The sequence below is a fragment of the Diadema antillarum genome, unplaced genomic scaffold (genome assembly GCF_040938485.1).
Source record: "Diadema antillarum isolate AM-2024a unplaced genomic scaffold, OU_Dant_1.0 seq00000994_RagTag, whole genome shotgun sequence".
Taxonomy (NCBI): Eukaryota; Metazoa; Echinodermata; class Echinoidea; order Diadematoida; family Diadematidae; genus Diadema; species Diadema antillarum.
The window spans coordinates 790,924-857,221 of NW_027271832.1; the positions used below are offsets into that span (position 1 = coordinate 790,924).

The following is a 66,298-nucleotide window of genomic DNA, read 5'->3' on the forward strand; positions in this document are numbered from 1 at the left end:
ACAAAATTTAAACTCTGCTTCATGCATTATGATGCGAAAACCTGAACATTACGAGTTAAAATTCAAAATGTGATACTGACATACTGTCCTGGGTTATGACTTTTGACTGTCGTTTATCCTTCAATCATTTTCGTTGACAGTCTTGTTTCTCGTTTGTATTGTTAAAGCAAATGGTTAGGGAATAATGTGTGACGATACAGTTTACGAGAGAAAGTAAAAATATGTCGGCTTAAAGTTGGTTAATCATCAAAATAAAGAATCGACAATATCTGACTAATTTGAATAAAAATTCATGAAATTGTGTGAAAAAGGATTCTGCAATCCGTCAGCGGGAGGGACGAATTTGAATGACAATTGACGATTCTGAATGCTATGTCTTCGAAAATGTTTGACGAAAAACGAATTACAATGACAATTGACGAAATTGAAGTTAGGATTTGCGTTCCACCTGCTTCTCGGGACGAAATTGAATAATAAATCTTTGAAATTGAATGACAAAAGTGCGAAAATGGATGGGAAAACCTATAGTAGCCATGATTAAAAAAATCATGGGCGTACATACTCGAGCAGGATTCGAACCTACGACCTCCTGATCTCCGGACAGGCGTCATCTTCACCGTTACGATAGAAAAAGTGGAACGTCTGAACAGCAGTCCGATATACCGAGCGACATGGCCTGATAAAGTTCTCTAAAACGGAAGCATGTATACAAGAAGGTATGGTTCCATGTGTCTTTTATCCGACTAGCCTCCTACAAAGCTCCAATACAGTGTACAGGAATCAAAGCATGGTATTTGGTTTCTTTCTTTCTTATTCTAACTTGAGGGAATATGCGCTCATGTTCAGCAAATGGGGAGAGTATAAGTCGATTTGTCCTGGTCTTTCTGCCTATTCTCTATTCCAACTCGCATATTTCCCTACGTGAAAAGTTTAGATAAACAAGATCTCTGAGAGACGGAATGGTATCATTTACACTGATGCCATAGATACAGCAACAGCAAGTATTGTATACATGCATACATATTATATACATACACAAACGCATATATATATATATATATATATATATATAATTATATATATATATATATATATATATAAATATACATACGATTTTTTTTATAGTTAGAATATACATAGACAGAGAGAAAAAAAGGGGGAAAGAAATAGAAAGATGGTTTAAAAAATTCTTAAAGAATCCAGGGATTGTTACATAATATGTACCACACTGGCAAATAGGAGAAGGAAAACGATGCAGAAATCGATGGCTCGTGTGACTAAGCAACGCAATATGCAAATTACTTATATCAAATCCACAGCATAATAACATTGAACAGACTTTTTCTGTGGGGGGGGGGGGGTGAGTCCAATTCTACGAACATATTTAAAATGTGTAAGATAACTTCCGAGTTGTTGTAGGATTGGAGCACACACACACACACACACACACACAAATGTACAGTCACAACTTTTGTTCTTATTGATGTGCTAACACAATCATTTTGCAAACAATAGATATGAAAAGCGAAAAGTCAGGCATTGACCCATCACAGTATACACGTATTATGAATTCATGATAAAATACGCACTAGTATCTGTATAACGTTCTTTCCAAAAAAAAAAAAAATAATAATAACCCTTCAATCATGTTAATTACATGCGTCAAAAGCTTGTTGCTTTTTCTGTCAAGCTCATTTTGCTCATCACATGACGGTCAACTTAAAGTACTGATTTTGAAAAATAGGCAAATTCAAACACAGAGAACGACAGAAGTTTCAATGAATGTAAGATAAACAATAAAGTGAATCTCAATGTTTCGATTCTTTATATTCCACAACCACATGAATAGTACATAAAGGAATGATGGCATTATAATCCTCTCTAGCCCCTTAAATTTGCAGATACAAAAATACAAGTTATCGTATAAGTCGACCCAACAGCTACAACCTCTCTGCTCCCACCCCCCCCCCAAAAACGCTCTATCTACGATGTGTTTATATTACATATATCATACTGCGTTTTTCGGGGGGGGGGGGGGGAGGATATCCCAACTTTGCAAATACTTCATAGGCATATAATAATTTATGTTTCCTATTAATCCACTTTTCCGAAACTTAAAGTACGATTGTTCAGTTCAGTCCAGTTCGGTTCGGTGCAGTTTGAACTTTCTTCAGTAGTTGTTTTGCTGTCTAGTTTTGTTTCATGTTTGTTCGCGTCTGTTAGTCTTGTCCATCCCGTTTTGTCCCGTACAGCCTTTTCTCCAGCAGTTGTTTTGTTGTCTAGTCTTGTCCTATGTTGTTCACGTCTATGATAGTAAGTATATTTATCTGTGAATCTAGTTCTCAGTGGGCTTCCAGACTTCTTCCTCTTTTTTCCTCTCCTTTTGTATTTATGATGCTTCAATTAATCTTTCCATTGATGTTATTTTTCCAGAGGGGCCCACATTCTACAAGCTCTGTCTTTTTAGTGGGTCTCTCCATTTTTCGCACTTTAAGCAAAGTTATACATGTACTTTATTTCGATCACTTCTGTCTTTTTACTACAATGTATAATTACTATAAGGTCCTCCTCAACTGTTTCACGTTCTTTTCGATACATAATGTTTTGTTTACCTTATTCTCTGTTGTCAAAAGAAGTGTAACTTATATGTTTTGTCGAAAAATGAAATAAACTTTGAATTGAATTGAATTGAACTGAACTGAACTGAACTGAAGTGAACTGAGTACGTATGTCAGTGTAATACTTCGGCATCATGACCTCACTTCATGAATGAACATTTTGACCGAAATTTCTGCTTGGAAAAACATGAAAAAGTTTTAAATGAAATTCGATCACTTTTTTATATTCATGTATTACTGCATTGACAATTTGTGTTCACGCTACGGTGAGTTATTGGATACATGAATTTGGGTCTTGTCATATAGAAGCACGAATTTACCATTAAAATCGTACCAAGTGGCAGTTTTGAATCCCTAATTTTTAAGATGTGTTATGCTCACTGAAGCATAAAATAGCGGACTGTTTATCAAAATGAAATTAGACTATTAAATTCCCACGAATGATTTTGAAATCCACACAACGCTGGAACTGAATTTAGTCTATCTACAGGGTAAAACAGGGTTTCAAGCCCACGTGCTCATTGTTTGGGCAAAACATGTCCAAACTGCCATCTTGGCAATTTTGACCCCGTGGTCACTCAACCATGAAATTTTGCCCACAAGTCATATGGTACAATAGGAGGCTCATAAATTTTAAGTTGCACGCCTGCTTTTGCTAGAAAATTGAAATTTGTGCCGATATCATTGAATCAAATTTAAGAAAAAGGTCTTGCGAACTTCAAAAAGTGACCATTTTGCCTTAAGGGCGTGCTCACCGAAGCATCGCCGACTGATATCTACTGAATTTCACATAAAAGGTAGCAAAGAAATACAAGTATATGTCCCTGTATTCAGAAGATCTCAGAAGTTACTGATTCAGAAATTACATAAATTTGTTTCAGGGGGAAGCTTTTTTCTTTGTTTAGTGTTTATATTTGAAGAACTTGCATCCAAAAGACGCTAAATTCATTGAAAAATGATGGATTTTTCGCCTTTTGGAAGCAAGCTCTTCATTTTATGTCCACTGCTCTCTGTATGCGTATCCTCAAATTACAGCGAGCTGCCTTAGCAAAAAGCTATAGGCTGTATGAATCATGAACTGTAATGAGTCGTGCGTGTGTAGGTCCTCACGTGCACCCAGCCACACATGGAGAAGAAGAAATAACATTAATTTGACCTGCATAGCATTTTATTATCCATTTGAAGTTCGGATTCCACAGATGCGTAACATCGAAACATGTTCAACAGCCGGTAAAACATAGGCAGAATTTAATGATCCATGCATCCCGAGTCACACACCTGTATACACACAGGCACACACACGCAAAAACCAACCAACGAACAAATGACAAAACAAACAAGCAAACAAACAGAACAAACGAAAACAAAACTCTAAGTGAGTTACGACTTACAAACTACGTTGACAAAATAATTACAAGACAATGACTATCTACCAATATACAATAGTTATTCGAGTCGCAAGTAAATACATAAAGTCTTGCTCTTCCTAGGACTCGCAAAGGGTATACTTTTTTACTGCCGCGGCGGTAAGAATTTGATCGTTGGGCAAAAATTAGGATAGTTATGAAATTGCTAAGTTTCGCTAGGTTTTACCAAACAGTAATTTTTGCGAGAAATATTCTTAGTGCTACTGATTGACCAATTGCACTTCATAGACGAAAATAAACAGCTACTATTCGGTGTCAGAGTAATAGCCGTGATTTAAAAAAAAAATCACGGCTATTCCACCTGAATAGATGAAGTTCCCCATCAGTTGATATAAATATGCGAAGGAGTGAGGTGATGATGTCATTACCTCAAAATCGTCCACTCATCGTGTAGAAAAGAACTGACGAAATTCAATTTTGTTTTTTTCAAGTGTCTTGTTACATGATACACCTGTCCGGGGAGCAGCTCTCATGTCCCGGACCTTCCTGATTTGGATCATCAACCTTGGACTATGAAACTTCCATGACAACAGAACTACCTGACATCCCGGGTGATTCACCCTTGTTCTGAATACAATATTTACTTCTAGTTAAACAGGAAGGCAATATAAAGTAATAGGTAGGCCTAGAAGCAAACATGTAACAGACAGTTACGCAGCTAAACACAATTATCCATGTTATCATTTGAGATCAACATCAGCACCGATAGACTTAATCTGGATAAAAACTATTGCTTTGATTTATTGTTTTCGCGGACGAGTCTTTATAACTTATGGAAGTTAATGGTTTTCAAATTTCTGTAGTAAAGTAACAGTACTATAGGTTTAAGATTTGTCAAAGACGGGGTCGGAGTACTCCTCTACGTAACAGTCATCTTCCTTGGTATCCATCGCATTTTTCTCTGTATCGCACTCTTCAGAAGGGTGAACCTTTCCTCCGTACATCGAAGAAACACGGGTGTAAAGAAAGAGACTGATGCCACCACCAAGGACTGCAACGGACAGGACGACCGATATGGTTATGATGAGGGTTTGGTTGTGGCCAGATGGTTCCTCTGTTGGTGGGTCCTTTGACATAGGATAGCTTTCCTCGATGACTGTTGGTTCTTTATTGCTTTCTTCTGCAGTAGTTAATGGTACACCAGGGGTTAAAGAGATCTTGTCACTTGCAGACAGTTCGGTAGAATCACTAGAAAATGGGTTAGCGGTAACCGATGAAGGTATACTACCACCTGTTCCAGTGGCAGAAGAACTACTTGCTGCCGGAGAGGTATCTGATGAGGAAATACTACCAGTAGAACTTCTGGTGGCCGTAGGCGTAGAGGTAACCGATGAGGGCATACTACCACCTGTTCTAGAAGTAGAAGAACTCCTGGCAGCTGTAGAGGTGACTGATGAGAAAGTGCTATCATCAGTTCCAGTCATGACAGTAGCGAAACTACTGAAGGTTGTGGCGATAATTGAGACCAATGAGGACATATTATCATCTGTTCTGGTTGCAGGGGAACTATTGAACGTCATAGAGGTTACCGATGAGAACGAATCGCTATCAGTTCTAGTAGCTGAAGAACTACTGGAGGTCACAGAGGTAACGGACGAGATAGTCGTACCATTTCCCGTAGGGGAAACCGATAAAGGCGTTGTGTTACCTGGTCTGCTAGCAGAGGAACTGAGGAAGTAAGCAGAGGTAGCTAATAAGGGAGTTGTTTCATCCGCTGTGACGGCAGTCGACATATCTGTTAGTTGTTCCGAAATAGGGATAGGTGCTAAGGTAGTGTTTTCCTGTGTAATAATAACGGCTGTTGATACGATGTTGGACGTCGACCCCACATTGCCAGCCTCGTCAGATGCTCGCAGGGAAAAGTGATGCGAGACATTCAGGGAACCTTCAGGAAGCTGTACTGTGACGCTCTCCTCGACGCCCGCGATGGCAATATCGGATAAGTTACCCTCGATCAGCTGATCGTTGTCTACCAGAGTACACTCCGTAAAGTTGGTCCTCAGTGTGGTGAAGTCAGTACAATACCTCAATTCATACGATGAAGCTGGACAAATCGAAAAAAACAACAACATAACAAACGTATCATCAGCTTCTTCTAGCATGCTCATAAAATACGTGGGAATTATTGTCAAACCTTCACCATACTCAGACAAGCTTAAGTACTATTGTCAATCACTTGGGCAATTGACGTGAGATTATTCCTGATTGTCATATCGTATTAGTGATTTTAAATTTTCGTCAAATCTTCCATACCTGTTTTGTATTTGCAATGTGAGACACAATATTGTAATGAATGCTTTTGACTAGAATACACAGGGATGCTTTCAGCTAAATTTCACACAAAACCCAAATTTACTTCAATGGCATTTGATTAAAAAATGCAATCATGAATAATTAAGCGCAGCTCTTAATCGCCTTCAGAGCTGCGCTTAATCATTCTACAAAATCAGAAATTCCGAAGCATGTTTCATTGCATACTAATATGCGTTTAATCCCTTTTGTTTAGAATGACTGATTTGAATATACCAAAATCTTGTCCTTGTAATGTTTTCTTATATCTTAATATATGGAACATTCGTTGTAGATATATTCATCCCTTCTGTTCATATTTCTTATTTGAAATTGTATTCTGCAAGACGGTTACATTTCGTTCCAGACCCCTTAAAACAACTATAAGAAAAGAACAAAAACCGCGTCCTTTAAGGACAGATGGTTAAGGTTTTCCAACCAGGATAATTTCCGCTTTGGAATTATTTTCTTTTTACAAGAGTTTTAGCGGGCAATAGGATATCAATCAATGTGAATTTATGTTCATTGTGTTAAATATAGAAATAGAGGTAGGAATGTGAGAAATAATTAACCCACTGAAGACGGACTGATTTTTATATTACACGCATTTCCCATTTATCCAAGCCCAAGAATACTCAGGACTAGTCTTCAGTGAGTTAACATAATACCTCGGCCTTGATCCAGGTCGTCTCCAACGGCTGTCCAGACCAGCCTCACCGCACTGATGTTATATAACGCTGTATGTTTAAGGTCCGTGATGGTGGACGGCGCCAAAATGTCGGGTGCATTGGCCGAGTAGTTCTGAACAACGAACGCTCCGCCGGAGGCAGATCGCATGAATCCCGTCTGGGAAGGTGCTGCAGTTGTTCCAACAGATCGCCGACCTGTAATGCATTAAATATTTGATCAAAGAATCGCCCAAACCGAGATAAGTATAAAGAGCGAGGGTGGTTGAGTACAACAGGTAATTTCTCCATTTTATTTGACATTTCTAGTACCGGGAAACGAACAATGTATACAACAATTCAGTTAGGTAAAGCAGTCAAACCAAACATAATCATAGCCATTTAAAGGACAATAAAGTAAGCGGAAAGAAGGATTTGGATTCTACTCACGTCGTCCACCGTTCTTGATCCGTGGTTCAGTCGTTAAACCTTCAACTCTAACAACCACGCTATACCGACCATCTCCGTCGAATTCAAGGAAGACACCCGAGTACACCCCGTCGTCTTTGACCTTATCAGAACCTTCAGACATGGTGAGAAGCAATTTTAGTACTAGAGCACTGAGCACTCGGGATTCCACGTCAAACTATTCAGCTCAGAATGCAACAATAAAACTCTTAAAACATTCTTGAAGGGAGAGACAATACGTATTATCGATATTTTTATACTTACTCTTTGAAACCCTGTCAACATTTCCTTTAGGAAGGAGCATTATCAACAATGGGATGGGCCCTCTGATGTCAAGATTTGTTATGATAATACTGATAATAATAGTAGTGGCTACTTGCAAAGCGCACAGGTCCATCTTTCAGTGCTCATGGCGCTTGAAAAATAAAAATGTATAGATACATACAGTATATATACACGATTACGTTAGATTACATGAAACCACATTGAAATGTGTAACCAAAGTCAACTTTCCAAAATTTTCGACATACGTTGAATTGCCATGTCAAGGTCGGTTATGACATTATCATATCGGCGTTGTCACATTATTCTTTATATGTTGCACAAAATATTTCGTGTTGCACGCAGAGCTTAGGTAATATGCTGCAGAAGAGTGTGGCTAAGTTAAACTGGAAATATTTCTTAGGTGGTTATGTAATTACAATTATATTGTACACTTTAAACATGTGAATGACTGATGAAGATGATGAAGGATTACCTGTTCCCGAATCAGACAGCGGTAGTTGCCAAGTATTACCGGCATTCTGGATAATCGCTTCAGCGTTGGCCCCTAAAACGGGTTGGTAATTCTTTTTCACCACAGCGTACTCCGCAAGCACCGGAGTGGAACCATGATTGATCATCTATAATATGAACAATGAAGTTAGGCATTTGAAAATGATAAAGAACATTTACAAATTATGAACATGTCTCTTGATTTATCACATACCATCACAGTCTGTGCAATGATTTATTTTACTGTCTGTTTGTGTGTGTGTCTTTATCACTGTTTTTGTGCTAAAGAGAGGAAAATAATAATGTACATGTATCTGTATGATTTCCGACTTTCTTCAGCTGACTGCCAGCTCATCCAGGCGAGCTTTCCCTTGACATGTATATGGCGAGGGATAACGAACATAAAATGATGCAAATATTGATGTTAGAGAACATGGAGTGCTGACATGGAGTGCTGGACTCTTTCTTGGATACGTTCGTAACGAAGTCTTTATAGTAGTTAGCTTCTCAAACAAATAGTGTTGGGGGAATAAATGCTCTGATTCTCAATGATACAGTCTTAGTTTTAACCATGCAACCTGAGATTTTCAACTATCTCTGCTATAAGTGCTTTTAAGAAATAGAGGTTCCTCGATTGGCGATATGCCTCCGTACCGTAAGACAAAATAAACGAAATTCTATGTACATATATTTGCTGGTTCACTTGCTCTATTCTTGAAAAAGGCTTAAACCGGAGGAGTCATAACTTGTGTAATCTTTGCAACCCATTTTGTTTTAGTGACGATCTATAATCTTTCTTCGAATTACCGGCTGCAAACATGAAAAGATGAAATGGGCGTCAAACCTACCCGTGATCCGAGAATGATGTCAACGCTCACCACCCCGGTCCCGCTCCGTTGTTTGGTTGTGATCATCAACCCTACTGTTTGGTTGTAACTATGAGTATTATTGAGGGTTACTGTCCAATTACCTGCCTGTTGAACAGAATCAAAGCAGATTTGGTAAACATTTCAGTAGGACTGTTGACATGCGTTGTAACACTATAATAGCGGTGGGATTTTCATGTCAATAGGTCAAAGATAATTTCACATAAAACTCAAAAGACAATCGGTGCAATAATGGTCGTAAATGGAGGAGCTGTTGCAAGCCCACGGGCTTGTTTGATATGGCAAACAATTCATTGCACAAAGGTAATCACAGTAACGAAAGATTAGAAAGGAAAAATCATGTTCATAACCATTGGATCCACCATACACTAGAAAAAGTGAAAATCTCTTTTTACCAGTTATGGCAAATTAATTTCCATGTAAATTGTGCTGGATCCTTTCATTATTCTGGAATTACGGAAGTCTTGGTGTTCCTATTAGAATTGATGGTAAATCGAACGAAAGTACCATTAACATACTCACTTCAGCAATGGGGATAGTGATATATACAATCCTTCTCGCGGTGTCTGATTCATATTCTAGAGAGTTTTCATCGAAATATTCTCCGTTTGGTCCCTCGACAATGACTTCAACGACATCATCCACGAATCGAGTTACTGCTATCACCGTGTCGTTGCCCTCTCCTTCACCGATGAAGAAAGAGCGAACTTGCTGTCCACTTGCATTAATCTTCACATCGTCCATTCGTAACTGGAGAAGAGAGAGAAATTTGCTTTCTTCCAAGTTTCTGACTACAGAAATTTTACCAAACACGTTGTTCAATGTGGTGGGGACACAATTTTAGAATCGTCGAGCTCTGACAACCGAGCTGTGTACCATGATATTAAAATAAATTAAGAAATCCCTGGACATAAAGTAAAAAAAAAAACATGCTTTCATTGCCAATATGCAATTAGCTGATTAATCAATTATTTAGCAATTTGTTGGTTCCATCTATTCATGCTGTCAGCCATTCGTTACCGAAAAGTCAGTCTCTGATCTTTATACTGGATTTTTTTTTTTGTTTCACCCAAAGTAACATTTTCATCACAAAAAGGAATCTTAGAAAGCTAACTGTATATTCATTTTTTTATTAACAACAAGATGTTGTTCAGAGACAGTAACGAAATAGTTCCCTTAACGACTTGTCATTCTAAAAATGGCGCCGTAATAAGACCGACATAATCTTGGCATAAAACAAAGTATATCTCATAAAGTGTAGGGTGGTGATTTGACTCAGTCCCTCTGCCTCCAGATCTGAAGGACTCGGGTTCAATTCTCGAGTCTAGCTGAGCAATGTTGTGTGTAATCATACCGTCCTCTCTAGTATGAGGCAAAATAATCTGTCCCTCGGATAGGACATGAAATGGAGATCCCATGTGTGAGTTACTCAAGACTTACACACATAAAAGAATCACTATTCATTTATGGCAAACAACATCTAGGTGCTAACCTGCTGATGAGTTGGTCCAACTACCCAAATACCCACATGAGAAAACGGGCTAATGATGTAGTCCCCTCGTAATTCGCCAAGGTGACTAGAACAAATTCAGCTTACGGTATCAACCAGGCACATGTATCATTCGAGAAGAAGAAAATTACACTATAAACAAAACAAAACAAAGCGAAGAAAAACTGTAGAAGCATATCTTTCATACACTGACCTGAATTGGAACAGGAATGAGGTTGAGTTCTGGTCGTTCAGACACTGTAGCTAGGATGGCCTCGGTAAGACATGAATCTAAAGTTTTAGTTGCAGCAGTCCAACACTGGTATCCAAGGTCTATCCCCAACCCAGGTAAGAATCCAAGAATTTACTACACCTTGGGCAGAATGCATAAAACAAGCAATTGCTTGTAAGCAATTGCTTCAAGCAAAAGCACAAGCTCGTCTAGCAAAAGGTCTAGCTCAAGCAATTGCTTAAATCCATATGCATAATCTTTTGCTTATGCCAATACCTTTTGCTTGTCCCGCACAAGCAATTGCTTGCGTTTTCAACAAAAGGGATGTCACGCCTGTGCGAACACAAGAACAAAGGCGAGTGTGGCAGCATGTATTTGAAAGGGCATGTGTGTGTGTGTAAACATTTCCTGACATAGCAGAAGAGCTATGAAACGCACACACAGACACATACACACACGTCTATACACACACACACGCATTACTGGCTGATTCCCATCACTGCAGCTTACAGCAGCCCGGATCTGCCAGATCGCACGTGGAGAGAGGTCTCCTCGCTCTCCACCGAAGTCAGACATCCTACCTGTTTTTCATCACATTTTGCGTGCTAACCACTGGACATTCCCGTTCTTGAAATGAAAAAGTCTCTTACACTACTTATGAGTAATTTCTTGTAGATTTATACCACTCCTTCACAAGTGTGGTCTTTCTTTCATAAATATGAAAATGATACTTAAAAGGGAACATTCCGGTTAAGCAAAAGCTCAAGCTCATTTTACAGAGCTTGGAAAATCGTAAGCAATTGCTAGCAAGAACTAGCAATTGGTATGTTTTATGCATACGTTTTTAAGCAAATGCTCGTCAGTTTCTCTCTTCGTCACGGTTCAATGTCCCCTACTTAAATTGCAACAAGACTATGAATTCTGGAGAGGGGCTCACGTTCAGGGCGGTCTCGATACCGCAGCCGATGCAGGTAGACCAGAAAACGCCCGTGGGCAGCGCGTTGACAAGGACATCTCGAGAGCTGTCGTCGTCTTGGACCAAAGTAAGGTTTACGTCGACCTTGGCACGCGTTTGAAATGTCACAATGCCAAGGTGGCTGCCAGCGGGGATGTAGTGACGAATAAAGACGGCCGAAGACTGAATGAGCTTGTCGATTCTGTTTGATGTCTTGCGGTAGACGACATACCAAATCAGAGAAAAATAGGCCCTATATAAAATTGCATTTATGTTTGATTTCACTAATCGCAGTCTCCTTTTCACTCTGAGAGCGGGGTTAGGGCTGGGGACAAGACATTCAAAATACATTCGACACGGAAAAGGAAATATGCCTTTGGTGGTTTTTTTTTCCCGAAATCATTCATAAAACCTGTATTGCTGGAGTTTGCGTTGTTTGTTTGTCGTCTGTTTGCTAGTTTCTTGCCAATCTGAATATGAACATTGATCAAGTGTTACGAAATTACAGCATAAGGTTAGATCCAGTTATATGGAAGGAGTTACTTGTATCATTTAATGAAGTTAAGTCACAAGTGTATTATTTTGCGTATATAGATATGAACTACTTTTTATATCATATCTTTAGTTCTCTACAAGGGAATAACAATAAACTATTCCTCTGGTAATGTGCGCGAGTGGCTATTGAAGGAGATATTCGGACCAGATAAACGTTAGTCTGAAAAGAAAGAGTGACATCTTATTACTAGAAACGTAAACATTTACCTTTTAGTTTCCGCAAACAGAATTTCTTCTTTTTTTTCACTTTTTTCGATGCATTTATGCCACAGTATCAAGTCCTGGCAGGTCCTTTGTCTGACCTATCACTATTTTGAAGTTATGTAGCCAAGAACAATAATTTATATGTTTTGCTCTTTTAATCCTTGTTCCATTTGCAGAACAAGTGAGTGTTCGTTAGTTTTTATAAACGATCAATGAAAGACTGTGAGGTGATGGCGAGTTGATGACATCATCAGCTCACTCATTTGCATACTCATATCGCCTATTCAAGAGCTGTTTTGCAAAGTCATCAAAACTATAGCACACTTCTTAGCTTCTCTAGTTTTTTATCCCATTTTGGAAAAGAAAGTTCACTGTTGTGCCCGCCCTGCTGACTTCCATCCTTCCTCGTCAGACTAACTTCTAAACTGTCCAGATTTCCCCGTTAGGAAAATGCGTCCGACTTACCCCCATACTGCCACTGACATCTAGGACAAGAACCACTCGTCGGATAGGTTGTTGAAGGATGGTGAACGAAGGTTCAGTGTCCACCAGGCTGGGGTCGAGGAAGTTATCCTCACTGGTGAAGTCATCAGTAGACTCCATCACTTCCCAGGCACTCCTTCCTCGACAATGATAGTTCTGTAGATTATCTGCCTCATAATTGTGTTGTGATCGGTCGCAAAATTTGTAGATCTGTGGTACGACAGACGGAAGAGTTATCATCTTAACACACACACACACACACACACACACACAAACGCACACACACACACACACATATATATATATATATATACACATATCAAGTCATTGTTTTTGTTATTATTATTATCTTTATTATTATTATTATTATTATTATTATTATTATTACTACTACTACTACTATTACTAGATGCGTGTAATGGCAGCAATAGTAATAGAAATAATAAAGTTATGGTAGATGAATGTCATTTGGTCTTCATTAAAAACCCAGTTGGCATCAAACGCATTTACTTTCGGCTCGGCATTCTATAGCAGAGTCAAGTTTCAAGTTTCAAGTTCAAGTTTGTATAACATTTATTTTCCATCTTTTTTTTTTCATGTAGGAAATCACATGCATGAAATTATTGTACAGGAAGGCAGAACCTCAAAAAAGCAAAGCTTGTGGTGAGCTGCCTTACAAAAATACATTACATCACAAACACAAACACAAACACAAAAAACAGGAACACAAAAAACAAACAAACAAACAAGAGTCCCATTGCTAGAAACTCGATTACACACAATCTCACATCAAACCCAAGTAACGCCAGCATGAGCAAAAATTTTATTCTCGAGCATTATTATTAAAAATTGTAATCATTGTGGACGTGGCTAGTATGGTCTAAAATCCGCCGTGACAAATCCTTGCAAATAGCAAGCGCATCAACGACATTACCATGTGATTACACTTTGCTGTAGCAACGTGTACGTGCGCCTACATGCAATGCTATCTTCTTTAGATGACTTGGGGGTGGTCCTTCATATCTCAAACAGTGTAACTTATAATCAGCGGCCTATACATTTCTGTAATCGATGAAAAATGACCTATGGATTACTGCATTGATTTCCCAACTATTTTACTTCGCAGAATGCAATAAAGTTTTGCTGAACGAATGTCAGTAAATTGGGTAGTGACAATTCTGTTTTTACACCAATGTCGACAGTGTCGATGACAATTTCTTATCAAATCCAACTTTACATCAGAATCAATTGGCATACGAAGTCAAACGCAAATCTGTTCATCAACGCATTTGCGTTTGAACCCAAAGTTTCGTTTGATGTGGAAGACTTGCGCTTTATATATATATATATATATATATATATATATATATATATATATATATATATAATAACGTTTAAACACAAACGTTTTGAGCAAAAAGGGGCTTAGGTAGCCTGTAGCCTGGGACCCTCAGGTATGGATATCGGCAATCGACAGTTTGTGAGTGTATACGATATTGTTTGATATAATTTTCCCATTCATTACAGAATGAAGGAAACTAATACGCGACTTAGTGGCTGGTAAATAAACGCATTTCAGTTACAGCTAAACTTTTAGACCAAATTCAGTCTATTTTACAGGTGAATTCTGTCAATTACTATGTCTACAGTAATATAGCTAGATAAACCCTATGTTGCATGAAATATCATGTTTTCCCCTGTTCGAAACACTAGTTAGACTTGGATTTAATTTTCATTCGCTAGCATTATGAGGATACACTTAACTTAAGTTTCTTTGTTATGTTTTTTTTTAAGCAGGACGAACTTTTTTTATAAGTTGAAATGAGTTTTTAATATACGCAATGCATGACTAGTAATTATGACCTAAGTACATGGTAATGGTTGCGTTAACTCACAGAGTCTACACTATGCGAGCCAAAGAGAAGAGACGCAATGGCCGTTTGTCCACTGTCAGGAGTGAAGACACACTCCTCGTCCACTTTCCCACGAGGAGTCTCTTGACACTTCCAGCCGTCACCATCTATCATGTCGCCAGTTAGATCACGCGAACACCTAGTCGGTTCATAGCGATGTGTGGTCGAATCGTAGTACTGGTTGGCTTCCCCAAAACCTGAGCCAGTGAAATGTTCGGGGAAGAGACTCCACCTCAGCCTTCCCCATTCCCGTACTATGGCTTTCCCTTAGACAGGACAAAGAGAAATCATTAACGCCGGGTTGATCGAGATGATGTTATTATTTCAGATATGTTTCATTTCATTTCCGACAAAAGTATACAATACAATACAATGCAATATGACATTTGCATATTAAAAAAATCATATTCAAGCTAGATTATTATTTTTTTTTTTTGCAATGAAACAAATCATAGTTTAGGGGAATGCACAGTCAAACTGTACTACTTAATCGTATCAAGGAAATATATTGGAAATGGAGGGAACTGCTAAAAAGCTTAGCTTGTAGAATAAGTAGTAAATTGTAGTTGTAGTCAAATGAAACGATAAGACATATTGCTTGAAAACAAAGGGAACATCAACCAAAATCATGCTCACACAATCACACACACACACACACAGAAACAAAGCAGCTCTCATGTGGAAAGAATAAACAGGAGGTCAAAGAGGACAGGAAGATAATCTAAAAGTAAAGGTAATGCTACTGTCTAGGGAATTCCAGAATTTGGGTCCGGCGAAGGAGAATGTATACAGATTGAAGTAAAGTCTATTCCTCCTCTCCATGAGCCCCATTCATCAAAACAATTAAAAACAGGTACATCAGAAAAAATGTCTTCTCTTGGATGTACCTATACTCACTCACAACCTCTCTTTGAGTCATTCATGGCAATTTATACAGGTCTTTGTGGTTGTATTTATTTTCACTTTATGTTTACACAGAAAGGAAAATATAGTTTTAAAAATGTTACAAGGCATAATGTCCATAGGCCGAACGTTGTCCAAGTCAAGCGATTTGCTTATTGACAACGATCTCCCACACTTGTATACTTAAAGATTTGCCATGATATTTATGCATTATTTCGCATGATTATATATTTGTAACTTGAACTATAGTTTATTTCATGACTTGTGACTAATATGTTTGATATCATTTCACTTATTTCCTTTTATATACAAGTGGAGAAATAAAACTTATTTGAACTGAAACTGAAGTTGTCTACCTGTAGAATATCCCATCAATTTGTTAATCATTGTTAAAATTGTTTCTATAATGAGTTTTCTTTTAAATGTCTTGACAAAACTATAACAAACAAATCACAAATCTCAAAAATGTAGTGACTACAATCATGGAGGATTGTTAAATTTATGAATGGTCGGAATGCATGTCCTACCACTACATGTGTCAACGTTCTGCAGAAGGTACTGGGATGTAAGCGTCATATCCAGACCTGGCTTTCCGCACCCGGCGTGGTTAGTTACCGAAGGGTTCCTGGCAGCTCCCTCCACGACCCTGATGTTGGCGCTCCCAAACGACTGATACGTGACCGTCTCGTAGACGTCGGGTTTTCGACTCCATGTGATAGGAACGAGAATTTGGATCTCGCCCCAGTACAGTCTGTTGTGGGTCGCATTGAATAGAATCCCTGACCCTGTCTTAAAGGTGTCCTGATGGAAAAAAGAAGAAGAAAAGAATAGGACGGATCAGGAAAGATTAGAAATATGTGATTTAAATAAAAAAGGAAATTCGAAATGGAAAGAAATACACATCAACTTGGTAGTAAATACAAGAGATCACCGAAGTGATTTTGTGTGGGTGTGAAAATCCGGAAACTGATCAAAAAAATATGATAATCGTATGAATAAGATTAGTGAAGAAACACTCCACTGTGTGTATCCTGCTGAAAAACATCTATTATAGGAACTCCAAGGATAGGTAATTGAATAGAGAAATCCTTCCAAATATAACCTACACGGCAGCGTGTGACTGAAAAGTTGGTAAAAACTCAAACCTTGATGTGTTCTATCAGCATGTCGTCTTCTTCAACATCCGAATCAATGGCGATGAGAATGTTGGTGTATTTCCCATTCTGAAGATGAATTTCGTTTCTGTCTTCGCACGAGCCCGTGGCAACCATCCAGGAAGCCGTCAACAGGCAAAGAAGAGCAAAACGCAATAGAGTCATTCTTTTCTTTTCTTAGTTAATTGTCCAGGACTAAACATTACTGGTATAGCAAAGAAGATGAGAAAATGACAGTCAGAAATAGCCTGCTGCTTTCGTGCTCTTCCACCGAACTCCAGTACAGAACTGCAGTCAAACTCCTTTTGAGTCGTCATCTTGATATTGAACTGGTGAAGAATGAAGTCAAGACGAACTCATATCACCAAGGCAACAAGGAAACTGAGGGTAAAACACAAAACGAAAGGTGCATTGTTTAACTCTGTGTGTGCTACGAGGGTGCAAACTCCATTAGTGCCATAGTCCGAGGAGGTTGCTACGGAAGAACGCTTTTGGAAGACATCCTGTTCATTAAAGCCTTGTAACTTTTATAATAGCGTCCATACTAGAAATTGTATAAGCAGAACACCTAGTGACGTAACAAGGATGTAAAAAAAAAAATGTGCTGCCATAAAATCATCACACTGACATCACGTTCACCCTGGGGGACTTCACATCCTGGAATCCCAGGAATTAAGTAATCAACCTGAAAGAGGCGGTTGATATTTTCAGATACACAGATCCAAGAAGGGTCTGGCTGAACTTTGTATATACTGTATAATATATTAAAACAATTCAGGATATAGGGACGAAGAAGATCAGAGAATTTTGTTCATGGCTGATTCACACGTCAGATTTAACTATTAAAATGAGGAAAAAAAGAATGATTGACTTTTACGTTTATAGAAATTTACCCCCTCAGATCGATACCGTTTAGGAAGGGTTTGCGTTTTTTTTAATATTTTGATAAAAGCCCATTATTGTTCAATATTGAGGCCCATCCTCTCCCCCATAAAAATCCTGTAAAGTTATGGGCCTGCAACCAGAAGAAAGCTCGACATGAGCGGTAACTCTGTTGTCACGGACTCACTGAAGAACAGTTTTTCACTGAAGTGAGTGACCATTTCGAAATAAATAAACTCAAACTCGATTCATTGGACGTTTTTTTAAAACAACTCCGTTAAATTGGGATTTTAATTTATTGCCAAAATTATAATTCCATATGATAAAATATGGTTCAATTATCGAATTAAGAAACATTTTTACAAACACTTCTGTCATTGACTTCCATACATATAAAACCAACGTTCATATAGACAACATACCACTGAGGTTATTTACATTAAAATTCCAGGTATAGCGTGCTCATCAAGCATTAATCCTAAGAATGTTAAAACCGATACATGTTTTATCTAAACACGCTGAAAAAAAAAGATATTTTCAATGTCCCTCTTGGTGAATAACGTTCAAATTAGTTTTCTGAACGTTGATTGTAAGTTTATTTAAATGAAACCAATTTGAATTCAGAGTAAGTTCTTGGTTCAGAATAATCTGTAGTTCCAAATACTTCTGTGCAAAAGAAGTGTGTATATATCTTAGGCAAAAAAAAATGAAATAAGATAAACTTTTCAATACTTTACAAATTACTTTAGACTAACACATTAGAATTGTCATTATACACAACAAAGAATAAAAGAGGTCCCAATATAGATCCCTGAAGCACTCCATATCCCATGTCTAAATAAATTCGTCGATTTTTCATTACAAAAAACAACATATTGTTTACGATCACACGAATAACTCTAAACTAACTGTAAGGGTAATCCTAGTTAGTATTATGCATGTATATACACGAACATGCTGAAATACAGCCCTAGAGATGTCTGTAAGATCTTGTCCGTGTTCAAATGAATAACACAAACAAACAAACAAAATAACTGTACATTTATTAACATTTGTCAAACGAATGGGTGTTCGGAACTTTTAATCGATATTTTCGTCGACAACAAGGTTTTCTTTTGTTTTGTTTTGATGATCATTGCTGCCATCAAACCAAGAAGTGTATAATTATAATCATATATATACATATATATATATATATATATATATATATATATTGCTTTTCTGCTTCTATGTTTATGTCTCATCAAGCCCGTGAAAAAGACTGGTTACACAGTCGAAAGCTTGGGAGAATAAAAGGCCATAGTGAACATTACTGCAACGTCTGCGAGTCATTCCTTCGTCACACACACACACACACACACACACACACATATATATATATATATATATATATATATATATATATATATATATAATTGTTTGAATTATCATTATGGTGTAGGAGCAAAATGAAAAAGTCAGCTGCTGGTATAACAATAGCAAGCAGAAGTTAAACAAATGCCGCATCGGCTGTGAGTAGTCTGTATAGCTGTCGACTGAAAAAGATCGGGTTTTTCCCTCATTACACACTTACTAAAAGAGGTATATTATGTAATGATTTATTTTGGGGGAAGATGGTGAATTGCGGGCCAAGGATGCATGTTGAATATTGCATAAATACAATACATATATACAATATGTGCATACACATCTCTCCATCGTCATGCTTTATTTTACCTTTTAATGTGACTCTGCGGGGGATTAATGACGCATGTGACGCGATCTGGAGAGGTAGACCTTTCTTTGCGAACAATGGCCGTCTCAGTCTTCGCTATGAGCTTGCGGATCTTCCCCCTTGACTGCAACGTGCAGGGTCTCGTTCTACTAATCATGCAGCTATTTTATGATGACATGGAACACACATCCATGTTTTTTCCCCAAGCTATATTCTTCATGTCACGAGTTTTCCCATTTCATAATTGTTATGCAGTCTTTACAACTGTAATTTTAAATGTGAGAATTTTTATCTATAGCTTTTGGGAATCTAGAACCTACATCATACATCATTATACCAGTGATGCACTATACAATAAGTGGCTCAATGAGAATTGGATGCGAGAGTTTATTTGGAACTGTTTAAACCCACCAGCGCTGCAAGTGTTTTTTTTATCATAGACTTTCAAAATTTAAACAAGAGCATCCAATCTCACTGATCCATGAAATAGGTCTGTGCATCGTTCCTTTTATAAAATGGGCCCTAATTCATGAAATTCATCCTTTTTCCCATCATGTATCCGGTACACCTAGATCAATGTGGATGAAATATTATACACTCAGCAAAAAAAAAAAAGTAAACGCTTTTTCAAGTTTAGATTTCTCATAGAATAATTGGCTGAAAGCTAATGTATTATATATCATATTGAAGGTAATTTAATTGGCTATTAACCTGGTAGGTCAACAAAATGAGAAACTTTACGCATGAGTGAACATCATTGTTTTTCTCTTCCAAGGCACAAAAGTAAAAATTGCAAAACTGAACAAGCTGTCATTCAAGCGTATGTGCTATTCCATGGAACAATAAGAACAAACAACAAATTTCACACAAAACGAAACATGAATTAAGTTGCAAAAATGAACCTTTTAATCTCTAAGGCCCAAAAGATCAATAAGGGCTAAAAATAATGGAGGACAATAAAGCATCTTATGTCAAATCTAAATTCAAATGAAATAAGAGAAGTAAAAATCAACAAAAATGGTAGAAATTTGAGGTTTTTTTTCAAATTAAGAAATTGTAAATAATGTTTGGTTCTTGAAACTGTCACATGGACTCTTAAATCACTAGAATAAAAGAAATAAAGAAACAAATTCAGCTTATTTAATCATCTTTATGCTTATCATTCCCTATGTCATTTGAAGTTTGACTTGACAGAAAATTCTTGTTTTTCCCTTTAGTTTCCCACTTTGTTTTTCTCAGAAGTTATAAAGCAATAAAGAGAACAAAAACTTATTTTTTCCTATTTCATTCATGTCTCTCATAGTGTAAAACTGGTTTTTTGTTGTCAAAATTATCGTGAAGGGCATTTGCAAATGAAAGAAAACATGACAATTATTTTCAATTTTTGATTTCGTGCTTTGGAGGACAAAAACGATTGTGATCACTCATGCGTACAATTTTCTTTTAATTAACCTATTAGCTTAATAGCCAATTTAATTACCTTTAACATGGTATATAATACATTGATTTTCATAAAAATCTTCTATGAAAAATATGACTTCGAAAAAGTGTTTACTTTCTTTTTTTGCTGAGTGTATATACAGCTTGAGCCGTGAGTTCGGATTTTACCGGATGATATTGACCAATCAGATTGCAGAGATTCTAAATCCCAATTCATAAACTATAGCACTGTGTTACCTTTCAAACTAAAACCTACTTATTAAAATTAATATTGGCGTTTAAAAAAGAATAGAGGCACCTATCGTGCGTGACACAATCCATACCTAAAAGTATTCGTATATATAACCTTCTCAATCATCAAAGTGCAAAATAAAATGTATGTTGTCTCTTGTTGATTTACAAAACCCCCAACATCACTAATGCTGCCCAATGAATAATGTACCAATACGTGACATATTATTATAATCATGTTTTATTGTCTTTCTTTAGATTATGGGGTATGCCAATAACAAACCAAGCAAATCAAGATTTTGTAGATTAATACGACAAACAACAGAAATATCCATTTTGCCCTTTTATACGACAACAATATTAAAGTTTCCCCCCACGAGGTTGAGACCCCGGTCTTTTTGCATCTGTGAGTCTGCTACAGTAGGTAAATATTGCTTGGATATACGGTAGTTTGTTGACATTAATGATGACAAGCTGTGTGTCATTCGTTTGTGAATTCGTGTTTCCCCATGTAACCTTTTGTCTTCGTCTCTATAGCGCGTTCATGCCTTGGTTACCTTCCACGGGAACAATCCAAATATCTTGCACGAATGATTGCAACATTTCTTTCACATCTGCAATCATTGCAATGGCCCAACCAGTGACTAGACGAATGAGTCAAACTACAAATAAAAAGAAAAGGAAAAAGTGTCTGCTTCTGATAAAATCAGAATGATGAGCTTTCGGAATTGACAAGTGATTGAATTGAATTGAATTGAATTGAATTGAATTGAATTGAACTGAATTGAATTGAATTGAATTGAATTGAATTGAATTGAATTGAATTGAGTTGAATTGAAAAGATCCTATCAAAAATCTGACTGGCGACTGAAGGTCGAATTGCACAGATGTGATACACCATCATACAAAATAACGAATCTTCAGAATAATAAACAATTCTCCCGAATGATGTGGACTGTTCACCTAATGTCTGGGGATCTCATAACTGCAGACCTGTGACCATGTAGATGCAGCTGTTGACTTGTGGCAGGCAGAATGTGGGTCCTTTGTCACGAACGATTAGTTAAACAATATACGAGCAACCATCACCCATCCACACCACTTCCTCCACAGCGAGTGGGGGGGGGGGGGGATACATTGTCTTTGAGTAAAACACCCTCTTGAGGTTTATTTCTTGAAATGTCTACTTGGACCTGTATCACGAGTATGTATACATTGAATGGAGTATTTATTCAAAGGAATTGGCAGTTAAAGTCTGATGAATTACGTCTTTTGCTTCTTCTTTCTTTTTTTTTTTTTGGGGGGGGGGGGGGGTTATATGATTCCATCTGATTTTCCATACAAAAATTAAAAAGGCACATATATGTCAGAATCTAGGTCGTATGATCTCAAAGTTTTCCTAGCACAAGACAATAATTGGTGCACAATGATGATATTGCAAACCGTACAATTTCTAATGCGTTTTTACTGATGGGCTTTGTAGAATAAATGATAACTATCGCCTTTTTTGGGGGGGGGGGAGGGGGTGGTATTGCGTCCCTGGAATCAGTAATGTTTTTTGTAGCCATTTTTCACAGACTCCCCCCCCCCCCCCCTAAAAAAAAAGAAGAGAGATTTATATGTATATATATATATATATATATATATATATATATATAGTGGAACTTTGAGCAAAGAAAAGAAGGTTTATATAAATAAATAAATATATAGAAGTATTGAAAGTATAGAAGTATGGAAGCAATTCCTGATGATTGCACCTCATGGAGGTTGCATGTAACTCAGAGTTGCAATAAATACGGATGAACCTGCAGTCAACCGCGTGAACTTTTTTCAATACTTCTGTCTAAAGCTCTTCCTTTGAGGATATCGAGCACTCTTCATAGTAGGATAGAATCACAAAGTGTGGAAATAAATAATTATACACTGTATATATATATATATATATATATATATATATATATATACGCAAACATGGGCTACATCCATTGTATTATCTCAGCTTTGCGTAGTAGCTGCATGGACCATCATTTTATTGATGTTGCTGCATTTGAACTGAAAAGAATGATATAGCATTCATCTATAAAGACACACCAGTAGTATAGATTAGAAGCTAATTACCGGGCTAATGTTCTGCGGATTTGGGCTTCATTTGCCAAATGGATTATAAATACCTTTTGTATAGTCGTGGAAAAGAGATAATCGAACTCATCATCCGAAGGCCTGTATAATAAATATGTGTGCGTATGATGTGCACAATGTCGTGTATCGATTCGTGCGCAGATATATCTCAAGGGTGTGTTTGCAGCGTCCCAACAGAAACTAGCGAACATGTGAACTGAAACGTGAAAAGTTAATGTCGTTTTCAGGATGTGGGAGGAAAACCTCGTATAAAAGGCAAATGTGAATAAAAAAACAAACACAACTTTGGCCTCTGCGAATGGGATGATTTTCAAACTGGTGGAACGTGAATTCAAAATCGGACACGAAGCAAAAAGTTTCAAATGGTTCCACGAATCAATGACATCAGTCGTAGTCTGTTAGAATAAACGCTGACGTCATCGCGGTAACTGTTTTCCCGATGGTTTGTATGAAAATATCTTCAAAATGATCAATTAACGAGCAAATATACGACCCTCTCCCTCCAAAGGAGTCAATGCTGGGCTATCAAAACTTTAAAATTTGAGGCGAATTATGATTATAATTATGCAATTTATTCTCTTATCATTTAATTTGAAAAGGGCGAATTTAAAGATTTTTGGTCATGTAACTATCACATTCTATAGAAAACAGCAAAGAAAAACAAAACAACAAGCAAAAATTTAATAATGACCATTCACTAACTACACGTCTCGATCACTCTCACAGTAATACTTCCATGGGTCCTTTATCAGGGTAGGCAGCTAATTTTGAATCCCTTTTCCATAATACACTTTATGCATTTTATTGCTGAAGTGTTTTTTTTTAAATCGAAATAATGGAAATTCAAATGAGACATGCTATGATATTGATCATTATAGCACATTTTTAAATTAGTTCTTGCTTGAATTCGATATTCTTTTTTCAATGCAGCCCTGCAGGTGACCTGGGCCCACTGCACCATGGGCTCCCCTCCCTTCAGGTGAACCATTAACTCTGATACACTGTACTAATGGTTTAGAGGCGTATATATAGTAATTGACCGTCTCGGCGCTATTGATTTCAGGGCGGGCGTAAAAATATTGCTCGCAACAGATATATGCCCGACTGTACCATAATTTCCCTTAATTGAGTAGTACCATCCAATTTAATGAAAACGCTCTTAACAAATGACTAGAACACACGGAAGAGCACTATGTGGTTTAATGCAGAGCTTATTGACTATAGCTGTCGTTTGATATGATCGTTCAGTCATACAGAAGGCGCCGATTGAGTTACACTGTGTGTTGTATAGGCTATCTGCGAGTATTATACCGTATGCATGTATGTATGTATGTGTGCGTTTCTGCGTGTGTGTGTGTGTGTGTGTGTGTGTGTGTGTGTGTGTGTGTGTGTATGTGAGTGCGTAAGTATATGTATGCATGTGACCATCATAAAATGTTGCCATGCTTGAACCGCATTTCTTGCAATGGTTACCAAGGAATTACCGTCGCTGACTTTTTTCCTCGCGTGTCGTAACAAAAAAAGAAAGAAAGAAAAGAACAAAAATGGGAAGGATCGACAGAGAGTCGGCAGATTAATGTATAGCAGCTGAGGTTCCGGTGTTGACATAAAAAATGCACACGTACTTTATTTGCACTCTATGTGGCATGTATAACGTGAAAAGTAGCTTTCGTTACCGTGGTAACACCTTCTTTGTGATCGGTGACCCATTTCCCACAAAGGTAGTATATGGGACGACCATATTGAATGCCATCTGACATAACAACCGCTCAGGCTTTATGCATGCGTCATGATAGTAGTTCGATCTCCTATCATATATATATATATATATATATATATATATATATATATATATATATACATATATATATATATATATACATATATATATATATATATGTATATATATATATATATATATATATATATATATATATATATATATTGCCATATCAGCAGATCATCGATACAATGACGTACTTAGTAGTTCTAGCACGCGCACGCACACACACACACGCACACACACACACACACACACACACCAACGACAAGTTGAAGCTAGCTTCTATACTCTTTGACGACAAGTTTTCTTCCTCACAGGTGCTGTTGAATTCATAAGGACTTATCTGCTGTGATACCAGAGAGTAAACTGGTCATGAAGACGCATATTAAAGAAACACTGTCATCTTCGTTTTGGATAGGATCCCCTACTAATTTTTCTCCGAGTTGGCTTCCACTTTCACATTTTACCACACTTTTGTACACCAGCTTTTTTTTATTTTCTATGCATACTGTTGGACCCCTCTTCAGTAATTCTTTGGTTACTTTTTCACTCCTTCTGATACACATCGTTATTGTATTGTTCCAGATCTTAAGTGATGTTGCCTCCCAATTTCTATTTTTCCATGTACTGTAAGGGTGCCCACCCTTGAGCTTAGGGATCATCATCGGCCGTAAATTACAATTCCTCAGTGTTCTCTCCACTGCTTTATCCCGCTTCCATGACCTGATTGGTTCCCTGCATACTGACATCCAAACTACGCCTTTTGTTTTCATTGCTGTGTCCCCACCCCCTCCTAGTTGATGCATGTTGTGTTGTATGTCTCTCCCTGTGTGTGTGTTTGCCTTTCACGTTTGTTATTTTGCCTCTATAAACGAAGATTCTGCCTAATGGGATCGCAAGCTCAGTCCCCTTTTGACTCAGAGTGTCCTTTAACCCTAAAAGGGCGGGGGGGGGGGGGTTGAATCAACCCCCCCCCCCCCGACATTTTCCGCGACTATTCTGCGGCGTGAAATTTTTTGACCGCGCCGCTCGCTGACTTTCAAGTCTCGCACATCTTATGACACCATTTTCGCGAAAATCGAACATACCGTTACAACGCTGCGCGACCTTTTATACATGCTTGCCAGACCGGAAATGGCTCAAAAACGTGATTTTGTGTACAAAGTCTATACATATGGTGAATAGAGTTTTCTCACCTTATTCAAAAAGATATAATTATTTTCACTTTCAATGGCTGAAATCAATCAATTTTAGCATAATTATGCTTAAAATAGGTTCTGTAATAAATTTTGTGAAAAAAGAAAAAAAAACATCGAAAAACAAAGAAATACGGAAGAAATTAACTTTGATACCAGATTTTTTTTTCAAGTACATTGTTAGGAATGCTACAAGGAATAATTTCACCACAAATTAGGATGCCATTAGCTTTATTTTCTGAATTAGAGCAAAATTTATGACTTCACGCATATTAGTTCATATGATATCTGAAAAAAAAAAACATTTTTTTTTCTTTTACAGTTTGGTAGATTACGCGACAAACAATTAGTAATGTATGTGCCAATTTTCAGGGCGATTGCGCGATCAATTGCTCGACAGCCGAGATGGGGGGGGGGGGGGGAGTTGACATACTTAGTAGTTCTAGCACGCGCACGCACACACACACACAAACACACACACACACACACACACCAACGACAAGTTGAAGCTAGCTTCTATACTCTATAGCTTCTATAAGATGACATCCAAAAAGAATGACATACCTTGGATTTCAAACAAGATTAAAAGGTTGATCAAAAGGAGAGATAGGTTGAACAAAAAAAGTCGGAACATGAAATTGAGAAACCACGGGGTAGTCCCTTTTCAATTGGAGGAAGAGTTGAAAGCAGTTAAGAAATCACTGCAACAGGAGCTAAGGAGGGCTTATTGGAATTATGTGGAATCTCTGTTTTCTATCGATGAAGATACCACAGAATTTGAGAGTATGAAGAGATTTTGGGGCTTCATCAAACACAACAGAACTGATAATAGAGGAATAAGAGAACTGAAAAGTGATGGTATTACGATCACTGATCCAATTGCAAAAGCTGAAGCATTGAACCAACAGTTCAAAAGTGTTTTCACCAAGGAAACTCCCATACTGAATGACTTACTACCGGAAACCTCAGACTTTGAAAAAATGGAGGATATTTTGTTTACATCAAAGGGTATAGAGAAGTTGCTTTGTGGTTTGAAGACATGTAAGGCCCCTGGACCGGATGGTATAACTCCACGAGTCTTGAAGCAGCTGGCAAAAATTCTGGCTCCAATTCTTTGCAATATATTCCGGTTGTCATATGAATTAAGTGAAATACCAAATGATTGGCGTGAAGCAAATGTTGTACCAGTCTACAAGAAAGGCAATCGATCTACTCCTGTAAACTACCGCCCCATTTCGCTGACATGTATTTGCTGTAAACTAATGGAGCACGTTTTAGCCAGCAAAATTATGAAGCACGGGGACGAAAATAACATCATTTTTCCCCTGCAATATGGCTTCCGTAAGAACATGTCATGTGAACAACAATTACTTGGTTTCACAAGCGATTTACATAGGAACTTGGATGCAGGACGTCAAACGGATGTTATAGTCATGGATTTTTCAAAAGCTTTTGACAAGGTTGGACATGAGCGGCTTTTACGTAAACTGGACTACTACGGTATCAGGGGGAAAAATCTGAAATGGATTCAAAGTTTTCTCAATGGAAGAAGTCAGAGGGTTGTTTTGGATGGTATTAAATCTTCTCCAGTAGCGGTAGGATCTGGAGTGCCTCAGGGGTCGGTTCTTGGGCCTTGCCTCTTTCTACTTTACATCAATGACTTGCCTGATGGTCTCGCGTCAAAGGTTCGCCTTTTTGCCGATGATGCAATTTCTTACATGACCATCGACAATCAACATCATACGCAAAATCTTCAAGAGGACCTAAACAAAATTTGTGACTGGGCGAAAAAATGGATGATGGATTTGAACACAGATAAGTGTAAGGTTTTGACAATATCCAGGAAAAGAAGTAAGGTGCAACACGTGTATCATCTAAATAACGCCCCTCTTGAATCTGTTGAATCCGTGAAGTACTTGGGTGTAACCATCACTTCTGATTTGAAGTGGACCCAACACATCAACAATACTGTCAATAAAGCCAATAACGTGCTTGCATTTCTAAAACGCAATCTTCGCATAAAATCTTCTGATGTTAAAGCCACCGCTTACAAAACGTTGGTTCGACCAATTGTTGAGTATGCTTCCACAGTTTGGGACCCATCTACCAAGAACCTAATCCACCAAGTGGAAATGGTCCAGAGAAGAGCTGCGCGATTCACTTTAAATCGCTACCATAACACCTCGAGTGTCACCAAAATGCTACAAGAACTTAATTGGACCACTCTGGAACAGCGCAGAGAAAATGACAGGCTAATTATGATGTACAAAATACACAATAATCTCACTCCTCTTTCAGCACAGGACTATATCATCAAACAGGCTACTCAGTTAACGAGAGCCTCGCAACCACACTCCTATCAGGTACCATATTCGAGAACTGAATCGCATCGCCATTCGTTCTTCCCAAGAACTGTAAGGAACTGGAATTCCCTGTCGTCAGAAATTGTTTCAGCGCCATCTGTGGGATCATTTCGAAACCGTCTAACGGTTGATCACAGTGGCTAGTATTTTCGTCAAATTTTCTATGTGCTTGTAAATATCTGTAAATAAATTGTATTATAATGTAAATAGCACCAGTCTGCAAGAATCTTCAGTCTATTGAAGGAGGCAGACTTAATCAGAAGAAGAAGAAGAAGAGTTGAATCAACCCTCCCCCGGCCGCGCCACAGAACAGCCAAAAAGCCCGGGTTAATAGACAGGGCTTTACGCATGCGCATGCTTCACGCGCATCTCCTTTAGCTTTAGCTCTGTGTTGACGCGTGACACGTCACAAGGGTGCGTTGTCATTAATGCGCGCTCCCTGCAAGTGTACCTTGGAAACGCTTCCTCACCTGCCCGGCATTGCGGTAAAGGTATCCATCGTACTTGACGTGAGATCGTCATGCTACATTCAAATTTCCAACAAACTTGAGACGAGAGAGATGAAAAGCGGAGAGTGACACGTGGACATTACTCTCAAAAGATGGGATAACAATGGAGTGTGGTGCTGTGATTACGACTGTTTGCTAGGGGGAAACTATTGCAATGGCAAGTGATACGAAGACGGGAAAGAGTGACCCCAAACAGTCCACAGCTAGTACAAAGGACAAAGGACAGTCTGTTCTGGAAACACACGGGTTCTCCGTGCTCGAAAACATAGGGCACGGGTCTTATGCATCTGTCAAATCTGCCTTCTCCAACAAACATAAATGCAAAGTGGCCATCAAAGTTGTCTCCAAACGAAAAGCCCCCGAGGACTACCTCATCAAGTTCCTACCGCGCGAGATTCAAGTAGTGAAACTTTTGAAGCATCCAAACCTAATTTGCTTTCTGCAGTCCATCGAAACGACAAGTCGCGTGTACCTCATCATGGAGATAGCGGACAATGGAGATCTGCTTGATTTCATCAAGAACAACGGTGCCGTTCCTGAGACACAGGCGGGAACGTGGTTCCACCAGCTGGTCGACGGAATGGACTACTGCCACAACCTCGGAGTAGTTCACCGCGACCTCAAGTGCGAGAACGTGCTCCTTAACAAAAACAACGTTCTGAAAATCACCGACTTTGGTTTCGCGCGCAGTAAGATGAAACCGCCCGAGCCTGGTAGGACCATCTTGAGCGAGACGTACTGCGGAAGCTACGCCTACGCGCCTCCAGAGATCCTGCGTGGCATCCCATACTGTCCAATGCTGGGCGACATCTGGAGCATGGGAGTTATTCTCTATACCATGATGTTCGGACGTCTGCCGTACGACGACACCAACCACAAGGTCCTGCTGAATCAGGTACAGCGGCCGCCTGGTTTCCCTAGCAACAAGGCAGTCCACAGCGATTGTAAAGATCTGATCTGTCGCATCCTGTCACCCGCTAAACGACGCATCAACATGGAAGAGATTCAGCAGGAGTCCTGGTTTCGGCGCGTCTCACCGCCAGCCGGAAAGCCGAAGAAATCGGTCAACAAGCAAAGTGGCGAGGGTCAAAGCGCGGATCAGGTTTAACGCGGTAAAGCTGCCATGCAATAGGCGGTAGAACTACGAATGTCCAAATAGCTACATCCTGGTGTTCCTTGAATAATTTATCACTTAATGTATCACTCACTAATATGAAATCACAATTCCTTATTAGTTAACAAAAATATGTTTTTTTAATAAAAAAACATAATCCGTCACGGTAGAATCCGTCACGGCTGACAAGGTATGCAGACCCACTGGGCCAGTCAGCAGTTTATGGCAACGTCTATAATAAGATTCTTGGAACACGTAAAGTTACAAATATCGATATGATTTAGTTGGTATATGTTTGCAACAATGAAAGAATAAATCACGATAGTCAATTATTAACAACTGTAATTGCCTCCTGGATGATGATGCAACTTCATGATTTTTGTTTTCCTGTTCGATGTCATTCGCAAACGCTTAGCGCACGAACACAGAATCGGAGATGTTCGCAGTTTGTTGCTTGCACGGTATTAATGGTAGATTGAAGGTGGTTTGCGTGGTACCGCGTGCAAATTTCTTGAAACTGGGTTGTGAATACATGCACGACTTTCATGTACAGATCTCGTTAACCCTCTGCATGCTAGATCATTTCATGTCCAAGGTATGTGTGTGAATTTTGGGGGCACATTTTACTCACTGACACGGAAACGGTAAAAGAACCGGGAAGAACTAACTTGGCGCCCGACATTTTGGACACAGTTTAGCAATGTGTCGTCAGCTCTCTCCTTTCGAGGAATCAACGAAGATTATACACTGTACTACCAATGAATCCCTTGAAATCGAACAAGAGAGTATACAATATATATACCATCTCTTCAAGCCAGGACTACCACATAATTATGGTGACCCAAAGCTATGTAACTACAGCATCAGCATACAACCTGGTACACCACTACAATCACGAATCGAAGAAAACTTTCACCACAGCTCAACGTTTAAATCGTCAGTAATGTTTATTTAGCATAATCACGTTGTTTAGAAAATGACATATAATATTTTACAGTCAGATAATATACACAAATGGCCGATTACTCAATAAACTTGAGATGTACGGCTACAGGACCATCAAATTTTAAGACGTGAGTATTGAAGATGCTTTACAACGTTATAGAAGTGCGACAAAGACAATGGACACCTAATTGAACCATCCCCATTCCATCTCCCGTACTTACTGGATAGTGCTATTTCGTTTGATTTCCTAGAAAAAACAACAACAAACAAATAAACTTAATTCATTGATGTTATTACTAATCAGCGTAGACACCAAAAACATGACTCCTGACAGAATATACATAGTAGTTTTGAAGTACAAGATTAAAGAGCTGGTTCTAAACATTGGGAAAGGAAGGGCTTACTGTTTGCGTTGATCTGAAATATCTGGTACGAGCGCGAGCATACAAATATATCACATATGTCATACACACACACAATGATATGGCCACTTTCGACAAGGAAACTTGCAAAGAATGATGCACAGTGTACATTATTGTCACTGCTGATATTCTGTAAATCTAACATCACACTGACTACGCTTGAAACATCCGGGAAATTTGTGATCTAATTTGAAAACAAACAAACAAACAAACAAACAAAAACAACAACAACAAAATCTTGCGGAGAACTGAAGAGTACTGTATTACTTTTCTATGATTAACTTGCTCGTAAATGCAGCTGGCGTTATACAGTCATGTACAAGTGCATCTTCATTATTTGTATATCTTCACAAGCCACAAACAGCATATTTTACAATCAAACAAAATCAATTAAAAGTAACCAGGAAGGAATGCCACCTGCAAAATGTGTTGGTTTTTTTTTTCTCTTCTTTTACAATGTATTTCCAAAAGTGTAATTACCTTAATCCTAACTCATATGAACAAAAAATAAGATACATATTGGAATTCTGAAATAAAGATTTTGGTTTTTGGCACTTTGTTAATCTAGGGGGGGGGGGGGGGGGAGGGGGGAACCTATAAAAACTTATCATGTTACACAATACACATACATTGGGTATGATTTCTGCTAAAATACAATTCTTTGCCAGGCTGAAAAAATATTTTTTGCTAAGATAAAAATAGGAACAATTACTAGTGAAAAAAAACAACAACATCAACACATAACAAATGCTAAAGATATGCTCTGTCTAGTCAAGAAATTAACAATCAAAACAAAACAAACAAGTTCTCAGGGTCTGAGAGAGTTTATAGGATAAATGAAAGTGTTCTTGTTGACCTTGACTCTTGATGGTGTGCCACTGTATCATAACTATCTCTGGAGAAGTGTTGAATTTCGATGAGCCGAGATCAAAGCTCATGTAGGCCATACATAGACAAGATACAGTGTAGTTATCTGCTGCCCTCTACAGGACATTGATAAATACATTTACAGGTACATTATTCATGTCCCCCATCGCACAAATACATCTTCAACAATGCTCACAGCATTCAGCATCACGAATATGTATCTCCTCTTCCTAAGTATCTGCTTATTTCCAGTATTCATATACAGTAATTATATATCATATGTTTCCTAGTATGACTGGAGATATTTCAGATGACAGCTTGTAGTCACACTTTTGGGTAGCGCTGTACTGTATCAGTGTGAATGAGATTAATGACAAACTTCACTTGAGAGCAGTGTGTGGAAAAGGAACAGGACGACACCTTCTAGGGTAAACTCTCACAATTTCTGCCAAAGTTTCTTCTTTTACAGCCATTTTTTTTTTTCGTTTTCTGTTCACACTACGCAGAGTGGCATGAGAAGAAATAATGACAAAGGCACATGCAGAACAAGTTGACAAGCGATGCACTAGAAATGAAATACTACAAATAAATGCACTCAGTAAGTTACATAATTTCAAACTTCAATGGTTATACACATTATATACTGTTTAAAAAACAACAACAGTATATGATTCTGTAACAATAGCAATTATCAAACTACAAAGTACCCTAAGACACATGGCAAAACCATATACATGTAGGCTGCTGGAATTACTCTTTGGTAGACCACAGACTTCTAGATATGTAACAAAGAATATATCTTGTTGAAGAACAAGTTTACAGCAGTCAACATTTATGATTTACCTGAAATCAAAAAGCAGATTCATGTAACTCTTCTCGTGTTACAGGGAATAAGATACATAAGGCGATGGTGGATCTTAAAAGTTACATTTACAAGAGAAGGTAATCAACTTTTTTTCTTTTTTTTTTTTTAATACAGCGAAGAGACTGTAGGAGATGGAAGTAAAGGGGAGCCTTGTTGTACCGTGGACCTAAAAATCATGGCAATTACCTCACTTTATTAGGGTACAAAACAAAGAAATATAAAAACATGTGACCTGCAATTTTAATAAACTTGGTATTAGAGGGTTCTGTTAGAAATCTGACTTCTGGTTCCACTGTTCAGTGGAATTGAGTATAACACGATCCTTGGGACCAAGACAATTTGTTCTTTATACACATGTGTATCAGATCAGATATTTTGTTATATCAGTAGTCAATAAATGATACAAAACAAAGGAAACAAATTCAATGTGAACAGAGAAACTAGTTAGTTATAGTAGGTATTTTGTTATAGCAGATCTCTTTATATCGAGTTTCCGGTGTACCAGGAAATAACCTTCGAAGTCAGTCCCACCTGATATTGCAAATGTTGAATATTTCAGTGTTTCTGTTTTTTGAGTGTGTGTGTGTGTGTGTGTGTGCCAATTTTGCATTTTACTTGACTAGAGTAAAGATAAAAACACGAAAATATTTTGGTGATACATGAAGACGGATAGAAATACTCTTTTCCACAAAATTATCATCAAGTGAACTGGAATAGTTCTTGTAAAGTCGAAAGTGTCCACATTTTCAGTATATAATCTAGTGACATCAATTAACATCTTTACTCCAAATTTTAAGAGAACTGTAAGGCTAACAAAGTTTGGAGAGTTTAGCAGTTTTATGACGGATGAAAAGAAGTGAGTCAGGACTAGAATCCATAAATACTCAGTCTTACCAACTAGAGGCACACTGTCTCACAATATACAGTATGTGCAAAATACACAGCCTGCCTATTGAAACTGACATTATCCCCGTGGCCAAATGGCCCAGAAATAGGCCAACACCTGAAGACAGTTACCATAATATGTATGTTACAGATAAATATGTTGTTGCTCTTCTACATGCTAAGCAAACTTTTTAAAAGATCTGTTAAAATGCAGTGTATCAAAGCTATGCTGATCAAAAGACACGTTAATTGGTATTGTGATCACTTATCTCGAGGTTACATACATGTAACATTCAATTGTAAGATAATTTACCTCACCTTTTCACATTTCTGCTTGAGAAATCTCAGAAACATAATCATTACATACTCGCCAAGAAACTTACATCACTAGCCACTACATGCTTCAATACATGCGAAAGAATCATTATCAAGGTTCCTTCATATTTCTTTAGCATCCATTCACAGATTCAAAACGTCATAGATCGACCACTATATGTTTTATATATTTTCAATATTTTATGTATGTCTCCAGCTTGATATTATGTACTTCATTTAATTTTGTTATATTTGATGTATTTTTTCATCGAGAAATATGAAAATAAATCGAAATCGAAATCGAAATCGAAGACAGTTACAGTGAATAAACAACGCAATCACAGGATTCAAACATTAGATATGCAGTCGTAATGTTTCTATCACAGTAGTGGAGCAGGATTACAACAAACATTATGTTCAAATGTCCTCCAACTGCATAAAGCGCATAATGTACACTGTCTTCATACAGGACAGAATTATGACCAATCATGAAGAGTTTGCAAGGTACTGTAAAACAAGTAATATTCACGGCATGAAATTTTCGCGAAATTGGAGCCAATGGCCTTTTTCGCCACATGAAATTTCTGTGAAATACCACCAATACTCGATGCTTGTACTGCAGACAAGAACTTTTGTGTGCATTTCAATTTTGTGAATCTTGGCTCTCGCTAAATTCGTGAAATTTAAGTGCACACAAAAAATTCTGGTTTTATTGTGAAAAGACCCATTTCCACATCAAACATCACGTACAATGGAAACTTGCCTACTCATTCTGAATAGAGTCATACTTCCTGTTGAAATCAAAGATTACTTAGGGAAAGGATAAAACCCTAGAGTATCGTAAACATTAGCTAATTCACTGATGATGTCTATCACCCACATGGTGTAACCTTGTATTATGGTAGGGAAAGGGCTTGGTAATCTTCTGTAAGTACAATCATCAAACCTTTATCTGTGGCATAGGGTCATTTATACTCTGTTCCTCGTATGTCCTTCTATATGAAATCAGTGTTTGCTGGGCACTGTGATGTTAGAAATCGCCAAGAAAATGCCAAACTAAGATCATTACAGGACTGTCACGGATACAGAATATCAACACATATGCACTGATCTGAAGAAGCAGCCCATTTTTTTGATGTATGACACAAGCAACTGGACTGAGATGCTGAAAAGATCCCACCTACACTCATCTTTCATGTCTTTGGCTGAAATGAAAGTAAACTGAAAACACTACCACAGTACTTAGCTCACTTTGTTTTTGACTTTTTTTTCTCAAATGTTAGCATCTGGATTCATATTTACAAAATAATGCACTATAACATGAAAATACCTCACATAATGGGGGGGGGGGGGCACACCAGGGCGGGGTGGGCAATCATTCCCTGAGGGCCTGCAACCTGCGAGTGAGGTGGTCCTCCTGCTCCAGTGTTCTCGAGCCCGAGGCCAGAGTGGCTGACCCCGGGGCTGGGGCAGCGGTCATGTCGCTGATCAACTCCAGGCCATTCTCCTCTGCCACCTGGTGGATGAGACTCTCCACCTGGTCCTCGGGCGTGGTCAGGGTCGTGGCAGCACCCATGGAGCCCTCCAACACCTGTAAATGAGAACAATTTTGGACATCATCTAGCAGTTGGACTTTTCATACCTGAAAATGGATCTTTAAAAGAAAGTTGCTTGAAGCAAACTTAAATAACAGGTGCCACAAATCAGCTAAATTTGGGGAAACAAATTGATCAGCTTTTACTGAGAAATCTGCAAATAACTGACTGCTGTTGAATCATCTTACATGATGTTAAGGTGATTTTTTTTTTTAAATCACTTGTGAGGTAATTCTTGTAACAGGAAGTGTATGCACAGGTAGAGAGAACTTTTTGCCTGCAGGAGACTTTGAACGTAAGTATGCTAGCCTGGACATTCAGGGAAACAAAGGGAGAAGAATCACAGGACATCAACATTGGCTCTTTATAAGTTTTCTAGGGAATGGAAAATTAATCCTCCAGGTATTATTTATCTGTTTATCCTTCCCTGTCCTACATAGCAAACAGGGCAAATGAATATAGCTTGTCCGGAGAAAGGCTGTTGTGCCAGTACTGGTACTTGCCTGAGTATGTACATCCAAGTCCTGAAACTGCCCTTCAAATTTCTCCATGATGGCCGATATCTAGAAACATAAAATGATCCCAGACCAGAGAAGAGATAAAGTGAGGAGAAAAAAAAATGACAAAGAATATGATGATACAGATCATATCTCATTATATGTATTCAGTGGTATCTTACAAACAGATTTCTTACGGAAGACGGTAAGAGTTCTGAACAACAAAAATACTGATATAAGTTTTAAAATACTGTACTACAATATTATCAATGAAATCTAAAACTATGTTTATACAATATTTTATGCCGACATGGTGTTATTTTGTGGGGATGTTGCAAAAATGAAATTATTTTTCCTCCTTCTAAAGATTCATGATTTTTTAGAGAAAGGTTCTTACTCCAGTGACAATATGTAAATTGAATAAGTTGATCTCTTTCTGGTGATCCATATCCCAGTTTTCTTGCACTGACTGAACACACCTTTGTGCAAGGCCCTTTATACTGAATAAGAGGTCCTTACTGGAAAGCACACGCTAGGGAAATCAAAAGTATGATGTATATTACATCAATGAAAACAATCCCTAGTCTCAACAGTAACAATTTAATTTCATATGATTGACTTGATTTGTTGATGTGCCTGTTGAGAGAAATAAATGTTTGTGACCATGAAACCCTGGGACTGATAAGGCCCCTCCAAAAAACAAGGCAATAAGGATAAAGTGCCCTGCCTAGGGGCACAACAGCTGCAGCCATGGGACTTGAATCAGGGACCTTGTCATTGATGGTCCAGTGTTCTATCAACTCATTCACAATAGCTGCTAAGAACAGATAAAATTGTTGACAGTTATAAACACAGTACTACCATGTGACTGGATTTCCCCATAAAAACATTGAAACAACAAAATAATGTAGAGACAGATTCCTACCTTCTGCAGGTCCATAGACTGCATGGCTTTGTCCAGTCCTTTTACGACCTGACCCATATTCTTTGTAACCTAATTGAAAGATGATATTCAAAGAAATATAACCTTACAGTGAAAATGAAGATAATTAGACAGTTTTAACCACATTGAATGAAATCAAATTGGGACACCTGAAAACATTGTATGACTCAAAGAGGAGAGCAGTATGCAGCACAAAAACGACATGTGTTGATATTCCATGAAATCAGGGCATCCAACATAATCATCATTACTCAATACATTCTACACACATGCACCAGCATCTCTCATATCATGCAGTAGGTCTGCTCATGCTACAAGCAACTTCATGGGATTTATGGTGTTAATGCCCAGTTTTGCAGCAATAACTCAAAGATGAATTTTAATCATCATCTCTCACCTGTTTCATGGCCATAGCAGACTGTATCCTTGATGAGACAGCATCGACTCGGGATGCCATCCTAAGGAAGTTGAGGGTACTCACTCTTCTTGCGGATGGAGTTCTCAGCATATATTCTGGCCCCCCTCTGGATTCCCTTGCTCCAGAGCCTTTGTGGGGGGGGGGGGGGGGGGGGGAGGGGAAGAAGAATAGATTGAGTACATATGAAGAAAAATCATACTTTCAACTCTTACACACTTGCCAATACAGACATGTCAGAGATGTTTCAAAGAGGAACAATCTATGACCTGATGGATATACATCTGGAAGGGCATTGATACATGAACATAATCATATGGAAAATGAAGAATTTTACTTCAGACCTGCTATCATTAACACTCCATAACTTTTTAAGTTGTACTGATCCAAGTTCTTGGCAATAGCACAATCATCTAAAACACCAAAATAGGAAAATTGAAATGGAAGGTCTAAATGAAAAACAAAACAAAACAAAACAGAAAGATACTTAGAGAGATGCTTGAAATATAACACCATGCTATTTCAATATATGCAATATTGGCAAGGTCGCATTATCAACCGAATGCACCATTTTCTGATTTGCTTTTGTTCATTTTGTTTCATCTTAAAGCCTTCTACATGTTCAACTCAGAACATTTTCCATGCAGTTTGTAAATTCTTATTATTTTCTTATATATGCATAATTATGTTAGAAATCACTGACCAAGGGTGGTGACAATACAGTGTTATACTTTGAAATGCAATGGACATGCAGTATTGCATATCCAGTTAGAGATTAGACTTTTTTTCTTACCTTTTTCACTTTTCCTTGCTGAACCTTCTGTTCTTTTTCTGCTTTCTTTGCAAACCTCTCTAGTTGTTTTGAAGAAAACTGTTGTTACAAAACAAGGGGGGCATCAAAGGTGATAATCACACAGTTAAAGATTACTTGTGGAGACTATATTCCACATAAATAAAGTATATACATAGATATAGCATGCAAACTATGAAGAGAGATTTCTACACTTTCTAACAACTAATAACAATGATACCTTTTGTATCTCTTGTAGGGTGTAGATTTGAGTACGAGATTTAAGCTATTTTAAATTCCTTGCATGGAATTCTACAAATCACCATTGACTTACTTCAGCTTTGACAATCAAATGATTGAAAAGTTATGCTAACAGCCATAAGTTCCGGAATCATTTACAAATAGAGAATTGTAACAAAAGAATAAAGAACTATTTGTTTACCTTCAGTTGAAAGAGGACATCTGAACAGGATTGATTTGGCATCCACAGGTAACATATATGAAATACAAAAGAACAATTTCAACATCAACAAATACAGTGCACTCCCGTTACAATGAACACGGTTATAACGAAATTTCGTTATAACGAAGTAAACCTTCTGGTCCCAAAATTATTGCCATTAATGTCTATGGTACAATATTCGCTTATAACGAACACGGTTATAGCGAAATTTTCGTTACAACGAAGTCTCTTCCGAGCCCCACGGACAAAGAAAAACAAAAGAAATGTGCTCCATTATAACGAAATGCGGATCGTTTTCGAAAATTCGTAGTGGAACAAGCATGGGCGAACGCTTTACATCACAGTGTGTTCGCTCCGTGTGTCACGCATAGTTTCCGTCAATTTTATGCTCTCTTTAATGTAATATCCAAACGAAATTTAAAAGGTACAGTGTACCATCCCGTTTCACATATCTGCACAGTGTAAGATGAGTATTCAACAAACAGAATATGATATATGCATGGTTTCCTTGTTTTTGTTATATATTGTATTTGTTCGGTTATAATGAAATTTCGTTATAACGAAAGAAAACTACCGGTCCCGAGCATTTTGTTATAACGGGAGTGCACTGTAGGTTTAAAAATGCAAAAAAAAAATAATGTTCTCCTTCCACACACACACATTGAAAATTTTTTCCCCTGCTTGGCCTCTTTTCATCTACAAGTCAAAAAAGCACACCTAAACTTTAAAGTAAGCATTAGGACTTTGTTGAAGGTTTTTTTTTTTTTGAAAAAAATGGAACAAAAGGTTTACAAAAGAGAGTACACTAAAAGATATTGGAAGGAAAGAAAGAGAACTTGCATTATAAAGGAAAGCAAGGGGAGATGGATATGTTTTAAAAGAGGAGAAAATCAAAGAGAAAATATAGATTGAAAAACAGAAAAGCACTGAATAATAGAATGAGAGATGAATTAAAACTGGATGAACGCAAAGATGAATAGGAAGGAAAGAAAGAATTATAAAGGTTGAAATGTAAATTAAAAAAATGATTCATTAGAATGACACATAAGAAAAAAAAATATATTGGAGGGGATAGAAAGGAAAGACCCTTGTAGTTGGAGGGAAAAACCCAAGAAGGAAACAAACAACTATTAGGCACAAAGTACAGTCAAATAGGAAATTGAGAAAGTTAGATAAAAGGAAATCCACAAAGAAATGATTGATAGGAAGGGAAGGGAAATTCAGGTATAGATTCTACCTGAAAATGAAAAAAGAAAATATAGAAAAGAAAGAGAAAGATACATAATTGTAAGTGGCAACACACACTCGCTCACACACTCAACTGCTTTGAAGCTACAACCGCTAATGCAAGACTTGGTCGGGGAAAAGAGAAACACAAATTTTAGCTTGTCAAGGTCACCATAGAAAAAGCTGCTGTGTGGCTACACTCATACCAAATTAATGATCAACCCTTAGTGCATGCACTGAACGCATTCATACTGTGCTTGTGTACAGAGCAGCATTTCAAGCAACCAAGATTTTCCAATGATTTTCTGACACTTCGTAAATTACTAAAAGTGTTAAAACTTAACTTCTATTCGACTTTGGAGACTCAGATGAAAGTATAGTATTTTAGGTTACTGAATAACAAGGGTGAGTTTGTGCATGTTTAGAGATCATTTGACAAACAGGTGCAAAAGTACAATAGCACAAGAGTTCTATATGTATAGTGAGGTGCCCGCAACTCGTCAGGGGCCCGAATACCGTCACCCCGCTTAAAATTGTTTTAAGCGCACTAAACAAAAATTTATGTCTAGGACTGTGTTCAGTACGCTTGAAACTTGGCAGAGCTACCACAACCAAGCAAATTTTGGTGAAAATCGAACAGTTTTTCGCGAAAATCTGAAATTTTAATCGGAATAGGACACTACGTGTAAAGTATCACCACTGTCCCCGCACGCATCTTTTACGTGTATGTCTATGGGAGCATCACGGTCACCCGCACACGTCTTTTACGTGCTTTGTCTATGGGAGCGCAGGTGACGAGTTGCGGGCCCCTTCCCTAGTGCGCAACTTTTTCGCATCGTTCGCGTTTGACGACGATAGCTGCAAATTTTCTATATCGATCAGTGAGCTTGTGATTCCATTGGAAATTTCAGCATTTTTCCTGTATGTGAGATGAATTTCAAAGAATTTCAGTGGCGAAATGTGATTCAAATATGCGCAAACATTAACGATGACGAGGTGCGGGTCACCCAAGTATACCCCTCCCCCCCCCCCCCCCACCCCCAATAACCTAAAGACTTGGGGTTGTGCTGGGGTTCGTGTTATTTTAATTACCCCATCGAGATCATTAACTTGATAATACTTTATCATACATTATAGATTATTCATAGCCTAGACATACAAGTAAATAATATCACTTATTAAGTTCTTTTCAATTTTAGCAGCCTCACGGGGGGGGGGGGGGGGGGGGACATGGAACTCTTGCCAATGGCATGATGAGACTGAGAGTATATAACTTCGCTTCTTTCAGCCTTGACAATAGCGTGAGTTTTACTTATGAGCTCAGAAGATGCACTCATCATTAAGAATCTCTAAGGAGATTAAACCCCAACACAACACCAGATAGGTGGGACCAAAAAGAAGTGTTGACTGTATAGACTAGCTACACAGCTGCACAGTAGGCTAGACACAACAATCACCTACTGCCGATTATTTAAAAACGTCTTACCTTGTAGGTCAGGCATGATAGTTGGTGCCAATAGTTACAGGAAGTGTATAAAATGTTCCGACGAGCCCTGAATATATGAAGGGTGTTTATACAAAATCAATTGTTTACTGTGAGAGCAGGATCGTATGGATTTGAGTCAGCTCACTTAATTCCTATTTTTAGGATATGACAACAAATAAAACGACGCATTAGAAAGCCTGCCATCTAGTGTTCACACAGCATACATCAACCTGCAATGCATGGATGCAGCAATGGCGAAAACCTCAAGAGTAGAACATGTGGTGGTGGATACTGTGGCATTCTTTCGGAATGTCCAGCTTCAAGTGAGTACAAAATATTTTCTCAGCCTAAGTACGTTTCGTGCTTTCTGTACGAAGCGAAGCCATTTTCGTTAGATGCTGAAAGTCTGGGCAAGTGCATCATTGTAAAATGCCTCTGCGCCGTGGTGGTGACTGGAGTCAGTCCCACATGTTTGTTCTTACGTAGAGCTTACTTACTTGGAGTTTACTTGGATGTAGAGACGTAAAGCGTTGCTTATTTGCCCCTCCAGGTTTCATTGTCCCTCTGATATGGGCTGTACTTTAGGGGATGGCTGTTCCAGTGTTTCTCAAGGATAGATTTGAATTGATTAACACTTGATGCTCTGACAGCTGCGTCTGGCAGAGAGTTCCAATTGTTACAACTGTGAACAGAGAAGGTTTTTTGTCGCAACATATATTTGGATCTGGGTTTTCTGACTTTCATGCAGTGGCCTCTGGTTCTGGAGCTTTCAACCAATTGAAAGAATTTGTGTACATCAAGGTGGTCAATCCCATTCATGATCTTATAAATTTGTAGAACCTCTGCTCTTTGTCTCCTGTATGCAAGAGTCTCCAAACCCAGGGCTTTCAGTCTGTCTGGATATTCCAGGTGGCGAAGATGTGGAAGTTGACGTGTGGCTCTTTGCTGCACTTTCTCTAACAAATCCTCATCTCTTTTGAACATAGGACACCATACCGAGTTGCAATATTCTAGTGTGGGTCGTATGATGGACTTGTAGAGCTTAAGCCATCCTCTTTCATTCAGGCTAGAAAAGGATCTGTTCAGAATGCCTAGCTTGGTATTGGCTCTTTTGGTTATCTCAGCAACATGCTCGGAAAAAGAAAGTGCAGAGTCAAAGGTCACTCCAAGGTCTTTCTCCTGTTCAGCTACAGGGATCCTGCTTTGGCTATCAGTTGTAGATATGGTGTAGTCATTCTTCTGGTTCCGTTTCCCATTGTGAACAACTTTGCATTTTGTGATGTTGAATTGCTTTCTAGACAAAAATTCAAGGCCCAGCCTACACTACACAAGACAGTACAGTTGTATGTGTCGATGACCTGCAAATCTTAAACTTTACACTGTATCTCCCCATCCTACAAGTACATTTCTGTAACAAGATCGAGCGACAACTTCTTAATTATTTACAAAACATTTAGATGTCTGTATTGACACGCTACAACTGGTGGCCTTCACTGAACCGCTTCACCAGCTGCAGCTGCTGTTCACATTTATCATGTTTATTTTGAATGCTACACAACTATTGATCTATTCCTAAGTTTTGATAGAGCTATTGGAATTTGGAAACAACATGAATTATAAACAAGAGAGAAATGAAGCAAATCAGTGAATCGCAATCATTAAAATACACCTATTTTCTCTTGCATATTTGTTTGGTGTCCATGGCATGTGTTCTGTTATGAGCGAATCACCTACATTAAGCAGGACTTAAAGGGATGGTACAGTATTGGTGAAGATGAGAATTGAGCTTTTAGCTTTTTGCGAGATACCAAAAAAATGCTTATGATATAGTACAGAGCATACCATTTTAAGAGGAATTCGAAGTTTATTTGATGAAAATCGGGTTTTGAATGACTGAGACATCCAAAAACAAAGCGATCGTAATAAAGTGTGGATCCCACACTCTATTAGAATTGCTCTTTTTTTGGATATCTCAGCCATTTCAGAACCAATCTTCATGAAATAAATGTTGAATTCCTCATAGAATTACATGCTCTTTCATATTTCATAAGAGGTTTCACATCATCTCACCAAAAAATGTTAGAAACCTAAAATTAGGTCTCAACCAAAACTATACGATCCCTTTAAGTTTTCAAAAAGGCGAAAACATTGAATATAAATTTATTGAACAATTCAGCCTAAGTCCAAAGAGTAGTGAACATTTATGAAAAATAATGCAACCTCTTTATATGGTTTCATTAATTTTCTGAATGAGTCAACATTTTGTCATTGGTGTCCAGTGTGGACACGAAATGTTATGAGCAAATCAAATGTGCAGAATGACAACCTCTCCTTCCAATGATAGAGATTTATTATCCATACAGAGGATTTTTAGAGCCCAAATACAAGTGTTATTTTGTTGATGCACCTCATAACCTCCGACCCACTTAGAAAGTTTGTTGAACTCGACCAATATTTTTTTGCCGAGGCGACCAATATTAAGAATATTGGACGGCAAGAGGGGGATTCCCCAAAGTTTTGATAAACTGCACCGTGATTGGTTGAGATATACGAGATGACCCGAAATATGAAGTGAAAACGTCTGTGATTGGTCAATCACGAATTAACTGAAATATCGTTTTTTCTAAAATTCTGTGTTTATACAAACAAATTTCATTCAGTATATTAGTTAATTCGACATTGATCTAAGTTTCCTTTGGAATGTACATCAAAATACATAGATCACATAGATCTGGGAATGAAGTGGACTAACTTGCACTGAAGAGTGTACCATACCCCATGTCAGGATCAAGTACAGTAGGAGACCATACAGCACTCAGAGACAGAAAGGATAGCCCCTAAGTGAAAATATTCTTTGCTAAAATCCTCAGTAGGATAATAATGATAATATTGGATGTCCTATTTTCGGTCAATTCAAGGAAATATTGGACTCGCTAAGCAAAATATTGGATGAGTCGAAATTTGTGCATAGCTCGTCCAATATTTCCTTGTATTAACCTCAAGGCCATCCAGATTAGTTTTGTACATGTTCTGTGATATTTTGGTTAGTAACAGAGTTTTGAAAGGTTTAAATGATTCAGTTGTTGGTCTAAATGAATTTACCAAAATAATGATTTGGCGTAACGGGACACTAAATTATGAGAATGACTATTGCTTTCCATTGCAAGGCATGGTAACTGGGGTGTTTTTAATGCACAACTTAGAAATGCAAAGTGCTGTAGGTCTGAAAATCCATAGGTACACATTGTGGATCTGTTGATAATAATAACACAGTGTTTTAAAATTTTAAACAAAGTTCATATTTTGCCCCAAATGTAACACAATGGGTACCCAGTATCTGAGCCATGCTCATATATTAATAAAATAATCTGGAACCTAGTAATTTTTTGCTAAAATTTTGTGTTGTATTAATCAAGCAGACATCTCTGGTTCAAGAAACCAAGCTAATTACTAAACGAGACATGAAAACTCGTCACATTGAGGACGAGTTAGGTGATACGCTTGTGGTCATCAGATGACAGTCATCTGTGATCGACAAAGAAAAGAATGTGATATAGGCACCTTGAAGTTATATTGAGCGTGCATGCGAAACCGTTTCTGTAACCACTCGGCCACGGGTCATCCACGGAAATGGTAAGACAGAAAAACAACAACAATGTATAGATATAACGGGGGGAAAGTCAATGCCCACTCAACTAACGCGGCCGTGTGAACATCTATTGCATTGCTAGACGGAAAAGCGGCCTTGTAACGACTGAGGTCGCTATACCATTTCTGGCAACTTGGGAAAAATACGTCCCGCAGACATAAAACCTATAATCGGCTGGTTTTGATACCTTGCCTTTAATCACAATTTTCAGTGTAATGACGTCATCAAATTACAAAACAATGACATGGTCTTGAAAGAAAATTGTTCAAAGTACAACACCTCAGTCGTCGTCATTACATACTATGATCGGTTTGACAAAGTCAACCTGCAAAATTTTGCTGCAGTCGAAGCAATGTGGTCTCCAACACACAAAAAAGAGGGATATGGCGTGTGTGTGTGTCTGTGTGTGTGTATAGGTGCGTTTATATACGAACGTGATTTCTACATGGACGAATATGTAATACAAAATTGAAGAAAAAAAAACAGTAAAGTAGCTAAGTATTTTGTTTCGTGATCTTGTGAGGTTCGAACCCGCAACCTCACGTCTCTGAGACGTCGCCTTTAACCACTCGGCGACACGTCTCGACGGGAAAATATGGGGAACGTTACGGACTTGAAAGACAGTTGTTCAATATATAACACATTCATCATACGTTGTCAGTTTGCTATTGACATGACGATCTATCACATGAATATGAGGGAGGCATTAGTACCTGTATGAAATTATTATAGGCATGGTTATCAAATTGCCCTAAAATATCCTTATAATTGCCTTATTTTTACACACAGTTACGCTATCCCTTTAAACTCGTCACAGTTTAATTAGAATCATTAACATCATACATTAGTACCATATTCAGTTCCATAGCTGATCACGTTTGCTAATCAATTAAGAGTAATTGTCTAGAATGTGTCATATGGCCAACCTGTATACACACGTATATACACACACACAATGCTAAATGTATGTATCAAACATCTGTAACACAGCTTTGAACTAACTATAGGAATTATCGCTGCACTTATCATCCATACTTTTTATCACTATCTGAAACTCCACAAAAACCACTAATTGACAAATAATCATCAATACAGAAGACTGAATACCTTTTTTACAATGTATAGCTTGTTACATGTATAAATCAGCACAAAGTAACCACGACTACATTGTGTTACTGAATTGATATGAACAAATTTCATTTTGTTACAGTATACTGTATCAGTTTGAAAAGCCCAACCTGCAAAACTATAATTTTGCAGCAGACGAAGTAATGCAGTCTCCAACGCAAAACAAAGGTATACTGTGTGAGTGTGTGCGTATAGGTGTGTTTACATGCAAACGTGATTTCTACATGGACGAAGGTGTAGTACTCCATTGAAGAAAAAAAGTAAAAAAAAAAAATATTATTTTCTTTCGTGCTCTTGTGAGGATCGAACCCGTACGTGTGCAACCTCACGTTTCTAAGACGACGCCTCTAACCACTCGGCCATACGTCTCGACGAGAAAATTAGAGGAACGTAAGCTTATGTACGTGAAAGATGAATCAGGAATCGTTTGGTCCGCATTCCATTCTCATTTTCAGTTTTAAATTGCAAAATTGTCAACCTCATGAGGAGATTTCAAAGAATAAAATGCATGATTACTGCAGCTTATTGTCACAGCTACAACATAAATAAGTTTCAGAGGAAATGAAGCAAAATCAGCTGAGATAAAGGTGCTTAAACGTTGTCAAGTCAATGCATGGTTTCTAAAAAAATCACCTCCCATAGACATAACACGTAAACTTGTCCGATTTTGCGTCTTTACCTTTAAACACAATTTAAAGCATGATGACGTCATCAAATTTCAAAACCATGACATGGACTTGAAAGGCAAATGTTCAAAGTACAACATATCTGAATTTGGGATAATATTGAGCTTAAACAACAGAGATACGAGCAAATGAATGTCAGAAACAGTACCTCAAAAAAATTAATTCCACTTTTTTGATTTCAGATGACGATATGATGACGTCATAATGTAATTATGGAAATAATGATACTTGAAACGTCAAGTCCAATTTATATGCTTTTGTAATATGCAATAAAAACATAGGGTCACCTGACGTTTTAAAGAGCTATGGCGAAATAAACAAAGACATGTTTTTTCACTATATTTGCACATAGACGCGCAGGCGAAATTTGAACTTTGACGCAAGTGCATTGCTTTGTTATTTGTAGGAATCGATTAGAAATCAATGGATATTGTTGCTCAAAGTATCAGGAATCCAAATCTGTCAAAAAAAGTGTATTTTCATGTTGCTGACGCGCTGTGCGCGCGAAAATGCGCGGACGGACGCGCACGCGCAAAATTGTTTGAAACGCATAAAATTGTCTGAAACTTCGAGATTTCCCATTGGAAAGTTGTTTTGAGCCTTTTAAAATTTTGACGCGCGCTTACGCGCACTTAATGATGTCCTAGGTAATTAGCATCAAAAGAAGTAAGATAGAACGTGACCTGAACTTTATGTCCACAAAAAATGATACAGAAATGACCTTTAGTTATGAAGTTATGATCGATCATGTAACATGGTCCAAAAATCACAAAATGGCGCCTAGACGACGTCATAGATATGTTACTGTCATGAAAACCTTATTGTGGCTAGATATTGTCATGAGACATGTTCCCTGAAAATGTCATGTTATTCCGTAATGTCATTCTTGAGATATTGATGACACAAAATTGTCCAGAAAGAAAGAAGAATAAAAAGAAACGAGACATGAAAACTCGTCACATTGAGGACGAGTTAGGTGATACGCTTGTGGTCATCAGATGACAGTCATCTGTGATCGACAAAGAAAAGAATGTGATATAGGCACCTTGAAGTTATATTGAGCGTGCATGCGAAACCGTTTCTGTAACCACTCGGCCACGGGTCATCCACGGAAATGGTAAGACAAAAAAACAACAACAATGTATAGATATAACGGGGGGAAAGTCAATGCCCACTCAACTAACGTGGCCGTGTGAACATCTATTGCATTGCTAGACGGAAAAGCGGCCTTGTAACGACTGAGGTCGCTATGCCATTTCTGGCAACTTGGGAAAAATACGTCCCGCAGACATAAAACCTATAATCGGCTGGTTTTGATACCTTGCCTTTAATCACAATTTTCAGTGTAATGACGTCATCAAATTACAAAACAATGACATCGTCTTGAAAGAAAATTGTTCAAAGTACAACACCTCAGTCGTCGTCATTACATACTATGATCGGTTTGACAAAGTCAACCTGCAAAATGTTGCTGCAGTCGAAGCAATGTGGTCTCCAACACACAAAAAAGAGGGATATGGCGTGTGTGTGTGTCTGTGTGTGTGTATAGGTGCGTTTATATACGAACGTGATTTCTACATGGACGAATATGTAATACAAAATTGAAGAAAAAAAAACAGTAAAGTAGCTAATTATTTTGTTTCGTGATCTTGTGGGGTTCAAACCCGCAACCTCACGTCTCTGAGACGTCGCCTTTAACCACTCGGCGACACGTCTCGACGGGAAAATATGGGGAACGTTATGGACTTGAAAGACAGTTGTTCAATATATAACACATTCATCGTACGTTGTCAGTTTGCTATTGACATGACGATCTATCACATGAATATGAGGCAGGCATTAGTACCTGTATGAAATTATTATAGGCATGGTTATCAAATTGCCCTAAAATATCCTTATAATTGCCTTATTTTTACACACAGTTACGCTATCCCTTTAAACTCGTCACAGTTTAATCAGAATCATTAACATCATACATTAGTACCATATCCAGTTCCATAGCTGATCACGTTTGCTAATCAATTAAGAGTAATTGTCTAGAATGTGTCATATGGCCAACCTGTATACACACGTATATACACACACACAATGCTAAATGTATGTATCAAACATCTGTAACACAGCTTTGAACTAACTATAGGAATTATCGCTGCACTTATCATCCATACTTTTTATCACTATCTGAAACTCCACAAAAACCACTAATTGACAAATAATCATCAATACAGAAGACTGAATACCTTTTTTACAATGTATAGCTTGTTACATGTATAAATCAGCACAAAGTAACCACGACTACATTGTGTTACTGAATTGATATGAACAAATTTCATTTTGTTACAGTATACTATATCAGTTTGAAAAGCCCAACCTGCAAAACTATAATTTTGCAGCAGTCGAAGTAATGCAGTCTCCAACGCAAAACAAAGGTATACTGTGTGAGTGTGTGCGTATAGGTGTGTTTACATGCAAACGTGATTTCTACATGGACGAAGGTGTAGTACTCCATTGAAGAAAAAAAGTAAAAAAAAAAAATATTATTTTCTTTCGTGCTCTTGTGAGGATCGAACCCGTACGTGTGCAACCTCACGTTTCTAAGACGACGCCTCTAACCACTCGGCCATACGTCTCGACGAGAAAATTAGAGGAACGTAAGCTTATGTACGTGAAAGATGAATCAGGAATCGTTTGGTCCGCATTCCATTCTCATTTTCAGTTTTAAATTGCAAAATTGTCAACCTCATGAGGAGATTTCAAAGAATAAAATGCATGATTACTGCAGCTTATTGTCACAGCTACAACATAAATAAGTTTCAGAGGAAATGAAGCAAAATCAGCTGAGATAAAGGTGCTTAAACGTTGTCAAGTCAATGCATGGTTTCTAAAAAAATCACCTCCCATAGACATAACACGTAAACTTGTCCGATTTTGCGTCTTTACCTTTAAACACAATTTAAAGCATGATGACGTCATCAAATTTCAAAACCATGACATGGACTTGAAAGGCAAATGTTCAAAGTACAACATATCTGAATTTGGGATAATATTGAGCTTAAACAACAGAGATACGAGCAAATGAATGTCAGAAACAGTACCTCAAAAAAATTAATTCCACTTTTTTTATTTCAGATGACGATATGATGACGTCATAATGTAATTATGGAAATAATGATACTTGAAACGTCATGTCCAATTTATATGCTTTTGTAATATGCAATAAAAACATAGGGTCACCTGACGTTTTAAAGAGCTATGGCGAAATAAACAAAGACATGTTTTTTCACTATATTTGCACATAGACGCGCAGGCGAAATTTGAACTTTGACGCAAGTGCATTGCTCTGTTATTTGTAGGAATCGATTAGAAATCAATGGATATTGTTGCTCAAAGTATCAGGAATCCAAATCTGTCAAAAAAAGTGTATTTTCATGTTGCTGACGCGCTGTGCGCGCGAAAATGCGCGGACGGACACGCACGCGCAAAATTGTTTGAAACGCATAAAATTGTCTGAAACTTCGAGATTTCCCATTGGAAAGTTGTTTTGAGCCTTTTAAAATTTTGACGCGCGCTTACGCGCACTTAATGATGTCCTAGGTAATTAGCATCAAAAGAAGTAAGATAGAACGTGACCTGAACTTTATGTCCACAAAAAATGATACAGAAATGACCTTTAGTTATGAAGTTATGATCGATCATGTAACATGGTCCAAAAATCACAAAATGGCGCCTAGACGACGTCATAGATATGTTACTGTCATGAAAACCTTATTGTGGCTAGATATTGTCATGAGACATGTTCCCTGAAAATGTCATGTTATTCCGTAATGTCATTCTTGAGATATTGATGACACAAAATTGTCCAGAAAGAAAGAAGAATAAAAAGAAATAAAGAGAGATTTTGACAATCACAATAGGTGATACGCTGATAGCGTATCACCTAATAAAGAGAGATTTTGACAATCACAATAGGTGATACGCTGATAGCGTATCACCTAATTAGCTCTGTCAAAAAGACAGCAATAAGAATAAGAAGAGAAAAGAAATGCCAACAACATGCATGTACCACAGCTGCATATGTACATGTACCTTATTACCAGTATTAAATTTTACTACATTTTAGATTTATATGCCAAGTTTAGATGTACTTTGCACATCTAGCAGCCTGTGAATGAAATATGACAAATTGTTTAACATTAAATACAATTATGAATGCAATGAATGAAATGTAATGAATGATTGTAAATTTGTATACAAAATCAAGAAATATTTCCCAGATCACTCACATGGAACCCAACAGGCAGGCCAAGATGCTAAACCGCTACACAGGTGGCAAGGTGCTCCATAAGCACTTGCCCAATTGCCTATGGCAAGTGAAAATCAAAGTTGGGCAAGTGTTTCGGAACAATGAGAGAAAATGGTGGTCTGAATTGGAAAAGCAATAAGTTTTGAAGCCACTTTAATTTTTTTCACTTTTCCCCGTACAAAATCACAAAGTCAATCATACAATTGTACATGAAGCCCAAAGGTAATGACTGTGTAAATTTCATTCAGCAACTTTCCAATACTTGCATGAAGAAGCCCCAATGCAATGCAACTCCAACACTTGATTAACCCGAGTTTGTTTTTCTAATGTGTGTAAACGTGCAAACCAATGTGGGCTGTTTATTCAAATGATTGTGTTTTATTAAGCCATTGACTTCCAAGTGATTATCAATTCTGTATCAGTTTCTTATATTTTGGAGTTTCTTTTTTGGGCAAGTAAACTTTATGTTGGGCAAGTGCTCTGCAGCAATATGAAAATCTGGTTCCCAACCAGGCAAGTGGTTCAAAAAAAAAGAAGTTATGTAGCACCCTGAGATGTTAATGGAGCTGCAAGCAGGTGTCACAATGTTTCCTGTGATTAAGTCTGCCACCTTCATTCTTGAAGATTCTTGCAAACCTTTTTTTTCTTTTTTTGTGGATAGATACATAGGTGGACCACTTTATCGAATTGGCACCCTACTCTTTGCAATTAGTGAATGAAATACAATGTAGGATCTTTTATGTGTGTAAATTATGACTAACTCACACAAGGGACATCCATTTAATGTCGTATGCAAGGGACAGAGTGTTATGCCTCTTACAATTGTACTAGAGGGGACAGTATGATTACACACAATGTGTTGCTCAGACTCATAAATCAAAGACAGGTCATGTGATTTAGAAGGTGCTAGCAACTGAGCCAAATCACCAAATTGTGAAAATCAAATCAGTTATTTTGTAGTCCTTTCGCTGGGAAGCTTTTACAGACAGTTGAGATAGTGATAACTTGAATGCTAATCATGATTTAGCTGTGGTATTTTGTACCAATTACATTTTCTCTCTCTACCTGTTTTTCCGTAATGATGTTAGAAGTCTTCATTGCCAGTAAATGATAAACATGAGTGCATTATTTTGTTACTAAATTGCAAAATAAACTGAAATGATATTGTTTCAATGGAAAGTGGAAACCAATGAAATATAAGAAATACAGTTGTATCAAATATCTTGTGATTGATCACTGCAGGACATTGCTGAGAATGTGCACACACTACAAGTAGTGGTGAATGAGATCCGAGACAAATCAACAAGGGAAAGATTAGCTGTTCTTCCTTATGAACTCAAGTTCCGTGAGCCTTCAACAGAATGCATCCAAATTGGTAAGTCCACACTAATAGCTGTGAACAACAATCATCAGTGGTAGGATTGGTTACTGATTTGTTTGTTTGTTTGTTTGTTCATTTTTCACCTGAGAAGATGGCTGGATAGCCCATATTCAGCTACGTTAAGCTGGTCTTCCATGGGGTCCAGTTGGATGTGAGGTGGGACCACTTCACCGGGTTAAACACCCTGCTCTTTGCGATGAATGAATGAAGCGGGATCTTTTACATGCATGAGTTGTTACTCTCTCATACATGGGCCTCCATTTTATGTCCTATCCGAGGGACAGAGTGTTTTGCCTCTTGCTAGAGGGGACGGTATGCTTACGCACAACATTGCTCAGTCCAGACACGGGTTCGAACCCGGGCCTTGTGATCGTGAGGCAGACACGCTACCGACTGAGCCAACTCACCGCCCTATACATGTTAAATGAACAGTTGCTATTAGTATGTTAGTGAAACAGCTTGGACTGTACATTTGTGATAGCATTATTCAGCACTGTATCAGAAAGATTAACATACTAAAAATTAAGGTACTGGACATTCAATTTTTTGAAGAATGGTTGTAAAGCTGTAAGATGAATGATTGTGTCTTTTGGTTCTGTGTCTTCCATTGTTGTAGGACATGTCACAAAATAATCACTGAGACAACCATACATTATTCTCTTATGTAATGATTATTGAAAATATTCATTATTTTGAAATGTTTTATTTCTAGTGTGAGTATGCTCTATGTAATTTCAGTGTCAAATTTTGCGAGGAAGACTGGAGATTACCAGAGTCTTTCTGCTGTGGACATAAGGGTCCTGGCCCTGACATACCAACTGACCAAAGAACATGTTGGAACAGACCATCTTAAGAAAGAGCCAGAGAAAAGGGTGAGTGAGCATTTTATAATTCATATGTTAATGTCAAAATATTTCTTTTGCAGGAGGAATGATCCAAGTTTTCCTAATGTGTCCAACTTTCATCATGAAATTTGTGGAACAAATATCACAAGTCCCTGTGTTCATGCATACATGTATTTCTGTTTTGACTTGACTGGTTGTGTTTATCATTTCTACAGAAAAGTGTTTCTGGCTCAAACACATTTGAGATTGCACATTTTTCAGCATTTCTAACCCCATGATTAAAACTGCTTGGCATTTATCAACTGCCCAGATCTCCCTGAAAGTCATTTGGAAACCTTAATTCTGTGCCAGAAGTGAGTGGTGAACTTTTTCTTTTCTTTGTGAAGACATTTCATCATAAAGAGAGAACAAACAAACAAGCAAACAAACAAATAAGCAAATATTAATTCATTTGTAATACTGTTTGTGTTTGCTGCTGATGTAGAACACTGCTAATGATAGCTAGTCATTTGTCATTTCAGGTAACATATTCTGCCTCCAAGAAGCCACTTGAGAGTGTCAAGGATATTGCAGGCTTTTATTACCCATCCAAGCATGTAAGCTCAGAGTAGTGTTTTGTATAACATGATTCTACTGAAGATCTAAATTTAACTGTAAAATGCCAATTTTTAATATCAAGGGTGCTTGATTTTAGTGCATGTGTATGTTCCATGCTGCATAAATCTTTTGTGTATCTCACATTTTACTCTTATTATGGTTCTGTGTAACTACAGTTCTATATTTTTAATTTTGCTTGTAGGAACTCTAGATGTGCATGCAAAATAGATGCTGTATACACTTTATATTTTGCAAGTCTATTATTTTGGAAGTGGTTGAATTCATAATCAACAACTACGGCGATTGTATGAGGAAGAATCATTATCACTCTTGCAGAGAATAATTAGATTTCCCACCTTGGATATGATGAACAATGCATTTATGTAGTGGGAGATAATATTTTTAAAAGGCACTTTTGACTTTGAGTCATATGGTAAATGCTTGCGTCGAGTCGTATACTGGGTATTGTCAACCATCTCTTCTTTGTCTTCTTTTCTTTCATTTTAAATTGTCTGTCAGTATTTGATTTCTGAGCTTCTGAGCTTTACACTTGATTATTTCTTGATCATTTCTATATAAATATCCTCTGTTCACTGTATTTTGAGAGGACTTATTCTTGAGTGCTGTATATGTGAGGCCTGTATGTACCATTCTAATCTCTACTTTTGTTACCCACTTTCAGGTGGATGATAAAATTTCAGTGCTCACTAGTTCACACTCAGATGGTCTGCAAAAGTCTGAACCAGCTGATGTTGAACTGGAGTTGACCAGCATTCAGGAGAAAGATGGGACATTTGTTGATAATAGTGCAGAAAAGAGCCAAGATGTGGTAGCAGACCACAAACAGAGTGGCACGACTAGTGAAAGTGAGGAGAAGGATGAGGGAGATGGAGCCATGGATGGTGTAGAGGAGGACAAGGAGAAGGAAAAGGAGGGGGAGGAGGAGGAGGGGAGGACAGAGCATGACCAGAGTGAAAATTCACCCCCTAAGAGCAGGTCAGTGGATGTAATGGTTGATGGAGAACAGGAGGAGCCGGTGGAGGAAGGTGTGGATCAACAGGATGAAGATGAGGGAAAGATGGAGGATAGAGAAGGGGATGATGCGGATGGGGATGAAGATGTGGATGATGATGAGGCAGGGTGGATCACACCTCATAACATCTCGCAGGTCAAACAGCAGATGGGTGTGAAAGACGAGGCAAGCCTGGAAGGTATCAGGGTTGGCTGCATGACTTCTGACTTTGCCATGCAGGTGAGTAGTACCTTACCTAACAAGGCTTACATGCCATGTCTGAGATTCTCAGTACTTTAACAACACATTTAGCACATTAATAAGAAAAAAAAATACAGATCTATGAAAAACATTCAATCCAGATCACGGGGTATTGATGAACTCATGTTTTGTTTGCTTGTAAGGTTCTTCAAAATGTCTTTATTTGTGATTCCTAGTTCTCATTGTAAATGTATGGTATGTACATCTGTGTCACCGCAAAGAGAAAACATTTTCTATTCTGAGCTACAGTTCTAAGCATCTGGTATACCTCAACGTAACATATTTACCATATTAGTTAAAAGAATATTTGAGATTAATTTTCATTTGCATTATCAAATACATAAATATGGATGTTTAACTTTAATTTGACACATGCTGTTATGATACAGGGATTACAGGATACGATCTACATGAAATCGGGCTGATATTGGAGTTGACCTCTAAACAGCTGATTCAATTCTTTGTACTCACATTAGAATGTCCTGATCCAGATTGGGATCCCTGTAATCTCGGTGAATGGAATGCTGATCAAGAGAGCCAAGAGTTTTGTGCTCCGCTGCCATGATTGCTTCAAGTGAGTTATCTTGTTGGAGAAGAAGGTTTATTCTTGTCAGTATTGTGATGGACACTGTCGTTCGATTACATGCAACCTTTGAATGTGTCTTGCCCTCTTCAAGACTTATCCAGAGTACACTGTGGCCAGTGGAGTGTGATGGATAACTTTAAACACATCATGATTTTAGTGCACATGAGGAGCTGTAGGAACTAAAGTGCTGAATGAGGAAATATCTAAACATCTATTTCCTGTGGTATATCATGTTGTGTAAGATTGTAATTTTTATCAGGAAGTTATGTCAAACTTATAAAAGTATATTGTGCCCATCTCAGACTTGATAATCCTGGATTACATCCTTCAATAACAACAAAAACATGAATCAAGCTAATTGTGAAGAACATTATTCCCTGTCGATGAATCAGTAAATTTCAGGAAGCTGTGCTATGTGGGATAACCACTGCTGGAATTTCTCTTTACAGAGTGACTATGACTGATTTATGACTGCTGATGTATTCTGTTTTCACAGAGTGACACATGACATGAGCAAGATTTTCTGTCCCAAATGCGGCAACAAGAGTTTAGACAAAGTGACGGTGACTGTGGATGAGGATGGGACCCAGAGGTACCACATGTCCCGCAGGAGACCTCCCAACACCAGAGGCATGAGGGTACGTCATACATGTAACTTGACATGTCCATTATAGTCAGACTTACTTTGTATGCCTCAGATTCCTTGGTAATGATGTGCAGTAGAAGTCATAAGCTGAACTAGAAATGTCGCTATGGCGACTGATGCCTCCGCCATAATGCATGATTCTCCCAGTAGGCGTATAGAACAATGTCCTCACAATGTGTGATCCATGACAGTTTCACATAACTGGCAAAATACTGAAATGGCAGGTTTGTCAGAAATGTCTTGAACTGGGTTTGCTATAATTTTCTAAGAGTGTAGGTACACATATTTGGGGAATTGAGAATTTTTACATGAATTGTGATGGACCTTTTTATAAGTTTATGCATTGAGTAATTTCCAAGGTATGAAGAAAGAGTGTAATGACGGTACAAAATAGATTTTTTTTTTTTTTTTTGGGGGGGGGGGGGGGGGCAGCATTGAAACATGGCCTTTGACCCTTAACCTTTGACCTTTGACCTTCTGGCTCGAAATTTCCCAGAGAATCTCCATTAGGTAATGCATACAGTATTAAGTTTTAAAACTAATAATGCAAACATTGCATATATATACTAGTATATGAGGGAAGTAGTAATTTTTTGAGGAGTTGACCTTGACCTTTGACCCCCTGACTATTGACCCATGACCACTACATTCCCTAGATAATCCCTGCCCGTCAGTACATGCATATGTACCAAGTTCCACAAAGATACATTGAACCATTTGCAAGAAAAGTGATATTGCAACATTTTCACCTAACCTTTGACCTTTTGACCTTTGACCTTATGACATGAAACTCTGGAGCATCTTTACGCAGTAGTACATGTCCACATCAAGTTTCAAGAAAATACCTTTGGGCATTGCATAGATATGGGGGAAATTGCAACATTTGTAGCATTTGAACTTGACCTTTTGACCTTTGACCTGTTGCCAATGTCACTAAAATCTACTCAACTAATTGTCCCATCATACATCATCCTTGGACCAAGTTTGGTAAAAGCTGCTTCATCCAGTTTTGAGTTATCACGTAAATAGATATATTTTATGATGTGACCTTCATCTTTGACCTTTGACCTCTGTCCGATTTCACTGAAAAACTAATCAAGTAATTGTCCCATCATATATTATCCTCCAACAAAGTTTGGTGAAATTTGCTCCATCCAGTCTTGAGTTATCGCATAAACGGATACAATTTCAGGATTTGACCTTGACCTTTGACCTTTGACCTTTAGCCGATTTCACCCAAAATCTTATCAAATAATTGCCCCATCATACTTCATACTTGGACCAAGTTTGGTAAAATTCCAGTAAATATTACTCAAGTTATCGCGTAAACGAAAGCGGACGGATGGACGGACGTACGGACGTACGGACGGACGGACAACCAGAAAACATAATGCCTCCGGCACCACTTCGTGGCGGAGGCATAAAAATCTTCTGCAATATTTCTAGGAGTAAATGAAGGTAGCTTTGCATTCCTATTCAATGGTGCAGTAATTTGCACCCCAAGATTTAAAATTATGCATTTGCCCATTGGTGAATGACAATTTGGCCATGATGTATACCAGATAAGCTTTGACCTCAAATCCTCAGCATCACTTGTATAATTGTGAGAGCTGTGCATTTGCATTTAAAATAAATGTCAAAACAATCATGAAGCTGGTTGCCCAGATTTTTACAGGCAGTGTAACTCCATGGGTGCCTGTTATCCCTGTCAAGAGGACACCTGGGCCCCATTTCATAAAAAGTTGATATGACAGCAAGTCTTGCTGTAATGGAAATTGTCATGGTAATGATAAGAATTCAGCTTCCTGATTGGCTGCTGCTATGGGAAGTTGCCATTCTAGCAAGGACTGCTATCCTAATATCTTTTGTGAAATGGGGCCCAGATTTGTCACTTTGATTTCATTATGGTAACTGTAAACATTATTATCAGACTTGCCAAATGCATGCTTTTTCAAGCAAAGGCCTGAATTTCATAGGTTTAAATGAATTTCATAGGTTTAAATGAATTTCATAGGTTTAAATGAATTTCATAGGTTGAAAAAAAAAAAAGTGTTCATATTTTGGCTAGAATGATCTCATCACTGCACCTTGTATGACTTTCAAATGAATACAATGTACATTCAAATAGGGTATTTTTGTGATGATGCACATTGCTGACAAGAGATACTTTGGAAAAAGTTTTCTATTAGTGCAGAGAGCCAGATTGTTCATAATGTGTGGTTGTTGTAAAGTATGGCTCTTCGTTATTTACTTGCTTTACAGTGCATTGTTCCACTCTGATGTTACTTTATAGATACTCTGAATTATTCATATCATTATTACTTTTTTACCTCTACCTTGTTCTCCTCAATGCAGTATGCCCTGCCCAAACCAGAAGGCGGTAAGCACGCCACCAACCCAATCCTCTTTGCTGATCAGCATGTCCCACACAATCGGGAGTCTCGCAAGGCTCGGCAGAGGACCAACGTCTTTGATCCAGATTACGAGGCGATGGCTTCACCATTCGCCACACGCGATGTAACCAGTCGCTCAGCACAACTCGGGGTGCGGCACATCGGGGGTCAGGGCTCTGGCCCCAGGCGGAATCCTAATGATAATAGACAACAGAAGAAAAAAGGCAAAAGGAGATGAACTAGCCTTCAGGCATCTTGGTTTTAGCACATAAATACTCACAAAGACATTGTATGAAAATCAGCCGGAAGACTGGTCAAAACATTTCCCAGAATGTTTGGCCCCTTCTCCATTCCCCCCACCCCCACCACTAAAATTAGCCACAGACCAGTTTTGAGTCAAGTGAATATGACTCAGTTTAATTATATATATAGAGTGATTATACCTAGCTATCAAATCTGGAATGAGTAGCTGAAGTATCGTCAAGTCAGGAGAACAGACCTATTCATTATGGTTCATCTTTTTTTCTTTTTCTTTTTCTTTTCTACTGACATGATGACTGTGGAGGTCCTTTTGTTTCAATATTCGAATGCTCCCATCAAATCAAACAGACTCTCCTCATCACTTCTTTACAGGCATTTATTACAGTATTGTTTCCTACAATGTCTCTCTCTCTTTGGATGTGAGACTTTCCACATTTAGAAATTGAATCATAACTCATTGGAATCTTATGGTACTCGATAGTAAGTAGCGAAAATTCAAACCCTCTTTGCACTGTGAAACAGATGAACCTTGAATTAGTCCACATGCTGTAGGCTTTTCGTGAAGGTTGATACCTGACTCAATACTGCATTGTTAGAGTAGGAAACCAAAGTGTACGAAAGTGTCTATTAAATACAGAGTATTCCATTACAGGATCAAAATACTCTTTGTCTTGTAGAAACATAATAATTGATACGTTTTGGTGACTTTGTAGTGAAATAAAAGTTTTTGGACATTTTCCCATCATTTTGTGAGCATGAAGACTGTTTGCAGATGAACAGATATGTTAGCATGTCCACTCAATGCATGCATGCAAAAAATTCTACATAAAATGCTGCCATACATCTGAGCTTGGGTATTGTGTTATGTCTTTTACTGCTGATTTTTAGCCATCAACTTTTCCAGTAGTATTTTTAATTTGTTTGTTTGAAAAGATTTTATTTTCTGCATTTCATATTTTCTTTCAGAATACAAAAATAACAAAGGCAGGTTCAATTACACAAATACAATTCTGAAAATTATTGACATATTACATAGTAAGTCATATTTTGTATATAAAGACAAATGAGACGTTAAATAACATACAAAATGTTTATATGGCCAATAATGACTTGATTCACAGTACAATATATAATATATACATATAATGCAGAGGGCCGCCGTTATAAGCCGTGCTTGAACAGACGGACAGCCAGAGTTAAATTACCATTTTTTATTGTAGTACTTGAACACTAATACGGATGGGCCATGTTAAAATGCGTGTAAATCCAGTTTTATACAATTACTTGGTAAACAGGAGTGGTGCCTGTGAGTGCGTGTGCAGGTGATGAAGCGCGAAAGTGTTGATGGTCAGCACTTCTAAGAAGTTTAGTAGAATTTAGTAGAATTGTCCAGTTAGTGTACACAGCATGTGGGATATGATTGGAATTTACAAATTTTGTATAATGTGCAAGAAACCCAAGCGAGGTGAGCGAGTGATTGCTATTGTCTGTTTACCTTGCCAGTAGCTTGGTGTAAATCAAGTGTAAGATTTCTTTTTGAATTTTGTTGGAAAAAGGACAAAGCAATAACAAGAAGATATGAGATATAGCAGATGTGTGGTTTCAATAAAAAGCCCAACAAATACTTATTCCTCACAGTGATCTGTGTCCAGATTCACTTTACTTAATACATGTAGAATGAAATCAAGCAGACATTATGGTGTTAAGGAGAATGAAATCCAAAGATATACATGGGTTGAGTGAATGCAGCAACATTACTAAAACACATTAGTGAAAGTTTGAGGACAATTGGACGATCTATGTACATGTAGAAGTTATCAATTTTTTAAGTTTCAGTGCTGCCATTGCTGAATGGGAAGACTAAAGTTTGTGACATCACATATGGAAAACAATGTTACAATAAAAAGAAAATTCTATTAAAAATAATTTTACTTTCCTGGGGCCCTTTGCATAAAAGTTATAATTATGGTAACTTTGCCATCCAGTGGTAACTTCCATGGAATTCTTGATTTTGATTGGCTGTTGAGTATTATTGCCGTGGTAGTTACCATTGGATGGCAAAGTTACCATAATAGTAACTTGTATGCAACGGGCCCCTGGCATGTTGAAAGAGCACTCAACTTTGCCTATTTCAGAAAGCAGGGGAAATAATATTACCCTTAACGTAATGTCATTAACAAGTCTAAGGAATGCATACTGTTTGTAGAAACTTAAATTTTTGTGGGATTCTCCGTACATTTTCTTTCCGGATTATTTCCATTCCGAACGTCTCAAACTGTAGTAGTCTTCTCATCCAGCAATGGCTGCACAGAAATTGTAAAATGCAAAACTTTTGAACAGATTGTGTGATTTTTGTCAAACTTTCACTGATGTGTGCAATTAATATTGCTGTATTCACTCAATTGACATGTATATATCATTGGGTGAGAATACTATGGCTTTATTGGCAGCTTAACACCCTTATCATTCTCAACCAACAATTTGACTTCCTTTCCCCTTGTGGTTCAAGAATATACATGTATGACATTAACCAGTTCACATGCAGACATGAAGCAGTAATGATACTTGAAATGGCTGATATATCTAAAAAGCAAGTAAAACAAAGTGGTTCTAATCAAAAGTGGGTCCCACCTTTTATTAGGACCTCTTTGTTTTTGGATGTCATAAACATATATGAGGTGAGGAGATATTATCAACAGCACAAGTTTCCCATCGACCGATGTTTCCTTTTTTTCAGCAAATATTTATAGGGGAATTTAACCCCAAATATAGGTCGGTTCAGTGAATGCAGAGTATATAGTACACATTAGTGAATTTTGATAAAATTTGACAATCTGTTCAGAAGTTACGAATTTTGAAGGATAATCGATGTGCTATCATGAATGGATAAGAAGACAATGTGATGTCACAGTAGTAGTCACATTTCGACGACACTGCAGCATTGTTTTGAAACATTTATACATATTTTACAGTCTCCTTTTGATGAAAAGCCATCTTGCAGCCTATTATGATTAAGGATTGTGTAAAATCAAATTGAAGAATGGCCACTGAAGGGGGCATATACATTTACCTGTTCTTAATTTAGCCTCCCATTAATTGATACTTCGTCAAAGGCAGTGATATCAAGTGTCTGTGTAGTGGTTGGTACTTATCATTCAGTCCTTAAATTCTCAGCTAAAAATGAGGAAACTCAAGATCAAATGTGCAGGAAAATGATCATTATCTTCAATCCATTGTCATAACACATTTTCGGGATTTTCTGGTACTCAATTTTTTGAGAGAACTGGTATATTATCATATATATATATATATATATATATATATATATATCATATATATCATATATATATATATATATATATCATATATATATATATATATATATATATAAGACTACCTTATCAACATATATATATATATATATATATATATATATGATTTATATATATATATATATATATATATATATATATATATATATATATCATATATATAAAGTCAATTCAATTCATTCTATTGATAATCATAAAAGCTGAAATATATACAGTATAAAAATGTGTCGGGGAGTTCACAAGGGAAGCCAAAGGCTTGAGACAAAATGTGATCCCCTTTAAGGAGTTGAATACATAAAAATATACAAATATATATATATATATATATGTGTGTGTGTGTGTGTGTGTGTGTGTGTGTGTGTGTGTGTGTGTGCGTGTGTATGTGTGTATGTATGTGTGTGCGTAAAGTTGCCACAAAACCCATAATGTTCGAGACAACTTAAAGCTCTTCTCATTCTCAACAGACGATATTTAGTATTACACCACGCCATTACTCGCCCAGGAGGCCCCTTGTGATAATGCCCCCAAGTTAGCTATGTTCTTCGTGGGCAAAATGATTGTTTTTAAACTTTAATACCAGATGCAGGGTTTGCACGACATCTTACAGAGTACATTGTAGCTGGATTGGGCCAGGTCGGGTGGTGGGGTGATCTACATTTACATTTACATTTACAGGGTATGTGTGTGTGTGTGGGGGGGGGGGGGGGAGGTGTAGTTGGTGTGGAAGTTCAAGTTATGTTTGGGTAATGTGGATCTTCTCGCCCCCTGGTTTGGCTTGTTCCAGCCTCTGCAATGCACAAACTTTTTTTCTCTTCTTTTTCAGTTGGAAGTGAAGATGAAACTGTTAATTGGTCACTCATTAGTTTGTTTGCTTGATTGTTTGTTTTATTCTCCTTCCCCATCTCGGAATTTCGCTCTTGAACAAGATCTGATTTGTATATGGTAATTTAATGTTCTGCTTTTTTGTTCTTTTTTACAAATTACTCTCCACTGTTTAGTGATTGTGTTATTTTAATCATGTTAATTGTTGTAAATAGTGTGATTCTGTGTAATTTTTCAATAAAACATAAATTAAAAAAAAATGTTCTTCGTGGGCACATCCTTCAGGCCTATAGACTGCAAAAATGTGTGGAAGGTGAACTTGCGATGCTCGGCCCGGCCAGTAAGCGCTAGACCCTTGTGACTTGACCCTCGATCTAGAGAGAGGTTCTAATGGGTAAAATGATTCGATTGCGTGCTTAGAGCGGGATTTTACAATGCGCGGTGTGTCCAAAACTTTCGATTCGATGTTAGTTTGTTTCTCGAGTTTGGAAATTCATGCGTTTCATGTGCGTCTCGATTTGATCCTGTAATGCATGTTTGTTTCGAATTAAGGTGCATGCAGCCAATCTCTCATACAGACATGGATAAGTGTAATTTTGATGCCTTCTCAAATCCGTTGCCATATCGAGTGTTCCTATAGAGAATGCGCAAAGGAAATGTGTGATACTTTGAACATGAAAACGATCACCTCATTTGTTATTAATGATTATTTAAATTTCTTCTTACTTGTTGCCTCCATACCTTCCGTAAGTTCCGTTGCCGATCCGTTTTCCCTAAACGCGTTGGAAATGCAGCGGATCTATAGCTATAGGTCCTATTGATGTCACTTCGGATTTATTTCAGATCAATGTCTATAGAAGCCTACTCGTTTCCCCGATTTTCACATCGGGTTCAAGAGATTGGCGTGACCAAGTTTATATTAGTATTGTATCATAGGACGTTTCGTTCCGGCAATAAGGTTACCTACGTTAATTTCCTCACACAATTTTATGTGTTTCGGAATAACGAACCTTATGCTTTATATTTGGATCAACAAACCTTCGGAATAACGAACATCACCCGTAAAAAAGACGTGTATAAAAGAGATAATCATAATTCTGATAGTACAAAATGACAAGTGTATAGGTTTGTCGATAATACAGAGACGTAAAGGCTTGGTGGGTAATGACGATGAAGCATGTATTCACCCTTGTTGATATAAGTAGGACGTAAATATAGGGCCTACGCCGCGCACCCGGCATGCATGAGATTATGCATATTACTTTATCTATTAATCTGGACATAATAATGTATTATACTGCACATCACATGGGCGTCACCAGGGGGGTGCGTTGGGTGCGAACGCACCCCCCTTCAGATCTGTTAAAAAAAAAAAAAAAAAAAATCAGTCTGCGAGCGACCTGAACGCCGGACGCTAAATAATTATTCTTTTCTATTTTTTTTTATATTTTGCACCAGGGACACACACACACACACACACACACACACACACACACACACACACACACACACACACACACACACACAAATCGTCGGCAAAAACAATTCGCACCCCTGGTTTTGGCAGCACTGATTTCATACATATCTATTAGTATTCTATACAGTGTTTACTATATATCGACCGTACTGTACATCCGTACGATACGGAGCACTTCAATACACGTTTGCATGTACGTGTGCTATACGTACAAGTATGTAGGGTCTATATACACAGTACGTTACTTCTGACCAATCCATATTGCCAGCCCAAGAGCGAGCCTTTATAGCCTCATTAAAAAAAAATGAAAAAAAAATGGAGGGGCAAGCATATCATTTTGCCCACCCCCCCCCCCCTCCATAATTCCAGAGACGAGAAGATTTTCTTATCTTTTTTTTTGACAGAAAAACAAAAAGTTACCCCCATAAAATATTGGAGGAGCAAGCATATCTTAATATTTTTGCCCCCCACCCCATAATTAATAATTCCCGAAATGAGAAGATTTTCTTGCTTTTGAAAGAAAACAAAATGTTGCCCCCATAAAAATATTGGAAGGCAAGCGCACCATTTGCCCAACCCCACATAATCACAATTCCCGCGATGAAAAGATTTTCTTGCTCTTTTGTTAGAATTCAAGAAATCTGTCCAATTATTTCACCCAAAAACAGTGGCGTAACTACGGAGGGGGGGGGGGGGGGGAGGGGGGGTGTCCCCCCAATCCGCTGGTAAAAAAAAAAGAGACTTACCGAAATAGTAGTTCAAGTGTTAGTAAACTGCTTTTGAATGAAAGGGTGATCAAGAAATAAGATATTTTTCT

At 37.8% G+C, this 66,298-nt stretch overlaps 3 protein-coding genes across 3 annotated transcripts; 2 read left to right on the plus strand and 1 right to left on the minus strand.

Moving 5' to 3' along the window:
- The first annotated feature begins 29,427 nt into the window (after positions 1-29,427).
- On the plus strand, positions 29,428-30,381 carry LOC139742293 (testis-specific serine/threonine-protein kinase 4-like). Its single transcript, XM_071652872.1, has one exon. It carries the CDS (start codon positions 29,428-29,430, stop codon positions 30,379-30,381), a length of 954 nt encoding a protein of 317 aa, XP_071508973.1.
- Positions 30,382-35,474: 5,093 nt separating this feature from the next.
- LOC139742303 (charged multivesicular body protein 1a-like) lies at positions 35,475-42,241 on the minus strand. The gene is given in 9 exon segments (XM_071652882.1): positions 35,475-36,277; positions 36,785-36,844; positions 37,704-37,772; positions 38,119-38,196; positions 38,198-38,242; positions 38,244-38,267; positions 38,930-39,007; positions 39,369-39,388; positions 42,103-42,241. Coding segments are annotated over 9 exon segments (606 nt in total). The 5' UTR covers positions 42,119-42,241; the 3' UTR covers positions 35,475-36,061.
- Positions 42,242-42,334: 93 nt separating this feature from the next.
- LOC139742294 (RNA-binding protein NOB1-like) lies at positions 42,335-60,461 on the plus strand. Its single transcript, XM_071652873.1, has 8 exons — positions 42,335-42,425; positions 53,111-53,243; positions 53,988-54,121; positions 54,616-54,690; positions 55,374-55,943; positions 56,441-56,538; positions 57,047-57,188; positions 59,552-60,461. The coding sequence occupies exons 1-8, from the start codon at positions 42,342-42,344 to the stop codon at positions 59,825-59,827; spliced, it is 1,512 nt and encodes a 503-aa protein (XP_071508974.1). The 5' UTR covers positions 42,335-42,341; the 3' UTR covers positions 59,828-60,461.
- Positions 60,462-66,298: the final 5,837 nt, after the last annotated feature.

What these genes read in the sequence shown, in the direction of transcription:
- LOC139742293 (XM_071652872.1), top strand. Translation starts at nt 29,428, where the DNA reads ATGGCAAGTGATACGAAGACGGGAAAGAGTGACCCCAAACAGTCCACA.
- LOC139742294 (XM_071652873.1), top strand. Translation starts at nt 42,342, where the DNA reads ATGGATGCAGCAATGGCGAAAACCTCAAGAGTAGAACATGTGGTGGTG. An exon ending in AACAGAATGCATCCAAATTG is followed by an intron (nt 53,244 to 53,987) that starts GTAAGTCCACAC and finishes ATGTAATTTCAG; the next exon opens with TGTCAAATTTTGCGAGGAAG. An exon ending in TTTATTACCCATCCAAGCAT is followed by an intron (nt 54,691 to 55,373) that starts GTAAGCTCAGAG and finishes ACCCACTTTCAG; the next exon opens with GTGGATGATAAAATTTCAGT.